The following is a 60,948-nucleotide window of genomic DNA, read 5'->3' as shown; positions in this document are numbered from 1 at the left end:
GCTCTGTGTCCCCCTCTTCCTGTTCCAGAGACACCAGCCTAGAGCCATCAGCAGCAGAATATCCTTGTTTAAATGAGCAATGGAGGAGAGGTGATGGGGTAGGCTGGGAATGGGAAAGTTTAACCACATGCAATTTTCAGGTTCTGTCAAGTCAGTGCTACGAAAATTGCTTTCCCTAGGGCCAGTGATGAAAGGTGTATCCTCCCCCAGAAATCCTGACTTGGGATATAGAACGGGGATATTGGAGAGGGGAGTTCAGAAGGTAAACCCTATATTTTAGACCTGCCATAGAAAAGTAAAATGACTGAAAGAAGAAAAAAAAATTGAAATTACATCTCATTTTTTAAAATGTTTTTATTTATTTATGACAGAAAGAGAGAGACAGAGCATGAGCAGGGGAGGGGCAGAGAGAGAGGGAGACACAGAATCCGAAGCAGGCTCCAGGCTCCGAGCTGTCAGCACAGAGCCCGATGTGGGGCTCGAAGTCACAGACCACGAGATCATAACCTGAGCTGAAGTCGGACACTCAACCGACTGAGCCACCCAGATGCCCCTCACATCTCATTTTTTGGTGCCCTATGCTCTGCATTCTAGAAAAACCCAAATTAATTAAAATACCACAATGAGACCGGGTTTTATAAAACATCTTTTACTTAAAATGAAGCCTCTTAGGGGCTGTCAACGTGGATGTATGTGTTACACACGAATAAAGCGCAGTTAAATCATGACCTAAAATTAATGCCAGAGAGTGCTTTGCAACCATTTTATGAGAAATAAATATTACTGTTTTAAACCCCAGTTCTTCTCTACTGAGGTTGAATCCTGATAACTGAAAACTCCTTTGAGTCGAGAGAGCATTTGGACTGGGATATGCAAAACGGACACGGAGCTCAGTTTGGGAGGAGTTGGTGGGTCAGTCTCGGGAGTGGAAGGCAATGAGGGAGCGAGGGAGGAAGGGCACCGACAGGACTGGCCAGATGATGAGGGCTGCAGATGGGTGGTGGACTGTTAAGAAAGATGTCTCAGGGTCAAAACTGAGGTTGTCCATGTTACTGTGATGTAAACCTGCCATTACTTCCACCTTTTGCAACTCTTCAGCTGAATGAACTTTTGAGCAGGGTGACCATGAAATTACAAGCTCTCTGGGAATTCAGAGAAATCTAGGAAGGTCATTTGGCTTTTAATAGGGTATGGAATGGAGGTTTGACCAATCCTATCTAGCAGGGAAATCTGAGCAGCTGGCTGCATCACCTAAGGCAATTTAACATGAGTGGACTTTATATACACTTACATGTCATTCTTCCCTACTCCATTCCCTTGAAATTCACATATTTCTAAACAAGGAGACGGAAATAGAGATGCAAATCACATATAAACAGTTGAATTTCTGCTTGAAAGTACAAAACCTCAGTGAGTATCTTTCATACTGCTTTCTGCCTTCTCTTCTGCATTTGGATAAGTCCTTATTGCAGTGGTCTCCCAGAGAGCAGCCAGAAGATAAAGAACAGGCTCAATGTGCAACTGGGAATCTTGGGAAGTGAGGTGGTCTTAGTAATACATGTTCTTGTCCCACCAGCCTGTGGAGGTAGAAAAAGTTAATGAGAAATGGGGAGTCTGTTGAAGTGGATAAACAGAGTCTCAAAAATTATGTTACTACTTACTTCCAGGGTAGAGTCTGATGAAAAGTTTTCGGACCTCATCATACACCCAAATCAGAATGGCATATGGCACAGCCACAAACCAGTACTGAGGCCTGGAAGCAGGAGGGAGGAAAGTCAGTCTGAGTGCATCCAAAGAAAAGGCCCAGCTTCCTGCCCATGGGCAGAGGGCTTCTTGTTCATTTTCTCTGCCTTACTGGGCAGAACAATATTGGGTCATATAGTGTAAAACTGGGAAGCTTCTTATTTTACCAGACTGTGACTGGTAGAAGCAACATCTGCCTATGAAGTGTCCTATTAGATGAGGGTAGAGCTGGGATGGTGAAACCCATTTCCTCTTCTGGGAAAACTAGCAGGTCTAAGTCTCTAATATAGCACAGATTCAGTCTTACCTCTTTTGAAAGCCTGGAGAGGAAAGAGTTCCCTGGAATCCTAATGTTGACTTAGGCTGTGACAGCTCAGAATACGGCTATCTCTGGAGCGCCTGGCTGGCTCAGTCAGTTAAGCGTTCGATTTTGGTTCAGGTCATGATCTCACGGTTCGTGAGTTCAAGCCCCACATTGGGCTTTCTGCCATCAGCAGGAGCCCGCTTCAGATCCCCTTCTCCCTCTTTCTCTGCCCCTCCACACTCACTCTTTCTCTCTTTCAAAAATACATAAACATTAAAAAAAATAATAACAGGGCTGGCTCTTTCCTGCCCACTGTTGAAGAGGAACTCACCGGAGCATCGTGAAATTCAGGGCTGTGACACTTCCAAGCCCATAGGAGAGGATTAAAGCAATGATAATCTGTGAGGCAATCCCCAGCCAGATGACTTTATTTCTACAAGAAACATAAAAGCAAACAGATTCTGAATTCACGTGGCCACAGGGCTACACACCGGTGGAGTCACAGGCATGACCCTCATCATTCCTGTGTCGAAGGCCCAGGGCTGAACTATGAGGCTGGATGTGGGCAGTACCTAAAGAGGCCCTGCTGGAAGATGGAGTTCCTTCTGGTTTTCCTGATGAGCACATCCGCTATCTGCTGGACCATGATGCCAACAAAGAAAGCTGTGTAGCCTGTCCATTCTAAGTATTTCCTCTGGTACCATGTCTGTCAATGGACAAAGAGGAGACCGTGAGACCCCAGATGGAAAACTTGAAGGAGATTTCCATGCATTTCTATAAAGCTTTACTTTCTCCCCACCTCATCACGATTGACAAAGGATCATCTCCTTGTGCTTGGAAAGAAACTTTATTTTCTTTAACCAGTTGAGTAGGGAAAGATGCTAACTTAATTGATACGGCCCAACTGTGGGTGTTGTTGGACTGGTTACTCCTCCAAAACAATTGCAAAGCCAAAGTAAGAAAAGTGACCTCAAGGCATGTGATTCAAGAGAGAAGGCTGAGTCCTGGCAAAGGCCAAACCAATGTAACCAAAGGGCCCACAAGCCCTATTAACTGAGAAAACTTTTACTTTCTCTGTCTCATTAAGGCTGTCCAGGGAATTGAAAGTTCTGCATGAGTCTGGACAAGGCCGTGAGAGGAGGGGAGAAACAGGAGGACGTTGAAGGGACAGTCTCCTTCCCTTACCCATTGCTGTCCGTAGCTGTCTTCTAAGTCATTCACAATGCCGTTTTCCCATTCTACCCGGAGGTCAGCAAGAATGCTGGGTTTAAAGCCCTCCTGCGCATACACGGTGAAATACACAACAAAAGCTCCCACAGCTTGCATGAGGCCTAAAAGCACAAAAGGGGTAAGGGTAGAGGTTCTAGAATGACTTCAGAATTGAGTGTGCACTCATTCTCCTCTTGATTTCTCCTCTCATCCCAACCCCACCCCAGAAGGAAAAACAGTTTCTGCCTGTGACTGGAATGCATTCTCTGGGAGGTCCCTCGTATGACAGGTGAGAGGTGCTTTCATCGTACCAATGTGCAGGTAAGAGTATATGGCAAGTTGCTGGTTCACCAGTCTGTCCTTCTTCTTATGGCGAGGCTTCCTGTTCATAATGTCACTTTCAGCTTTCTCATAAGCCAAGGCAATAGAGGGAATCTAGATGGGGAGAGAGTCTGTGAGGCCTAGCCCTGAAACACTGTGCTGTACCAACAGAGTGATAGTGGCAGTGGCATAGCCAGGGGCCTCAGGGTAGGTGGTGGGGTGGTGGATGATAATGGTGGTGGGGTTACAGGGTTATGGAACTGGTCTATCCAGGGTGTAGACAATGGGGGTGGATTGTCTCTAGAGAATTTAAAAACAGTTGGCTTTAGGGGCACCTAAGTGGCTCAGTCGGTTAAGTGTCCAACTTTGGCTCAGGTCATGATCTCGTGGTTCATGAGTTCAAGCCCCGCGTCGGGCTCTGTGCTGACAGCTTGGAGCCTGGGGCCTGCTTTGGATTCTGTGTCTCCCTCTCTCTCTGCCCCTCCCCTGCTCGTGCTCTGTCCCTATCTCTCAGAAATAAACATTAAAAAAAAAAGAAGAAGAAATTGAAAAGAGTAAGGGGGGGGGGCGCCTGGGCGGCTCAGTCAGTTAAGCTTCTGACTTCAACTCAAGTCATGATCTCACTGTTTGTGGGTTTGAGCCCCATGTTGGGCTCTGTGCTGACAGCTCGGAGCCTGGAGCCTGCTTTGGATTCTGTGTCTCCCTCTTTCTCTGCCCCTCCTCAGCTCACACTTTGGCTCTCTCACTCTCTCTCAAAAATAAATAAACATTAAAAAAAATAGTTGGCTTTAAAAATCAATCTACTTTTTATTATCAACATGTGCTGGCAGTTCTAAAGATGCTAATTATAAAACACTTTTCCCCTCTGGGGCAGATTTTTCCTGCCATCCTCTCCCCCTTCGGCATGCCACTAGGTCACACTGGTTCTCTCACAGGCCCTCCCACCTGGCAGGACTTTTAAGGACAGATCGCTGGGCCCCACCCCCCACCCCCAGACTTTCCCAAGGCCAGAGAATCTGCATTTCTAACAAGTTCCCAGGTGATGCCCTGACCACACTGCAAGAAGCACTGCAGTGGAGAAAACGAAGCAAACTGAAAGAGCCTGAAAAGTGATCTGACTGTAAACCATGAAGGACCCCAATTCCCCTCTAAGGTAAAGATGGCTTTAGTGTCTCTGCAATGTGGAGATTGCCTGGGTATTACATAAAACAACAGGGTAGAAGCCGGCCATTTGCAGGGCCATTCTCACTGCGAATTCTGTTCGCTCCCTATTGCCTTTTCCTCCCTTTGCCTGTGTAAGCTGGAGCCATGTGGATAACTGTCATGATGCTTTCTTAAATGGATACATACTAGAAGAAGGGAGGGTTTAGGTGATGTTATTGTAGGTCAGTATGAGGCCTGATAAAGTGTTAATAACTGCTAGTTCTTACTGTGTTTAGGTGAGGGGCTTCCAGACCACAGATTCTTTTACTTAACAAGGGGCAGGTGTGGGTTATCACGGTGGCCATTGGGCCCACAGTGTTACAGGGGCTATTTAGTGATAGTGCTTTCTTCTCCAAAGGGGAGGGAGGAACATGAGCTGAAACCAATGAATCGCATATCTTGGGGGGAGGGTGAAGAACTCATGTCTTGAAAAGCTCTTACACGAGGTGAAGTGGTTTTAACTTCCAAACATTTGACAGATCTCTCTAGTACTTTGCTTTTTTTTTTTTTTAATTTTTTTTTAACGTTTATTTATTTTTGAGACAGAGAGAGACAGAGCATGAACGGGGGAGGGGCAGAGAGAGAGGGAGACACAGAATTGGAAGTAGGCTCCAGGCTCTGAGCCATCAGCCCAGAGCCCGACGTGGGGCTCAAACTCACGGACTGCGAGATTGTGACCTGAGCTGAAGTCGGACGCTTAACCGACTGAGCCACCCAGGTGCCCCTCTAGTACTTTGCTTTAAGATGTGGCTGGTGGACCAGCAGAATCGGTATCACTTAAGAATTACTAGAAATGCAGAAATTCAGGCCCTGTTACATCGAAGTTCAAGGAGAACTGATTTCGTCCATCTCCTTGCCCTTGAAGGTAATGACCCTGAAGTTTACATTAGTTATCAGATCCTGTTCCCTTTGGTGCTACTTACTATGTCTGTGCCCAAGTCGATGAACAAGATCGTAATGGTGCCAATGGGCAGAGGGAGCCCAACAATGATGTAGATCAGAAAGGGGCACAGCTCAGCAATGTTCTTGGTCAGGGTATAGGCGATAGTCTTCTTTAGGTTGTCGAAGATCAGGCGACCTAGGCAAAGATGTTCTTCTATAGGATTTGCTCTTGGACCCCCAGGTGACCCCTGTCTCAGTAAGATCACCTGAGACCTCACTCACCTTCCTCCACTCCTGTGACTATGGATGCAAAGTTGTCATCCAACAAGACCATGTCAGCTGCATTTTTGGCCGCATCGGAACCTGCTATCCCCATGGCAATCCCAATATCTGCCTTCTTTAGAGCCGGAGAGTCATTAACTCCATCCCCTGTCACAGCAACAACAGCATTCTGTGGGGACACATGAGAAAACAGGAGACAGCAGGCCTAAGGGGTCACGGGTAGGACAAGATCAACACAGTCTCCCCTTCCTCTGGAGGATGTAAGGATGACTGGAGCTGAAATGAAGGGCTTGTTTTTGGGAAAAGATAAAGCCGGGAAATCCTGGAGCAAGAACAACATGCTCGATAATTAAAACCATGTGTGTGGCAGGCTAAAGTGGATATTTCATATCTTGTGTCTTTAGTTTTTGCTCTATATCTTACACTTTTATTTTTTTAATTTTAATTTTATTTTTTAAATTTACATCCAACTTAGTTAGCATATAGTGCAACAATGATTTCAGGAGTAGATTCCTTAATGCCCCTCACCCATTTAGCCCATCCCCCTCCCACAAACCCTCCAGTAACCTTCTGTTTGTTCTCCATATTTAAGAGTCTCTTATGTTTTGTCCCCCTCCCTGTTTTTATATTATTTTTGCTTCCCTTCCCTTGTGTTCATCTCTTCTGTGTCTTAAAGTGCTCACATGAGTGAAATCTATGATATTTGTCTTTCTCTAATTTCACTTAGCATAATACCCTCTAGTTCCATCCACGTAGTTGCAAATGGCAAGATTCCATTCTTTTTGATTGCTGAGTAATACTCCATTGTATATAAATACCACATCTTCTTTATCCATTCATCCAGCGATGGACATTTGGGCTCTTTCCATACTTTGGCTGTTGTTGATAGTGCTGCTAGAAACATTGGGGTGCATGTGTATATCTTACACTTTAAAATCTCTCTATAATCACACCTACCACAGCACCAAATGCTTCACTGTCAGAAAGCTGTGCATGCAGGAGGGTCTCAAAGAAGGGTGGAGGGTCAGCCCCCTGAGAGGGTAGAAATGTAAGGTGATAAAAACGGGCAAAGAATTGTTTCTTGAGGGGTTTAAAAAGTGCCATAGCCCTGATCTGGGATCCAGATCTCAGCCCCAAATTTCCCCACAGGACAGTGACAGACCTGGAAGGTTCTTTGGGAACTGCTGTCCACCCACCTGCCTCTGACAGCCCTCTACAATGATCAGCTTCTGCTGGGGGGATGTTCGAGCAAAGACAATCTCTGAGTAGTTGGTTAAGAGCTCATCCAGCTGTTCTGGGCTCATGTCCTTCAGCTCTGTGCCAGTCACCACCGCAGCTTTAGCGTCCCTAGAAGGGCCAGAAGGAACTGAGTGAGGCCAAAGGTTGGATCTTATACTAAAATGCTGTTCTGGGCAGGAAATGGGCCGAAGGCTCTTTGAATTTTACCTGGAATCCAATGTCCTTGACCCTAATACTCTATCTAGTGGGATGATAGGGGTTATGAGTTCTGGGGACACGCTGGTCTCCATTTCAAGACAGTAAACTGAGGTTAAAAAAATAAGGCCTGGGGCGCCTGGGTGGCGCAGTCGGTTAAGCGTCCGACTTCAGCCAGGTCACGGTCTCGCGGTCCGTGAGTTCGAGCCCCGCGTCAGGCTCTAGGCAGATGGCTCGGAGCCTGGAGCCTGTTTCTGATTCTGTGTCTCCCTCTCTCTCTGCCCCTCCCCCGTTCATGCTCTGTCTCTCTCTGTCCCAAAAATAAATAAACGTTGAAAAAAAAAATTAAAAAAAAAAATAAGGCCATTTCCTGGTATCATACAACAATAGGAATAAATCTTTTGCTTTGTAGGAACGGGTGGGAACATTCCTGGGGCAATGTAACTTCCTGTTCATATGTTTTGGGTCCTAGAATTCAGTTTTTGCCAAAACACGCAGGTAACAATTCTTTGTTGTTTATTTCAGACTTATAGTGTCTACTGTGTAATGAGCTGTGTAGGGAGAACAATTTATTGAGGTCTTCTTTGAGGAAAACTATTATCTGCTGCCGATAAAAGTAAGGTTCTAGAAAGTGTAATTAATTACACAGATCTGATTGTATTGTTCCATGCTAAAACATTTCAGAGGCTTTCCACTGCACTTAGAGCAGACCCCTGAGTCCCTAACCTGGTCTGCAAGGCCGGGTGCAGCCTGTGCTGTTGAGCGTCACTTCCCCTTTGGCTGGCTCTCTCCTGCAGCCCACTGGACCTCCCAGCTCTGAGCCCTCCATACCTCCATACCCTCCACTGCCCTCAGGCCTTCACAGGTCTTTCTGCCTTTGCCAGGAATGGGCTTCTCTCACCTCCTCTTCCCTTGACTAACACTCCACATTTTAGCCTTCAAATCTCAGCTTCTACACTCTATGTACAAAACACTGCATGCCTTTTTCTTTACACTTGTTTGTTTTGAGCATTTTTAGGTCTGTGTTTTCCTGTTGGTGCTAAATTCTAGAATTCTAGCACTTGACTCAAAATACAAGTGTTTCTATGTTCTGGTAAAAAAAAAATATACATATATATATATGTATATATATACATATATACATATATATATATACATATATATGAAAGTAAGATAAGGGTGTGTCCTTTCTCCCCACAGCTGCAAAAGTACAAGTATTACATGTTCATGAAGCTACAGTTGACACAGTGAATAACTGAAAACATTCACCAAAGTATCCATCCCAACCCTTATTCAGTGTGGTGAGTTGCATGAAAATGCGTAATCCTATTATTTTTAAAAACAAAGCAAATAAACAAAAGCTCCAAAAAGCTTTTGTAGATGAATGTTGTTTATACAAAGGAGCATTGGAATACTTGGACTTCAGATATTGTTGCTGTGCCCAGAGGCTATAATTCTGTTGCGTTGTCTTAAGTGGTAATTTGTTGCTCAGGTAATAATTTATTACCTGACAGCTTGGTATTCTAAAAGGCATAAATGCTTGGGTTAACTAGAGGGGGTTCATTGGTCTCTCCCTTTCCCCCCAACATGTGTGAAGTTATAATAAAGCCAATATTTATTTTTACACTAAGACTTTGGAGTCTTTGGTCATTTGAATTATCAACAGTCAAGGTGACTCTCCTCCCACTGCTAGAACCCTTGTCCCCTGTGTGTCTCCTTCACTGTACTTATGACATCACAAATAGTTTTTATTTTTCTGTCCCTCAACCTAGATGGAAAGCTTCCCAAGGGCAGGGATAGTGTCTGGTCTCTTTGCTGCTATAGTTCCAGTGTCTAGCACTGTGCCGGGTACCTTGTTGGCACTCAACAATTAACTGTTGAAAGTTAATACATGACTGAATGGATGGATGAGTGGACTAAAGGATAGACATGATTACAAGAATTAGGAGACACTATGGAAAACCGAATCTTTCCTCAGGAAGCAACTGAATAAATACTCAAAATGAGCCCTAGGGGAGTGCACCAAACACAGAGGGTTCTTAATATTCCTGATTATACAACTGGATCGACAGCAAGTAATTTCATATAAATTTTGTTTCAGTTTTTCTCACTCTAAATTTGGCACTGAAGTTTTCCGGTCTACTCCACTGGGTTTTTAAAATTTCATACAAGAAGTACATAATGGGTAATGTTCATGGTACCAATACAGCCTAGCATTACCCTGAGATAATGTCTGGCAAAAAAAGGGATTTGCTCCAAATAGCACAGCTCTTTAGAGCCAACAAGGATACGAACTTGGATAAGAATGTTTCTGCTACATTGGTTCTGTGCTTACCGTTTGTTAACTTGCTCCACAGCAATGTGGAGGCGTTTTGCAATGTCTTCCACTGTCTCACTGTTGGCTGAAATAATACCCACACTTTTGGCAATAGCTTTGGCTGTGATTGGATGATCACCTGTAACCATAATAACCTAGAACACAATGAGAGAGGCATGTGAACAATGAGAATCTCAGATGGCCAGAGTAGGGATAGTTTAATATCAGCCCAGAATGTGATGAGTGATTATTGTGGTTTGTCCTTATGGCTAGGTTTTGATGTTTAGATCAAAGACAAAACTGTCTCTGAAGGACACACTGATCTCCTTGGATCTATCCTTGCTTCCAAGCTTCTTACATTTGCTCCTCTGACATTAGAGGAAGACCTTTCCCTTGCATGTTACTTTATTTGTGAAAGGGCTGGTGGATATCTACCTGAGAGAGCCTCATGTTGCTTCAACCATGTTATTAACATGGTAATGGAATTAATATTTTGGTTCTGATATCATGAAGGCAAATGGATTTTGAGGCTGAACCTCAAGATTAAGCAATAAAACCTTTTATTGTCTATCATAGTTTAGGGCAAGGAAGATAGAGTCAATTCATGGCATTCTCACTGCAGTTACTATTGTGGTTTGTTCCACACAGACACAATCATTTTGCCTTTATTGGACGGTTACTAGAATCTTAGTATAGTGAAAGTAGAGATAAAAAGGGGGTGGGGGATTATGATATTTGCCTGAGACTTGAACACTGACTACCTCCTATGACAACCATTCTTAGAGAAGTGTGCAACATAAATGGAGGACTTCTTAAGTCAAGACAATAACTCCCACCTTGATCCCTGCACTCCGGCATTTGGTGACCGCATCAGGTACAGTGGACCGGGGGGGATCAATCATTGATAAGAGCCCCACAAAACACAGGTTAGACGTGGGAAAGTTCATGGTGTCTACATCAAACGAATAAGATTCTGGAAACTCGTCTGCTGGCAGGTAGAGATGACAGAAACCTGGATGTGCATGAATTTGGGAGTCAATGAAATTAGGATAAGAAATAACAAAAGAAAAGGAGGAACATTTTCATACACTTTTACTATTTTACTAATACTTGAGTGGATACCAGAATTGTTTCATTATTTCAATTCTATAATGCATGCTGTAATTAGGAAGGACGTATTTCATTCAAAAGTAATTTACTGGGTGCCCACTGGATTCTCTGTTATGTTCTAAGGATATAGAAACCAAGAGGGGTCAGCCTTTGCTTCTGGAGATATCTCAGTCTAGTGTGGAGACAGAGACATAAGAGATAAAGCATAAAAAAGTACAGTGAGTGTTACAGAGTAGAGTCACCCGGGGAATCAGGAAAGACTTCCCCAAGGAGGTCACAAGTGAGATGATTCTTGAAAGAGGAGTTAGACATTTTCCAGGGAGAGAAGGGAGATGTGGGATGAGAAGGCCATTTTAGGCAGAGAAAACGGAACGTGCCAGTGCACAAACTGGGGAAAGAATCTGAGGCGTCAGGAGAATGGTATGAAGCTCCATCTTTAATCAAGGTGAGTGTGAGAGAAAGGCCATTAGGAATGGAGAACCTTTCATTACTCAGAAGGCATCTGCCTCTCATGGGTTGAAGCAGAAAAGATTCCCGTGTCTGGTGGGACTTCCAAGGTCGTATGACTTTCTCATCAGCTTTCACATCAAATTTATTTTCAGCATGCCCCACTGCTTTACACGTTTTAGTAAAGCACAGAGTTTGAGAGGTCAAACACAAGGTTCCTAGAGTGATTCTGGTCAGATAGGTATCAAACCTGCACTGAAAACATAACCTGGTGCTGTGGGTTATTTAAGGCATGCTTAAAGCATTATTATCTCATTTAATTATTTAATTTGCTTAACAAGCTCAAATATCTTTTAGAAACACACATTCCACAGATTCCATCTCGACTGGCAAGAACTTTTACGATGTTTAATGAGCCTTATCATCAACCGTGAACTTCTGTTACCTTAAATTCATATTCGGTAGTTTACAGGTTCCATTCTGTCAACCCAGGATTCTCATTAAGAACATACCCTTTGATATCACTTAAGTTACCACAGTTAGGCTTCTGCCACAGTGGCTGGATTTCCATGGTTCCTTCCACCTCTAATATCCCTGGTCTCTGCAACTGGCACTATTTTCTCCCTAATAAGCAAGTGAGCAACTTCAACATTATTTTAAACTTAATTTTCTCCTCTAACTAGTTGCTCAGACTTACCAGTTCTGCCTCCATGAAGTCTCTTGTGTCTGACCCCTCTTTCACATTCCTATTGCCTTGGATCAAATTCCCACCCTCTTTCACCTGAATGAGGGAGCAACCTCCTCCTGAGAGCCATACCTCTCCTCTCTCTGCTGCTGCCAAGAACTATCCTTTAGAAAACACTGTCATTCTGATCAGTCCACTTGCTGCAAAGCGTTTAGTGGCTCTCCTGACTGTGGAATGAAAGCCCAGTTCCTCACCCACATAAGGCACTCCATATCATGCCCTGCAGTCTATCTTTCCAGCTCATTTCCTAGGACTATGTCGTCTCATTTGCCTGCAACGCTAAACATAGACTGGCTCACTCACAATGTGTGCACAGACCCCATCCATTTTTAACTCTGTGCTTTGGCTTATGTTGTTCCTTCTACTGTGAATACTTTTTTTCCATCTCCCTTCAAATATTGTCATGCAAGGCTGAGTTTAAAATGTAACTCCTTCCATAAAATCTTCCCAGATTTTCCTCATCTGGAAGCAACCCCACCCTCCTCAGTACTATCATACAGTATTCTCACACATGTTTGTTTTCCATGCTTTCAGTGATTCATGTGGGTGCCACAGCTACTCTGCTAGATAATAAGCCTGTCTCCTCTTGTGCCCTGACCTGGCATAGAGCCTCACACCCAACAGGTGATGGATAAGGGTACTGCTACAAAGAGCTCACCCAGTACACGCTCCCCCAGGCCTCCCAACTCCATGTACGCGGTGTGGAAGGCCTCAGCTGTGCTCTTGTCCAGAGGCTGCTCCTGGCCATTGACCATGATGGTGCTGCACTTCTCTAAGATCCGCTCGGGGGCTCCTTTCATCACCAGGAGGAAGCGCTTGTCATTGGGGTCATCCGTCTTGTGTATGGAGAGCTGGGAGGGAAGGAACTCAGCACATTAGGTACAGCCTGCCATTGAATAATGACACTATCTTTACTAATAATGGCCTGAACTGGACAGATCTCTTAATTAGCAACATGACAAGAAGATTAAAGATATCCTCTCTCTCACTGGGCTACTCATCTTTTTTTTTTCAACGTTTTATTTTATTTTTGGGACAGAGAGAGACAGAGCATGAACGGGGGAGGGGCAGAGAGAGAGGGAGACACAGAATCGGAAACAGGCTCCAGGCTCTGAGCCATCAGCCCAGAGCCCGACGCGGGGCTCGAACTCACGGACCGCGAGATCGTGACCTGGCTGAAGTCGGACGCCCAACCGACTGCGCCACCCAGGCGCCCCATGGGCTACTCATCTTTGACGTGAAAAAGGGTGTTCACTATAGGCATGTTCTATCCTTTTTTAATTTTGTGGTCAAATAATACACAGAGATCTAGACTTGGTCCCAACTCAGAGGGGTACCCTGAGTTTGAATCCACACTAAGTGGAGCTGGTCTTTCAAAAAGAAACTGGTTGCTTTAGGGACACCAGATGTGGCTGTTAGCCCATGAAGTCTCTGTCTTGAACCAGATCTCCTGGGAAGCCTGTGGGGGTCAGAGGACCTTGGCCACCTTATCTCACCTCCTGTTGCTACCTCCCTATTGTGAGCAGCAGCCTTTCAGACCAACGCTATTCTGAGCTCAGGCAGGGGTGAGAGCAGCAGGAATTCCTGTGCCTCTTCGTCTCCAAATCAATCCAGTTTCACTGCCTGGACATGAAGGAAAATGGTAGGGGTGGAAGAAGTGGGCATTCTCACAGGCTTTCAGGAGAAGAGTTAAGTAGGTTCCACAATTTTAACATCAACATCCTCTCACCTACTAATTCTACTTCTAGATTCATCCTAATAAGCTAATCAGAAAAAATCTGAAAAAACTTATAAATGATCATAAAATGGTGAAGTCTTATATAAGCTGTTATTGTAAAGCAGGTACTCTTCTAAGCCTCTGAAAGGAAATCCCGGAAGCTGGAGTGTTTACTAGAGAATGAGTAAGTTACTAAAAAAAAAAAAAAAAAAAAATCTGCCATTTTGGGTCTATCCATTAATTCTAAACCAGTAGTTCTTAGCCTTCTGCATATCAGAGAGGAGCACAATAAAAAAAAAAAAGTAGAGGGCAAATATGGTATTTTTTTAAATGGGCAAGTAAACATATTAAAAAAAGCAACTAACCAAAACCAAACACAAAGCCAAACTGAAACCTCACATCTATTACCACTATCATTTTCTCAAAGACATGGTATTTTAACATTTAAAAAGTAGGAATAATAGGGGTGCAAGAGTGGCTCATCCGGTTAAGCACTGACTCTTGATTTCAGCTCAGGTCATGATCTCATGGTTTGTGAGATGAAGCCCTGAGTAGGCTCTGTGCTGACAGCGTGGAACCTGCTTGGGATTCTCATTCATTCTCTCTCTCTCTCTCTCTCTCTCTCTCTCTCTCTCTCTCTCTCTCCCTCCCCCACCCCCACTCACACATGCTCTCTCTCTCAAAATCAATAAACTTTGAAAAAAAAAAGTAGGAATAATAAACAATTTTGTAGTGTGTACTGTTCTAAGTGCTTCACAGATTGACTCATTTAATTCTCAAAACCACCCTAAGGCTGTGGGTACTATAATTACCACCTTTTACAAGGGAGGAAACTGAGGTGCGGAGAGATTAACTGGCATGTGCAAGGTCATACCCTAATAGGTGGCTGAGCTGGGATTTGAATTCAGGCTACTAGAGTCCCTGCCTTGATCAGGCAGCATATGAAGGATAATCTTTTAAATTAAATACATTCATCTTTATATAAAACTTTACAAAATATTGTCCTCATTTTCACCAGTTTGCCACAAACCATTGGAAATATTTTTGTGGACCAGTCTCAGTTTGGGTAATTGCTTTTTTAAATCAATAAGACATAGACCTTCCACTTTATTTCCTTTGGTTGAATGATACCCCAGAGACCAAGGTCATGACATCTAAGACTCTTTGATTAGGGTTGAGTGTTGCTCATGTGTAGATATAACATAGCACTAACAGCACCCAAAGAGGTTCTTTGATCTCTTCTGCAGGAGCCCACATAGGACCTCCTTTCTACTTCCAACTCTCGGTAGCCCACTTTCTCCCTCAACATTTAGTACATGAGGCCTCACAGAACCTACTTTTTCTCATTTCTCACATTATTAGGAAAGGCTTTACTGGAGTAGATGGAACCCCAGTCAGATTCTGAGTCTTGTTCCTGATTAGAAGGTATTCAATCTACTCCTTAAGAGCATGAACTCCCTGGGTCTGTTTGACTCCTGGCTCTGGCCCTTACTAGCTGTGTGATAATGCTCTGTACCTCAGTTTCCTCATTCCCTACCTTATAGAGTGTGTGATTCAATGTATGTAGAAATTAGCATATAATACCTATCATTACTATTGTTATTTTAGGATTGTTACTCATTCTATTTTCACTTATGTTTTGAATAAGAGATCTAACTTCCTGGCTTTAGTATTTTACTTCATACATTTTTTAGTTGTCTATTTGGCTAACTACAATTCTTCATTGGCTTGTTATTCACAAAGACATTTGCAACACAGTTATTTCCCAATCCTAAATGCCATCCAAACAAAATGTGTGGGTAAATACCAGAAACGTTTACACAGACATGGTTATCTTATTTATATACTTTCCTGTTATGCAAAGACCAAGTCATGACGCCCTGCTCTCAGCTTTGGAGTCTATGGGAAGTCCCACTTGCAGCAGTAACTGGGTAACAAATTGCCATTTGTCCCCTCATGAGGATAGAGCTCATGGGTTCTTAGCCAGCCTGGAATGAGGGAAGACAGCTAGCAAAGGATGGCCATTTTCTTCCTGAGCAATGGGTAGAAAGGAGATCCCTGTCAACTGCATATGGGGCAAAACCAGAAAGCAACGTGGCTGGTAATAGTCATCTGAGAAGACTGTTCATTGGTTTTCACAAAAGGCAAGGCTTATTCGCGTGGCCTGAACTAAACTGTTTTGCCTTTGTGTTGTGGTAGAAAAAACATGGCCTTGGGAGTTGAAGAGATGTGTGAAAAGTGGTTGTGCCACTCAAATGCTTGGGTAACTCTGCTAGGATTGACATTTTTTTTTCTTTTTTCTTTTCTTTCCTTTTTCCATTTCTTCCTTCCTTCCTTCCTTCCTTCCTTCCTTCCTTCCTTCCTTCCTTCCTTTCTTTCATCAATATTTTCTAAGGGTCTGTTTCCTCACCTAGAAATTGAGATTAATTAGCCCTACCTCAGGTTTATTGTGAGGATTAACTGAGAGAATGTATGTAAAGTGTTGGACATAAATGAAGGGCACAGTAAATTTTACTTCTCCCCACTCCCTCACCTTTCATTTATCCTTTGGGATAAGGCTTTTGCCCCTCACTTGTGCAAATGTTACCCGGAGGGGGTGGGGGTAGGGGTGGGAGTGAAGTGGTTTTGTGTGTGTGTGTGTGTGTGTGTGTGTGTGTGTGTGTGTGTGTGTGTATAACATAGATCATTCACAGGAACAGCCGGCACCTGACAAGATCTCTACTTTTCTTTCTTCTCTATCTACTTCCAGCAAAGAAAAGAGGCCAGCAAGGGAAACCTGTTCTGGGCTTATTAGATGCCCAGGCCCTGCATCCCTGAGGACTATTTCTGAAGTCAAATATCATTCAAAATGTACACTAACCAAAGGATACTTACAGCTAGAAATGCCGTCTAGTGATGGCAAAGATTCGGTTGTTAGGAAAAACTCACCTGAAATTTATTGGTTGAATTAAAAGGGATTTCAGCTACTTTGTGGTTTCTTTTTCTAATTTCCATCACATCACCCAAAATGACCTCTGAGAACTTCAAAAGAGCAGTTTCTGAGGCATCTCCAACGACAACTCTCTGAGAATCAAGAGATAACAAATATTTGCAGCACATAATCTGGTTCTTTTGTGATCATATTTAATGAGCCAGCATAGAGCCTAGTTAAGCTTACCATCTAACAAATGATTACACCACAATTAGCCACTGACTGAAGCATGGTAAAAGTGTTAAACTGAATGGTGCTGCCTACTGGCATTAGGCAAGTTCAAAACAGAGCTCTGAGAGAGCTGGAGGGTCTCATGAAAAAAGCAGATATGAACTAGTTTTGAAAGACAGATGGATTACCAAGAGATAAAGGTGCAAAAGAAAGCCTTCTGGAAACCAGAATGTCATGAAAGAAGGCATGAAATGGAAGAGTTCGGTATATATTCTGGACATACAGGTGGATATGGCAGTCAAGGTCTAAAACTTGAGAAGTCAAAAACAGAGATGCACAGAAAGTTTTTGAGCAAAGTTAGGTGAAGCAGTTCATCTAATGAAGTCTTTAAGGAAAATTAGTGGCACGGAAGAAAGACTTGGGCAAGGGACAAACTGGAATCATGGAAGCTAATTAAGAGGTTGGTATAATTAATTAGATATAAGGTACTAGTGATAATATAAATATAAAATTATAGATATTTTTGAAGCAAGAATAATAGGACTTGGTGATTCACTAGATATTAGGAATGAAGAAAATTAAAGACGACTTCCAAAAGGTTTGGCTTGAATGACAAGTAAAATGGTTATGTCATAGAAAAAGTAGGCAAATTTTGGACAAGAGAGTGATTTAGAGCCAGGTTGGGCACATGTGGAAGGTGAGAAGTATAATTTGTTGAGAGTCCAACATGGCAAAACTTCTGAGTGGAAACACAAAACTAACTGAAGATCCATGGAGTTTGGGTGAGAAATCAGAATTGGAGATGAGGATTTGAAAGATATGGGCAGAGAAGTGATTGGCCCAGAAGAGAATTGATGAGCTGTCTGATAGAGAAAGAAAGTCAATCAAATAAAAAGTATAAGAAAGAGCAAGAGTCAATGAAGGAAACAGATGGCAAACAGAAAAGCCAGGAGAACTCACTGAGAGGGAGAAGCAGAAGGGGAGAAGAGAGAGGAGGAAGGGAAGGAAGGAGGGGGAGGGAGAAGTTTGTTTTTGTATATTCCAACATTCCAGGACCCCTTAGAACCCCATCTTCTGCCAAGAGGAATACGTTCTAAGGTCAATCCTTCTATTTTCATCCAATTATATTTTAAACTTCAGCGAATGGATTTAAGTAATAAAGTGAATGGCATTTATGTAATAAAGAAACTTTAATTATATCTACTTTAAGGAAAGTACCTTAAAGGCACATCCATTTTCAGGAATGAGACAGAATTTTCAAAAGACCAAATCAATGTTCTGAGGACTTTTAGACATCTCTGTGATTTCTGAAAGCTACTTAGAGTGAAGAAAATTTTCTGCGGGTCTTGTGAGTCAGACTTGTTCTTACTGGTACAAACTTTACATAGTTGGAGAGATTTAATTCAAGCACCAAATCAGAATGGAGAAAGTGACTTCAAACTGTCTGTGATTTAAGACTGAGTGATGCTGAAACTTTACCTTCATGATGGGGACACTTTCCTGTCCCGGTCTGAACTCAGCTCTGTTGCACAATGTTATTATCTTTGATAAGGAGGCCCAAGTTCCAGAGCTTTGATCAAAGACTTGGTCTGGAAAACAGAACAGTGGATCCTGGGGGTGGTAGGCCTAATACCCATACTATTCAAACAATTCTCTGAGACTGCAACCACATTCTGCTCGGCCTCCTCTACTCAAGTCCACAACTTCAGGCCCCACTGAATGTTCCAGAAGACTTACTTGAATGGTCTTCACTGGTGTCAGCTATGAAGATCTGATTGTCGAACCACAGATGGGCCACGGTCATCCTGTTCTGGGTCAGAGTCCCAGTCTTGTCTGAGCAAATGATGGAGGTGGAGCCAAGGGTCTCCACTGCCTCCAGGTTCTTCACCAGGCAGTTCTTCTTGGCCATCCGTTTAGCTGTCAGCGACAGAGTCACCTAGACCGGGGAGGGAGAGAGAGAGAGACAGAGGGAGAGAGACCGATAGAGAGAGACAGAGAGAAAGAGAGAGAGAAGCTTTGAGAAAAATTATCATTTTGAACTTGGGCTCCAGAACATAGAAGCAGCCTGGAGCTGAACTGATTGCAGAACAGAGGTATAGTTACAGATGCAGCAAAGCTGACCCAGTGCCTCATAAACCACATAAAGACCTATATGCCACAATCCTTTTATTAAACTTAGGAGGTAAGTAATATGCCTAAGTTCCTCAGTTGTAGAAATTGCCAAGGATATTTTTTTTTTCTTTTTAAGAAATATGAAAACGTAGAGAAGGCATCAGGCTTCCTGAAAATCTGTGGTGGTAGTTTGGGTTTGTCTTATCTAGATCTTAAGGAGGAAGATAATATGTGCAATTTGCAGATAGATCTCCTGAAAATGAAAACATAACGTTTTCTAGGACAGTGCGTTTGAATATTAACAATATCACAATTCCTTTTGTCTATGAAACAGTCTATTCAGAATGTCCCATGGTATCCCTGACAGGGAGGGAGTGTGGCTCTGAAGATGGAGGAGACTCACAGTGTACGGTGGGTGCTCACCCAGCACAGCAGAATGCTAAGGGTTACCAGGGTCAGGGTATAGGCCACCTAGCAGCATGGACTCACAGTGACAGTGGCCAGGAGACCCTCAGGCACATTGGCCACAATGATGCCAATGAGGAAGATGATGGAGTCCAGGACATGATACTTCAGGGACACTGCGATGATGAAGAAAAGGATGCCGATGGAGATGGCCACTCCTCCCACAATATGAACAAAGTGCTCAATCTCAATGGCAATGGGTGTCTTCTCATTTCCAACTCCTGAAGCCAGAGAGGCAATCTGACCAATGATGGTGTGGTCGCCTGTGTTGATGACCATGCCAGTCGCTGTGCCTACAGGTGAAGTAGACATTTTATTCCAGGAGTCCTCAGCTACAAGGGGACCGCAGCCCATTTACAGTCCTCTCTTTGCTGGCTTACACGATCAATTAGCACATGACATTACAAAGTTCTCTGGGCTTTTCAGTTCCATGTTTTCTCTTGGAAAGGCTTTGTAGCAAGAGGTGGTAAAGAGATAAGAACATAAAACCTAAGGGGGAGAAGGGATGGGTGGGGCATGTGGTCCTGAGAGACAGCTGGACTTACCTTCCAGACAAGTTGTAGAATAGAAGCCAATGTTCTTTGTTTCCAGGGCATTGTCATGGGTAAACTCAGAGGAGCGGGCTTGGGGCTCCGATTCCCCAGTGAGAGATGAATTATCTACCTAGAAGAAATTTTGAAAAAAGTTGAAGACTAGGCATCTTGTTCCTGTCACAGTTACACTGAGACCTGGAAAGACAAAATAATGGCAACTAGTTACGAGCATGATCTTTGGGGTTCCCTGTGATGCTTACCTTACAGCCCTGAACAGACAACAACCTGATGTCTGCAGGGATCCGGTCTCCTCCTTTAATCTCCACTATGTCTCCCACCACTAGTTGCTCTGCAGGGATGGTCTTCTTCTCGGAATCTCGAATGACAAGAGCTTGCTGCAAAGGAAAACAGTGGCAGACAACTCATCCTGGAATGATGCCAGTGCTCCTCCATCTGCACCTTCCCACATCTCGGGAATGCAGGCCATGGAAGCCACAGCTCTCGGAAGCCAAAGACTTGTACCTAGGAACTGAACATACTAAGATCTCTTGTTTCTTGAGGAGGAACTCTTAGAGAGTTCTTGGAACCAGAATATGCTGTTGTGGGCAGATATAACAAACTGACAGCCCTGGGCATGACAGTAAGAGGGACAATTAACGTTGAGTGATCTTGGATGGGATGTGCAGGGAGAGCCCTGAAGCCTGAGCCAAAGGGTTTAGTAATCTTGCTCAGATCAGGAAAACTTTAATGGAGTGGGAGGCAGATCTCCCACTTCTTAGCACAGATGATCCCATCCAGAACCCTCTCCAGCTGGCAGCTCCATGGGCCAGGGGCAGCATGGTTTTCCTACTGTGCTGACAGTGGTGTGTGGTCTCCCTAGAGGACACCTAACACAGGACCCTGTGGGAAGACAGCAGCAGCAGGCCTCCCTCACCAAGAGCAGTTTGGGACAATGTGCAGAGAGGCTCCAAAATGGGTGCAAAAATGGTCACAGATGAAGAATTGCAGGTTGACCTCCTTGGCTACCAGGGAGTACTCCTGAACTTCTACAGCTCACTCTTGGAAGCCCCTGAATTACTTTTGTTTGAACAGTCCACCAAAGCTCATGAGCAGTAATAGAAGATGTTGTGTGATGATTGATGCTTCTGTGCTTTGTTCTTGACTAAGCATTTTCCTGTGTCCTACTTCCCTGATCATCTCAAAACTCTGTGCAGAAGTGGGGCTTCAGAGGGACTGCCTAAGACTTAGACAGCAAATGGTGGAGCACAGACTCTCTGCCTCAGAGGCCCCACTCTCCTCCTCATCTGGTGCTTCCTCATCTGAAGTCATGTGGAGACCAGAGAGGGATGGCTGCTACCCACCTGTGGGATCATCTTATTGAAGGTGGCCATGATGTTGGTGCTTTTTGCTTCTTGGTAGTAAGCGAAGATCCCCGTTAAAATAACAACCAAGGCAAGCACGCAGCCCAAGTACGCCTGGGTAAGGAGGAGAAGCATCGATCAGAAGAACAGGCATCAGGAGTGAGTCAGGTCCTAGGGATAGAGTTCTCCATGGGAAGGCAAGAGACATGGCAGTGGTATTCTGGTGTCATTTATAGGCCACAAAATGTATCCATTTAATGTGCATAATTCAGCGATTGTTAATGAATTTAGTTTTGCAACAATCACCACAATACAGTTTTAGAACATTTTCATCGCCCCAGTAAGATCCCTAGCACCCAGTTGCAGTCATTTCCCACTCCCACCCCCCAACCCTGGCAACCACTGATCTGCTTTCTGTCTCTAGGATGCACCCATTCTAGACATTTCATATCAACAGAATCATACAGTGTGTGGCCTTTTGCATCTGGCTTCTTTCTCTTAGCATCATGTTGGCCAATTCAGTTTTTTGGTTTTGGTACTCAGTTATCAGCAGGCATAGATGCTCCCCATGTTAAAGGGAGACAATTAGCTCTGAGGTGAGAGAACCCCAAAATATTTCATATGGATACAGATATTTTTTCCCTTAGGAACTTAGAGTGCCCCTCTTTCTCTCTTTAAAATTCACGCCTCATGCTGCCCCTGAGACATCAGAAAGTTAGCTACAATTTCTATTTTATAGCTGGTAAAATTCTTGATTTTCCCAAACCCGCACAGTGAGTGATCAGTGTAGACTCCTGACTCCAGCTCTGCCCACCAAAGGCCTTATTTTATGATTGTTTTCCCATTACTAGTTTAGCAAACCCTAGAAAGAGGCCCCCTTACGTTGTCTAGGGATGAGGACTTATTCATGGAGTACTGGATCCCATACGCAATCCAGCACAGGATGGCTCCTATCCACAGAAGGATGGAGAACCCTCCCACCATCTGCTTGAGAAACTTGATGATCTCCGGTGTTTCCTTGGGAGGAGTGAGGGCATTGGGACCATTCTGAGCCAGGAGCTCAGCAGCTTGGGTGCTAGAAAGACCCTGAGAAAGCCAAGCAAAAACAAATAGGAATTAGACATTTCTCTTCTCTGAGGTTGGACATCATTTTTTCTGCAGGTTGTGGGTAGCAGTTAACCATGCGCAAGGAGGACCCGGGAAAAGTAGATGATGCCTCCTCTCCCCCAACCCTCACCTTTTTAAAAAGAAGATTTAATATTAGTGCTATCAGCCAAGCGATGTACTCCATATATTTGCTCATATACTCTTCCAAATAACCCTCTGAAGAAGGTACCATTATTATCCTCATTTCACAGATGTAGAATTTGAGGCATATGGAGGTTAAATCATCCAGCTAGTACATGGTACTACCAGATTGAACCAGGCAACCTGGCTTCAGAGCCATTATACTACACTCTAGATAGGAGTAACTTGGCTAAGGAGGATTTGAAATATAAAAGCTAATCACCAGGGTTAAGGGCAATGTAGTAATTATCCAGAAAATATTCTCTATTGGGCTAATTTTTCATCCTTAAGTCTGGTGTCTTTCTGCTTTTCTCTATATCCACCCCAAGTTCTAAGTTCTTGCTCATCTTAAGTGTTATAAATCCTACCAACCCCTGAGGCCCACATCAGCAGTCACTTCTTGCCAGAAGCCTTTCCTGGTAAGCGTGCCATCCATAGGTGCACACAGGCCCCTCCACCACCTTGAAATCGTGTATTGTGATTCATAAGGCTTTTTTTCCCCCCACAAACTATCCTTTGTGGAGAAAGTCTTGTCATTACTTTTTCTCCCTAATACGTTGTAAGCTACTTAAAGGATAGTTTAAAGACTACCCTTATTCATTTTTGTGTCTTTTATAGGGTGTACTGCTTCTTCTGTAATAGAGGCTCATGTATTTGCTGAATAACTAGATTTGGAGCCACCAACTTGTAGTATAGTTCAAATAAAATTTACCACCTTCTCCTTCTTATGGCCTTCTCTAATCTCTCGGCCCCCAGCTCCCTGCCATGGCCCTGTCCACCACTTGACCAAATCTCCTCCTCCTCCTGCTTCTCTACCTTGGTAACTGGGATCAGGGATCTGTTCAAAAACTCCAGCAAAGCAAAGTTCTACGAGTTATTTCTTTGAAATGTCTCTTGAATCTGCCCCCTTCCTTTCCCATCCTACTGCTACCACCCTGTTTTGGTTCCTCATTTTGTATTCCTGAGTGATTGTCTCATTCTACTAGATCCTTCCATCTCCCACTTAAAAAAAAATATCTATCTACCTACCTACCGATACCTATATATATCTCCCACCAGAATTGCTTGTCTGTTTCTCTCTCTCTTCTACCAGAATCTACCTATCTATATCTATCTATATCTTCTACTATCTTCTACCAGAATTGCTTTTTGAAAACCAATCTTACTCAAATCACTTCCCTGTTTAGAAATTGTGTGTAAGTACAACTAATATAGTCCTTATTCCTTAGTTTAATATGGAAGTGTTTGATAGTTTCACCCAAATTACCACTCCCCAGCCTTATTTTTTATCCCTCTTCTCCCCTTTCCACACACATTAGCTCCCAGAAACCCCAGACTGATTTCCAAACATACCCTGTCCTCTCCAGCCTCCTGGGTACTCTGCTAACTTAAACCTGAATCCTCCTATATCCTGATTTACGCACTGCTCCATCCAGGGAGCCTGGTTCCTCTGGTCAGAATGGGTCACTCAGCACACTGTTTAAACCTATCTTTGCCATCTAAGTGGAACAGACTGGATGCTATGATACTCCCCTATATATCTGCATCCCTTGCTGGACTGCTAACTCCTTGAGACCAGGGATCACCTGTCCCTTTGCCCCTCTCACTGCTCGTCCTGTGCGGTGCACATAGCTCTTTTTGTTGCCTTCAACAGATGTTTCCAAATCTCCTGATGTCAAGACACCAAAACTTTTGAAATTTAATTTGAATTTGAAGCAGTCCTTCTGTGATGGGGGAATTTGCTAGATGCCTTGGAGCACACCAGTGTGTGCTCTTCTCAGAGGAAGAGGCAGACAAGCAGGGCTCTAAGACTGTCACTCTGGATGCTTGCTTTTTAACACTGGTTTTCCCCACTCTTTGATAAGACCATTATACTTCCTGGACATGGAGGTTAAAAGTAATCTCTGCCTCTGACCATGACCATAAAGACGTGTCTGAGTCTTCCTGGGGATACCACAGCTTTCCTGCAGTTATAATCAAAAGATTGTTTACAGCCAGGCATCCAGCTCAGCTGAGGGGCTTGACTTGGGGCGTGGTTCAGCCCCGCCAGCTCTTCAGGTTAACCAACCCCCTCTCACATGCTGGGTATGTAGGTGAATGGCATTCTCAAAGTTGCTGCTTCATCCTAAAGATGCCATCCACTTTTCCACACACCCTGAGCACACAGCTTTGTACAGTCCTTTGTATAGTTCCGTCCCAGTCTTCCTGATCCCCAGTCCCCTGATGACTTACTGTAATGATGTTTGTACCATATTTCTTTTCCAACTCCTTAATGCTGAGTTTGTGGTCATCCTGAAGTCCGTGAAAAGAAGAAGAGAGTGCATTAGATAATTCCAAAAGACACAAATGCTAAACTAAGTTTAGACCAGCCCCTGAAAACTGAGGGTAGCACTGAGGATAGAAGGGGGGGGGGGGGCAGGAGTGAGGGAGAAAAGGAAAAAACCCTCTGTGCCAGGTGGTTATTGCAGTGAGGGAAGAGAGAGTCTCGCTGCAAGAAAGGCTTGCTCTTCTGATTCACTGGCCAGGGGATTTTCTGGCCATCCCTTGAGTTCAGGCTTAATTTGCCATTTACCACATAATAACTGTCTTTAGTTTTTATGAACAAAGCAATGCATTTCACCTCAATCTGTTCTCCAGCACATGCAAATTCTAGCATACCTCTCTGTTGTCCAGATACTAGTGATCTGGATACTTAGTTCAGACCTGAGTTCTGGGATTAGTTGAGGGTGATGAGCTATACCTAACCAGACCCATCTGATATATTCTCACAACTTATTACCCGTGCAGCCCTCTTTGGGCAGGTAGTCTCTGGTAGGAAGAGGCAAGACTTTCCTTAATCAAATACTTGAGACTCAGGGAGTTCACTTGTTAGAGAAGTCCTGAGACTTACAATCTGCTAAATAAATACCAGTATGGTCCACACTTGCTAATTTTGTTATAGAATCATCAGACTAAAGCAGAGTTTCTCAACTTTGGCGTTACGGACATTTGAGCCAATAACTCTTTGTTGCGGGGGGGGGGGTTTCCACCTGCTATATGCCACCTATTAGCAACCTCCGTGGAGTTGTGATTACCAAAAATGTCTCCAGACCTTACTAAATGTCCCCTGGGGAGCAAATTCCTCCTCTCCCTTCCCTTGAGACCCACTGGGCTACAGGATTAGAAACCTCCTCCTGTCTTGGAAAACCCAGGGTTAAGTAACTCTCCTGCACCCTACCTAGAAAATCTAGCACTCAGGATTCTTTTTTTTTAATATGAAATTTATTGTCAAATTGGTTTCCATACAACACCCAGTGCTCATCCCAACAGGTGCCCTCGTCAATGCCCATTATCCACTTCATTCTCAGTATTTAAGAGTCTCTTATAGTTTGCCTCCTTCCCTCTCTGTAACTTTTCTTTCCCCCTTCTCCCCCCACCTGGTCTTCTCTTAAGTTTCTCAGGATCCGCATATGAGTGAAAACATATGATATCTGTCTTTCTCTGACTGACTTATTTCACTTAGCATAACAGTGTCCAGTTCCATCTACGTTGCTACAAAAGGCCAGATTTCATTCTTTCTCACTGCCAAGTAATATTCCATTGTATGTATACGCCACAACTTCTTTATCCATTCATCAGTTGATGGACATTTAGGCTCTTTCCATAATTTGGCTATTGATGAAAGTGCTGCTATAAACATTGGAGTACATGTGCCCCTATGCATCAGCACTCCTGTATCCCTTGGGTAAATTCCTAGTAGCAGCACTCAGGATTCTTTAAGCTCTGATCATCTGAAACAAAGATTTATACTGTGATGGGTAAAAGAACCATCTCTTTTCTTAAGTACATGCGAAAAAGTGACATGTTGTGTAAGAGATTAGATTTTCCAATTACAACATTTTTTTGCCCTTTCCTCAGCCAGATTCTGCTTTACTCATTCAGTCGTTGTACTAATATTAATAATTGAAAGATATTGCTGGGGATTCAAATGATTAAGACACAGTTCTGTGCACAGTGTGCTAAGTTCTGGGCAGACAGAGGCAACAGGTGATTACAGCCATTGTTCACATGGATGGAACTCAGACTTTAAGGAGCCTATATATAGTGTGAGGCAGAATACCTTTCCTCTTCCTTTATCCCTGACTTTGTGGATGAGAGCATGGGGGAGGGGGAGGAGGAGGGGTGGGTGCCTCTGGCGCACCCTGCTGGCCAGCACTAGAATAGCTCAGGGCATCATCCTGTGGCTTAGGCTTGGGTCCTAAATCAGCCTGTTTATTCAGAAGCCAGGGATACTTTAGTTCTTGTCAAAGTTCCAATGTGCCAGAGGGCATCCAAGTATGCTGTCACAAATGAAATTATAGGATTCTTGTGAGAATGTTGGGAAAGAAAGATGTTCCTCTCTCAGCAGGGAAGCAGGGGAACACCGGCTAACACCATAAAAATTATTTTCCTATATTATACATCTTCACAAAATGCTCAAAAAAGGGAGATTATCTTCATAGTAAACAGGCATAATGGATATACGTTCATGTTGTAAGTAGCAATTTCAAGGAAGACTAGATTTGCCTTCAATCCTAAATGCTAGAGATACATAGGAAATAAGAATGGCTATGTATCGTCTGGTGCTGTGCTAAGCCTTTCTCCTCCTTTACTTCATTTAACCCTCTAATGACTTCAACAGGTAGGCACCATTTTTAATTCCTGTTTTTCAAAATAGGAAATGAATGTCAATCAAACTGGGATCTGAATTTGGGTCAGTCCAGTTTCAGGGCTGTGTTCTTAACTGTCAGAACATACATGGACAAATACCTAGTGGTGTGCTGCTGAAAGTTTAACGAGCCTGCTGCCAGGAAAAATAAACTAAAAGCTCTGATTTATAGCATTCACTGATTTCTCACCATAGCCAAATTTCAAGCTGCTAACCCAATGTCAACCAACTTGCCAAATTCCTGAATATTTAACAATTGGCTCGATAGCCCACATGAACTTGCACCACTACTATCTGCTCCAACAATAACAGAATTTTAAAGTCTGCAGTGAACTGCAGGGGCAATCTAGCAAATTTCGGGCTTGGTGTGGAAGTTTCCGCCTTGACGTTCCTAAGATGTAACCTGTCACATTTCAGTTCTGAGGCAGGTCTTTCCCATGGTGGCCAGCTTTAATAATTCCAAAGTTCCTCCTTAACAGGAATACCAGGCTTCCATAAATCACAAAATGACTAATTATAAATTACACTTTAAACTACAAATTGCATCAGTTACACAATATTCTTACTTTTTTCTCACTTTTCCCCCTCACCCCTGCAAATTGCTTATTTCCCACTTTCCACAAAGAAAATGCAGCTTCACTGAAGCTAGGTGGTTTGCTCCCAGTTATCAATCAGTGAAGTGGAACTTAATTGAGCCTAAGGTTCTCTGAATCCAAGCCCAATATTCTTACCAGTGAAATTATTCTTTCTCATGGGGCATACATAGCCAGAAACCTAGCAAGGTTTCCTGGTTTTGGTTTTTCTCCTGCATGGTTCCAGCTCCAACAGTTTTACCTTACCAGCTGAAAACTGGCAATCGGTCACCTATGTCTCAATGAAACAGCCAGGAAGGAAAGAGGTCTGGGCTGTGCCTGTGGGGACTGGAATCAGAGGCTCTTCCCTCAGAGTGCCTACAACCAGAATACAGGAATCCTGCACAGGACCTACCCCTGGGTAGATATTATCACGCCATTTATTTTAAACAAGGAAACAAATCTCATGGCGGAGCGGGGAGGGAGATTTTCAAATCGTCGAGACTGATCTTTCTTTTGTAAGAGGCAGGTTATAGGGGCAAGTTCTCAGGGGGAAGGGCAGTGCTCGGTGGACCCATTTGGCTTAAGGACCAAATCAACTGACCAGATCCAGTTCTTTCTTAAGCTCCTCTTTCTGGTGATTCTTTTTGGGTTCAAAGCAGTTCTTCAGGCCTCTGTACTTCTCCTTGCCATCCCCCTTGTCTGTTTGGTCAATGTCTTTCGTTCCACTGAGCTCCACAGAGTAAATTTCCAGTGTTTTCTGAAAGGAAAGCAGAGGTGCAGTATTGGTCCAAGATGGGTTTTCTGAAGAGGCGTCAAGCTCTTCTCCCTGTGGGTCAGGGACCGGCAGGGAAGGGAGCCTCCCTCGCACCTTTCATTCTCTCCTCTGGCGAGGCTGTGGAGAGGTTCTCTCTCCCCCACCTTCAAATAGCAACTCCTGGACCCCTTTCTTTTCCTCTCCTCCAGTGTAGAGGGAAGGCTAGGCCACACAGCCCTGCCAGCATCTCCTCAGGGTACCCCTCTTGGGGGTGGGGAAGGTGGGAAGTTACTTCCCCCAGCTGGAGACATGACCCCTCCAAGAAGCCCCAGGGGCGCCCTAGTATCTTGCTCCCCACAGGACACACCGGCCGTCAGTCCCGCTTCTCGGGTGCGGCGTGCCCACTGAGCTCATGAACCTCAGTCGCGGGCAGGGCGGTCTTAACCCCCCGCCCCGCTCCACCTTCCGAATCGGAGCCGGCCTGGGACCCCTGGGGCCCCTTCCCCCGAGGTTTGCATTTGGGTCTTCACCCCAGCTAGCCGCAGGAGGGGAGAGGGGCCGTGCAGAGGCCAGAAGGAAGGCAGAATAAAGACGACCCGCCCTCCCTCTTTCTCCTCGCCTTCCACCCGTCCGCACTGCTCTCGGGCGGACGCCGGGGGCCGCACGCACCTTGACCATGGCGCCGCTAGTGGCGCCGCCTGCGGGCGGGCGCGGGGTCTGGGCTCTGGCAGCGGCGGCGGCGCGCGCAGCGCGGGGGGTCCCGTCGGGCGGCGCGCGCAGGGCGGGGGTCCCGTCGGGCTCTGGCGGCAGCGGCGCGGTCCCGAGGCGCACCTCCCGCGGCCGAGCGCCAGCCGCTGCCGCCGGGAGGCGGTGCCCGCCTTAAATGCCGCCCGCCCCGCCCACGCGCCAGCCTCGGGACGCCCCGGGAGGCGGGAAAGCCGCAGGCGCGGGCCCCGGCGCGGAAAACCACGACGGGACCTCTATCTCGGGAGCCGGGCGCGGTGCGGGCCCTGGCCCGGTGCGCGGGGTCCTGAAGGGCAGCGCCGTCGGCCCAACGCGGCCCGCCGCCGAGCGAGCTCCGGACGCTCACGAGGCCTCGTCCAAGCTGGGGTGGAAACCCTCACCCGCTTTGCTTTTAAAAATTTGCTTACCAACGAAGGAATTGGCAAAAGTTTGTAAGCAGACGGGGGAATTGCAGTTCCTGGCGGCAACTGCTCTCGAAGGTCTGGCCAGACGAGGCGACTTATTACCGGAGAGTGGATTTCCTGACAGCGAAAGTGGCTGTCAGGGTGAATTTGGGAATAACCGAGAGGGCTGTGAGGCGTAGCTGAATGACTTCGGGGATCCGGGTAAGAAGTTGGGAGTTCTGAAACAATGTGGAGGCAGGAAGTGGAGAGGAGAGATGGGAGGAAGCCGCGCAGCCGGGAGACTCCGGGACTTGGCCGTGCCCCGTGGGCAGAACTGAAGCTGCGGGCTGAGGCCGGACGAACACCCCCACCCCCTAACTGGCACAGACGTCTCCCCCTTCCGCCAATGCTACACACGCAAGTCCCTTCCTTGCCGCCTGCCTTCCTCCCCACCCCCCTTCCTTTTTTATTTTCTTTCCAAAATGGCAGACTTTGAAGTCCGACGCCCTCCCCCAACACACCCCTGTGGAGCTGGGCAACACCAATGACTGACTCCTTAACTAAATGGTAAGGGACAGGAAAATCCCGGGTGACACCTGGTTCGCACATACACATTTCGGGTTCTTTCAAGTTGGAGGGGATATTAAATTCTAGTCCAAACTCAAGCAACAGTGGCGCCCTGGAGTAAGTCTGTATGGTGTCCCTCTTCCCTTCTCTCATGGAGAATGTTCTTCAAAGGAAAAATTTGAAGACAGGGCTAAGGAGAAGCAAAATTTTCGTGCAGCTGACATTACCACTGTTTGCTGGGAATGCAAGAAAAGGGCCTTTGCGGGCCCAAGTGGCTGCTGGCTCACCGTCACCTCTTCCAGCCCCTGCTCTACCTTCTTGGGCAGATACAGAATAGAGAAGCAGGATGCCTGGAGAAATGCCCCTGAACTCAAGTGTGATCCAAGCTTCCAAAGCAAATGCAGATTCACTCTGACTTGATTAGGGGGATAGAGAGAGGGGCGTAGGGAGAGGAATAGGCTAAGAGAGAGGTGATGGCATCGATTTAGAAATCAGCAAATTGTGACAATTCCTCCTAGAGAAGGTTGCTGTTTACTCTTGTTGGTGTCAATTTTGGGAAAGTGTTAGTTACTACTAAACTGGACAAAAAAGAACGTTGTCAGATTCTCTGGCACCTCTCTGGTCCTGCAGAGTTCCTGGCTTTTGCCAGTCTCAGCCACTGCTGCTGTGACCCATGTGACACTCTGATGCCATCAGGTATCCTAGAGTGTGACTTCTACCAAAAAGGACAAATAGGGCTACTCCACACACACACACACACACACACACACACACACACACACACACCCTGACTTGTTGCTGCTCTGCTGTTGCTGGCCATCTTGCCCCAGAGTCCACACATCCCATTATTTCTTGAGGAGAATGTCCATCTGGGAGGCAGGCACCTGGAGTAGTCCTCACCTGATAGAACTGTAGTCTGGATTTCCCCTCAGAAACACAGACTCCCCTCTTTCTGGCCCCAGGGACTATCACGCATCCTATTCTGGGCAATGTACCCTGAACTCCACCCAATTCTAATGACCTCTCTTGAGTTGGCCCTAAAGGCCAGGGTTCAACTTAGGACACCTTCTCAGCCTAAATACTATGGTCGCAACTTCTGCTTGAGGCTGGGTTTTCCTGTGTGTCAAAGGAAGCCTATCCATGCCAAGAAGCTCTTTTAGGACTGTCCTCATTGATAAATATTACATATTTGGGATAGGCTGTCATAATATATGCAGTTACTCCTAGCTCATTTTAACCAATTAATGCACTTAATTTATGTGAAACTATAACAGACATGCGGGGGGGGGGGTGTGTGGTGAGAAATGGTACTAAAATGTGTCATTCTCTGCCCTCAAGAAAGTTACACTTGAATTGGAGAGGCAAAATTAACGAACAGACAATAGTAAAAGACCCAAGCAGAAAATAATTTAGCAGTAAATTGCATTGATTCTAAGCACTTTAAGAGCTTAAAGGTAAGATGAAGGAGATGGCAAGATTTTTAAATTTTTTTAATTAAAAAATTTCAATGTTTATTTATTTTGAGAGAGAGAGAGAGAGAGAGAGAGAGAGAGAGAACGTGAATGGGAGAGGGACAGAGAGAGAGAGAGTGAGGGAGACACAGAATCCCAAGCAGGCTTCAGGCTCTGAGCTGTCAGCACAGAGCACGATGCGGGGCTCGAATCCACAAACTGTAAGATCATGACTTGAGCTGGAGTTGGACACTTAACCAACTGAGCCACCCAGGTACCCCAAGATTTTTATTTCTTAGAATTAATTATTCAGGTTTTTTTTTTCTGTCCCTTTTCACTCTCTGTGAAAGGTAGGAGGGAGGCAGAAAGAGTGGCAGAGTTTGGACCTTGTGTTACTGGATCACGTTTGTTACCCTGAAGGCCCCCCCCCCCCCCCGCTCCTGCTGCAGAATCCTGGGTAAAGGGACATCTGCCAGCTGGCTCCAGGCAGTGTGAGTGTGAAGATTCAACAGAAGAAAAGGGGATCCAGGTGCTAATGGGAAGAGGAAGGTTCACTTCCTGCCTCACATCAGGATCAGCCAGTGCCACTGCTGCCCACTGTTTTCTTCCTCTCCCTGGATTCCTGTCCCACGCACACAGGCAGTCCCCACACACCTGTGTCCACTCATCGTGCCAGGCTATGACTAGGCTGCATTTCTGCACGGATGAGGGTGTCTGGATTAGAGTCAAAATGAAAAACCAAAACCAAAACAAAACTGGAGGCAAGCACACCGCTACACTGCTTCCTCATTTCTTCATGTATAAGAAACTCTGAGGTTGGCATCTGAACAACCTGCAGAAAGGAAACCTGCTTTCGGAAATAAGCACCAATACCATGATAATGGCCCTGCCTGAGGCTGTTAAAGACCATGACTGGAGTGGATGGGGGTGATTTTAGAAGTAGGTAAAAGGCTTGCAGGGGCCTTAGGTGGGGCCATGGGGGCATGCCACAGGGCATGTTTTTTCCCCCTTGTGAATATAGCTCCCTAAAACATTAGGTTACTAGGGTTTATTGTCTGTAACTTATTTTGGGTACTAAGATCCTTTTTCAAAAAAATCACCATTTTCCTTTTAATAGGTGATTGAAAAAAATTGACTGCCTTCTGAAGTTCTTAAATTTGTTTTTGAATCTTAGGGTGAAACATTTTTCCCATTTGAATCATCTTCACCTTTCTCATGGAATTTAACCATGTATATGTGTGTAACATAGAAGACACATAGCACATATGACGTGAAGGATATTATTCATAGAAAGGTACTTGGTTAATTTTGCAGGAATTTGCCTCTTCTGTGACTGGGGTGATACTCTCTTTGTTACCAGCTTCCATATTCAGAGTTAAGGAGCCAAAAGCAGATACTCCAATAATTGTTTATTCCTGAAATATTTACTGGAGGCCAGTGATGTGTGTGTAGTGCCATGACAGGTCCTTCTTTTGAAAGAGATTTTGACCTGGTTGAGGAGGTAAGATACATCACTCCAGGTTAGAATATTAATATAAAGACATATCAAAGGCAGCAGTGGTCCAGTACTGAGTCAGTGGGCAGACAGTAGAATTCCAGAGGGGAACCAAGGAAGCAGTGAGCTCTAGGCAGTGGAATGATGGGTGCTCTTGAAGGGCGGGGGGGGGGGGGCAAGTACAAGTGGATTTTGAAGGCTGTGTAATCTGAGACAACTAGGGAGGAGGGTGATGAGTGCTATGGGAGAGGAAGATAGAGGAAGGTAATCACTCCTGCAATGACCGAAGGAGTGGGAATGAAAATGGTAGCATTCCAGTGAGAGAATGGTAGCCAGAGCAGACAGGTTCTCTCAGGGAGTAGCAGGAGGTCTGGCTGTTAAGATGGGACTGTGCAGGGGCTGGGCTTTATCATTATGCCTTAGGGAACGCTTGAGGATGAGAGTAGCCTAATGGAAACCACATTTTGAGAAAGATGAGTGGTTCTAGAACAGACACGGAGAGCCCTCCTAACTCTGAAGTTACTGGGCTTGCAACTGTCCCAACATGAGTCTTGAACCCAGTTCTCTTTATTCGAGTTTCCTATCAGTGAACAGGTTCTAAACAAGGTGTCTTGCGGCTTTTGTCAAATGTGCTTTAGCACTCAGATGCCCTGAGCATGTCAAGTCTCCAAGCAACTGTTATTTTAGGCAAAATTTATTTGTTCTGTCAAGAGTCTTTGGAATGAAACCAGGGAGAGAGCAAATGGTAGTTACACAATCCAAGTTAGGGAAGCTTATGGGACTCTCCCCTTTCCATGCCTCAACAAATTTATATTTATCCTGTGCTTCCATGGTTAACTGAGCTGTTCTAAGGGCTGGAAAAGGGGATCTATGGGATTAAGGGACATCATAGGAGACACAGTCTGTCTCATCCACAAAGATCAGTTTCAATTTACTAATAGTGAAGAGGTGCTTCATTATTTATGAAGATCTACATTCATAAAAAAAAGTAAAATGTAGAGTTTGACCTTTTTTTCCATAAAGTTAATACGACTGTGTTGATCTCCCCCAACTTCCATGTCTGATCTGTTCCTTGTCAGATGCCAGTTTTGGTGTTTGGGTGCATGAGATGACCTTGTCCTTATGGGGTCAGTGTTTGATGTAAACCAGGCACAGATTACAAACACTTCCTTACTTGGTTGTCTCTCTCTTTCTCTCTCATACACTTTACATAAATTGTCTATGATAAGCCAGCATCTTAAGTCAGCATGTCTAACTCTCAGAACAAATCTGTTCTGGGATTCAGCACTTCAAAATAACAAAAATTCACTGAAGAAGAAAATGGAGAAAAAAAGAAAAGGAACACGGCCTGAATTCCTGGTCTCATTCACAGCAGGACCAACTTAGCTCTTGCTGATCCAGAAAGGTGCACAAGAGTGGCCAATGCCACAACCCAGTGAAGAGTTCAAAGCATGCCTAGATACTTTAGGCATTCTGCGTAGACATCCAAGGAAATAAAAAAACGAGTAGAGGAAACGAGAAACTGCTTTCAAGGGACAATCAGGAGAAAACTGGCAGATGCTTGCCTGCAAATTCTGCCAGGAAGTCCCCTTAAGAGGTAAGTTGGCAGTGGAGATTCTGAAATTTTATCTGCCATCACAAAGGGGAGACAGCAAAGGGTCAGACCTGCTCTGTAAAGTGCATCTGGATGCTGGGGGAGGCCAGAGGTAGGAAAGGCAAAAGAAAACACTTAGTACATTTATAGGCAATCTTATTGTGGCTGTCAAAGTGTCCCCTTAGGAAATAAAGCCACTGGCTGCCGAAATGCAATATGTGTTAATTAACATGAGACCAACATGATTACACTCTAGGAAACAGGCAGAGTCAGAAAAACAGGACAAACTGCATTTAGTTAATTGACAGTTACAATAGTGCAGGGTCTAACTGTCTCCAGCTATAGGGAGAGAAAATTAAGTTAGATGGGTCTTGGTGGGGCTGGTTATCATGTCCTGTCTAATGGCTCAATAGTCCCCAGCTTCCAGTCACTACTACATCTGGGCAGTATTTATCTAACAGACTGATGTTTCTCCTCTTACTTTTTCTTCCTGCTTAGAGTTGCCAGATAAAGCACAAGGCTGCCATTAGTGTTGCATTTCAGATAAACAATGAATAATGTTTTCGTATGTCTTAAATGTTGCATAGGACATACCCACTAAATATTACACACACACACACACACACACACACACACACATGTTATTTAGCTGAAATGAAAATTTAACTAGATATTGTTATTTGTTATTTTCTGGCAACCCTATTCCTGGATATCGTTATTTGTTTTTTGCTGGCAACCTATTCCTGGATATCGTTATTTGCTATTTGCTGGCAACACTATACCCTCTAGATGCATTGGGGGTCAATCCTTTATTGCTTGTCAGCGGGCACATTTGGGGACATTGGCCTAAATTATACTTGTCTTATTGCTAGGGCAAACGTGAAAATAAAAACAGATTCAGATTTTCTCTTTTTGCCAGTCCCTCCCAAGTGCCTAGATGAACCAGATTCGCTTTAAGACAGTCAACCTGCATGAGTGTGGATGTAAGATGTTTTTTTTCTTTAATCAGATATCTTTTCAGCCAGAAAATTCTTGCCACTCTGCAGAGGTCCCATTCTTGGGTCTGAAAGGACCCTGTAGGAATTCAGCGCCTTCTCAAAACCAATTTTCACTTTTGGTGGTGACCAGCAGGGGGAGCACATTCCAAAAAGACACACTGGGCTCCTGATCCCTGTGTGAGACCATCTCTATCAACGCCACCTGGCATCACTCAGGCACCAAGAATTTATAGAACACCCGCAGGCTTTGCAGTTGTGTGCCAAATAGTTCATTTCTGACTGAGCAAAGGATGACTTTAGTAAAAGACAAAAGACAAATCCCAAACAAACCAGAAAACAAAACAAAACAAAACAAAACAAAACAAAACAAAACAAAACCTGCCAGTGAAAGAAAAGAAGCAACAACAAAAAAACTCCAATGGTAATTAGCACAAAGAAACAACAAACCACGAGATTATGAGAAAAAACAAATGGTGAATGTTTCCTGACTCCTAGGGCTGGATTGGGTTTGGAAACATCATGTTTTACTTCTCAAGACTTGCTTCTTCCATGAGTCATTCTCTGAGTAACAGCTCACCTCACACTCTACCTGCTCCAGAGGACTAATGCATTCATAGTCCCTGATTGCTTCTTTTCATTTGCTTGTCTCCCCATCAAAGGACTATGCTCTTTGCTGCTTAAGTCTCTCAGGGACACAGCCATGGTGATTGGCATGTAGTAGTTGCCTCCACATCTAAATTCTCTTGGAGAAATGAAAGAATATTTTTAAAATATCATTTTAAAAGGAGATTTCACAATTTCCCTTCATAACCTTTGATTTTAATGATTGACTTTTGCAATTAGGAAAGTATCTTATAAACTGAAAAAACTCATTTTGCAGTTGGGTTTTCTAGATGTGAGGAGCTTTTGATGAAATAGAAAAAGACAAAACATTGTTCAAATTTTTTTGTGAAACCTAAAATGTAAAAGTAGATATTTCTTTCCAGCTTGAGAGACAGAAAGACTTAATAATTACTTCATAAATGATGCTGAATTGAGAACCTGTACAACGGTATTCTAGTCCTGGCTTTCTTATCTGCTGACCATATTTGCTACGACAAGACACTTAACATATCTGTGGCCTCAGGACAGTGTTAGAACTGGGTAGATGAATGGTTCCCAAACCTGACTGATCACAGAATCTCTTGGAAGCTTTAAAAACCCCACACCGAAATAAGTATGGGATAGGTCCCAGAAGTTTATTTTTATAAGGTTCCCCAGGTAATTCTTATGAATGAGTGGGCTTGAGAACCATTGGACCAGGTCATTGGCCCTCAGCCTGTGCATACCTGTGCCTGGACCTGCAGAGAGTGACTCTACTTGCCTGGTGTGAGCTGCATCCCCAGGTGGTTCTAATGTGTAGCCAAGGTCAAGGGCCCTGGACTAGATGCTCTTTAAAATCCCTTCTGACTCTAACACTTTATGGTCTAAGAACCTTTATCTTGCCTTTGTACATACTTATGTGGTAGTTTTATTGCATGTAATTAAATGGGTGCTTTGCTCTTGTGGCTCAGATCTGTAGACTAAAGGGCAAATGTCTCATAGCAATTCTCTGGAAAAAGGCCGCTCTTGTTCCCAGGAAGAAGGGGATGTGGGAGTGTGTGTGAGTAAGCACAGGCCAGTTATACTCCAAAGCAGACAGCCTGAAGTACACATTCACCAACAGCAAGTTGAGTGTCTTAGCCATGTGCTGGCTTCAAGTAACCTGTAAATATTGACATCCAAATACAACTTTTCATGAAAAGGTTTTAGATTCATTCTACAAACAACTTACTGAATTGTCATGACCTCAAAGCAACAGCATTTCTAATTATTTCTATATTTTTATAGGTAACTGATAGGTGCATGTGTTTACACAAGGGGAAGAGAACACATTGCAATCCAGCTTGAGCCTAAATTGTGTCCAACAGTAGGACCTGCCTGGGCATGTCTGGTTAACTTGTGGGGCAGACCAAAAGTAAGGAGGTTGGGTGGAGACATCTCCTTGCAGGGAAGAAAGAATGAGGTATGCATAGGTTGGTCCAGTACAAAAACGCTAGTCATTGGAAGAGCCGTGCAATGTGTTGTCATTCCAGTTTGTCTTTGGCCCAGCTCATGGATGCACCTCTGGCTCAAGGAAGAGAGAGGACTGAGAGTAAAAGCTCAGAAGTCTGTCCCCCACACCTCCAAAGCTTGGGTTTGGCACCTATAAGTTCTGTGCATTGACAGTGGCCATGCCTCATGAAAACTGAGGTTCAGCAGGAATTTGCAGGAAGTGGTGATGATCCTTGGTGTCTGGTGGACAGGGAGTTAGCAGTGGAGTGTGACAGGGCTGGAGCAGAGGGAGGAAGGAATGGAGACCTCTCCTGGCATGCCAGGGTTGCTGGAGAACCTCTGTAGATGCTGGGGTTCTGAATCAGCAGAGAGGATTGAAGGCTGAAGGAACACGGTTTACAGCATAATGCCAATTTCTTTTTTTTATTTTAAATTTTTTAATGTTTGTTTTTGATAGAGTGAGAAAGAGAGAGAGAGAGACAGAGACAGAGACAGGCAGAGAGAGAGGGATATACAGAATCTGAAATAGGCTCCAGGCTGTCAGCACAGAGCCCAACGTGGGGCTCAAACCCATGAACTGTGAGATCATGACCTGAGCCAAAGTTGAATGCTCAACCAACTGAGCCACCTGGGTGCCCCTCATAATGCCAATTTCTAATTCCCAGAGACACAGTCTAGGACACGAACAACTGTGATCTCCTTGGGAGATTTTCCAGTTCAGTTCAGCAAATGCTAGTCTTTGTCGGTTGTTCTCCACTTCTGTGTGATGGGTTATTTGGTTTTGATGCCATCACGAGTGTGTGAGAGATGGTTCATCTGCAGTAAGAATCATATTGTTCCCATGGTGAGCAAGTGAATGGAAATCCTACTAGTCTAGGTGATTACAGGCTGTTTGAATCTCATATACTAACCACCTCTTCTCAGAATGCCTATGGAAGCTTATCAGCACCTGTGTGGCAACTTAACGACACCTTTCTTCTTTCCCTCCCTACATGGCCAGGAAATATGAGCCGAGTTGGCTTTAGACTGGAGAAGCCAGGCCTTGGGCTGTCCTGGATCCTCCACCTTCCCAAGGGGCTGGGCTGAGACTGGTTGTGAACCCGATCTTTTGCCAGGGCACTCCTCAGCTCCACTTCAGCAATCAATAAAAGACATGCCACACAGAAGCAAAAAAAAGCTGGTCTCAGTTCAATAATTTCATCTTACTTCTGATGCAACCTTTCAGCTCTTAGAGAATTCTGAGTAGGGCTGGTGGGTGGCTCAGTCAGTTAAGCATCTGGCTCTTGACTTCAACTTAGGTCATGATCTCACAGTTTGTGAGTTCAAGCCCCATGTTGGGCTCTGCACTGGCAGTGTGGATCCTGCTTGGGATTCTCTCTCTCCCTCTCTCTCTGACCCTCCTCTGCTCATGCACACTCTTCTCTCTCTCAAAATAAATAAGTAAACTTTAAAAAAGAAAATTCTGACTAAAGGTCTATGATGGTTAACTTTCTGTGTCAACTTGGCTAGGCCGTACCATCCAGTTTTTGGTCAAATGCTAGTCTAGATATTGCTGTGAAAGCATTGTTTTTCAACATGATTCACAGTTAAATCAGTAGACTTTGAATAAAGTAGATTACCTTCAATAATGTGGGTGAGCCTCATCCAATCAGTTGAAGGACTTACGAGAAAACAGACTGAGGTCCCCCAAGGAAGAGGGAATTCTGTCTCTAGACCTCTTTCAACTCAAGCTGCAGTATCAAGTCTTCCCTGGGACTCCAGCCTGCTGGCCTGCTTTGTAGATCTTGGCCTTGCCAGCCCCAACAACTTTGTGAGCTAATTCTTGAAAATAAATGTCTCTATATTTAAATATCCTATGGGTTTTGTGTCTCTGGAGAATCCTGAGCTAATAGAAACTAATGCAAGCTCTCTAATCTCATCAGCCCAGCAAACCATACAGAGAGCTTCTAACATCTAAAAAGGAAATCAGATGCCAAAGGCAGTTTTCTGCCATTCGTCGGCAACCTAAAGGAGACCTATATGATTGACCACCTTTTAGGATGTGGTTTATATTTAAAAAAACCTATTGATATTCTCATAACTGGATATTACCATTAAATGCTCCATTTTCATAAGCACTATTTTAGAACCATATTTCCTTGTGATTAGTTCTGAAGACATTTTATTAACCTTGGGGTGTCTGGGTAGCAGTGGGGAGGCAGACAATGAACAATATGAGAGAAGCATGGAGCAGAGGCTCTGGCTGTGAAATATTTGAGAGGCTGCAATGAAGTGACCTGAATTCTTAGTTTTCCTAAGAACTCAGAGAAGTCAAGCTATTTCTGCTAAATCTCATATTGGTTATAAGTTCTGTTTTCAAATGCAGCATATAAACTGTTTCTACAAAATAAAAGGAAATGGAGCATCCAAGCAACTTATTGGTGGGTTTGAACAGCATTAGACATCAAGTGTGCAGTTCACAGGATAACCTAGATTTGGAACTGAAAAGATCCAAATAGCTTCCTAAATACCCTTGTTTTCTTGGCTTCTTTGGTCTTAGCCACATAGAATTAGATTATTCAGCTATGATTAGTAATGCATGAGAAGGGGAAACACAGAAAGGTGATTTCTTGAGGATTCTATTTATCTTATTAGTTGTTCCCAAATGTGTGCCATGGAGACTTTGTTCTGCAACATGGTCATAAGGACAGATACATTCAAAAAAATTGTATACTATGATCTTTTCATTGTTGGAGAGTTGCCATGCAATTAGCATCTGGAAGGTGCTAGGACCCCATTAACCTCTCTCAGAGGGTGGTGGGGTAGGTCATCCAAAAGACATGACTGCTGGTTCACCTGTGAGCTGAATCTGGACACTCAGAGGCTCCTAACCTACCCCACCCCTGTCCTTGGAATGTGGGTTCCACTTGCCTTTCCTGATCCCAGAGGCTGTTCCAAGGACATAGCATTGAGATGTGATGTATTGCCAAGAAGACCTAAACTGTAATACGTGACTGAACCCAGTTAGGCCTCTTTATAAACTTTTAAGATTTGGCAGGTGGGGGTGGGGATCCACTCATCTTGCTGCCACCCAAGATAAACCTCACATACAAGTTCCCTTTACTTATTAAAACTGCCACTTATCAACCTGGAGTGGCCTCCTCTTTCTTTGGTCTCTCCTTGTCCTCTGCATATAGGGACCAGTTTCAGATTATACTCAGGAAACTCTGAAATGGTTGCAACCCAACAATTGGTCAACCAGCCAGAGCCTAAAGAAATGAGCCTTAGGAATGAGGCATCTGTGGGGAAATCCCAAGTTGAACATGGGTCTCTGTGCAGGGAGGGGTGGCCAGATGTCAGATGCTTGTGGACCGCTGTGTGAGTATGGGGACACCTGGAAAATGCAGAAGAGAAAGGCAGCTCATAGTTGCTGCTGTGGGCTGGTCTCTACTATGGACAGTTTGGTGGCCATCGATGCCCAACTAGAGGCTGGAGCTCAAAATAGAAAATTAGAACAGCTGAGATTAGAGAAGGATGCGTGAGTGTCCAATACTCTTAGAACTTCAGGGCTACAGACAGGTGGGAGAGCAGGATAAGAAGTTAGAGGCATGGACATGTGTTCTACAAAGCTAGGAGAGCCTAGGATTCCTCAGATGAAGATCTGGGTACATGTGACAAAGCCTGGTTAGGACGCTAAGAGATGGAATCTCTGAGAAAGTGATAAAAATGAGGAGGAGGATGTTATGGCAATTGATGAGAAAACAGATAAAATACCCCAGCTCTTTTGGCCCCTATTAAGAAGAAAAATTTAAATGGCAATTACCCCAAAACTCCTAGGAGAAAACTTGCATTCCTTCTCTGTTTCTTGATGTTGTAAATCTTATCGTGTCTTTGAAATGTAAATGCTCCAGGAGATAACCAAAACATTGCCCAGGGACACTGAAGAAAACTGCAAGGAGGAAGGCTTTTTAAATATAGACTGCTGATGTAGTTCCTTTGTCAACTGTCATAATAACTTCTCATCAGATTTTTTAAAAGTTTATTTGAGAGAGGAGAGCAAGAGCAAGGGAGGGGCAGAGAAGAGAGAGAATCCTAAGCAAGCTACACACTGTCAGTGCAGAGCCCTATGTGGAGCTCCAACTCATGAATCATGAGAACGACCTGAGCCGAAATCAAGAGTTGGACACTTAACTGACTGAGCCACTCAGATGCCCCACTTCTCATCAGATTTTTAACTATGGGAATTTTTTTTGGGGGGGGGGAGGACGTTTATTTAAAAAAATTTTTTAAGAATATAATCTATTGTCAGATTGGCTTGCAAATAACACCCAGTGCTCATCCCAACAAGTGCCCTCCTCAATGCCCATCACCCATTTTTCCCTTCTCCCCCACTCCCCCCATCCACCCTCAGTTCTCTGTATTTAAGAATCTCTTACGGTTTGCATCCCTCCCTCTCTGTTTGTAACTATTTTTTCCCCCTATCCTTCCCCCATGGTCTTCTGTTAAGTTTCTCAAGATCCACATATGAGTGAAAACATATATTTGTCTTTCTCTGACTGGCTTATTTCACTCAGCATAATACCTTCCGGTTCCATCCACATTGCTGCAAATGGCATGATTTCATTCCTTCTCATTGCCAAGTAGTATTCCATTGTATACACAAACCACATCTTCTGTAGCCATTCATCAGTTGATGGACATTTAGGTTCTTTCCATAACTTGGCTATTGTTGATAGCGCTGCTATAAACATTGGGGTACATATGCCCCTATGCATCAGCACTCCTGTATCCCTTGGGTAGATTCCTACCAGTCCTATTGCTGGGTCATAGGGTAGTTCTATTTTTAATTTTTTGAGGAACCTCCACACTGTTTTCCAGAGTGGCTGCACCAGTTTGCATTCCCACCAACAGTGCAAGAGGGTTCCTGTTTCTCCATATCCTCGCCAGCATCTGTTGTTTACTGATTTGTTAATTTTAGCCACTCTGACTGGTGTGAGGTGGTATCTCAGTGTGGCTTTGATTTGTATTTCCCTGATGAGGAGTGACAATGAGCATCTTTTAATGTTTCTGTTGGCCATCTGGATGTCTTCTTTGGAAAAGTGTCTATTCATGTCTTTTTCCCATTGCCTTACTAGATTATTTGTTTTTCGGGTGTTGAGTTGGGTAAGTTCTTTATAGATTTTCGATACTAGCCCTTTATCCAATATGTCATTTGCAAATATCTTTTCCCACTCCATCAGTTGCCTTGTAGTTTTGTTGATTGTTTCATTTGTAGTGCAGAAGCTTTTTATCTTGATGAGGTCCCAATAGTTCATGTTTTGCTTTTAATTCCCTTGCCTTTGGAGATATGTTGAGTAAGAAATTGCTGTGGCTGAGGTCAAAGAGGTTGTTGCCTGCTTTCTCCTCTAGGGTTTTGATGGTTTCCTGTCTCACATTTAGGTCTTCATCCATTTTGAATTTATTTTTGTGTGTGGTGTAAGAAAGTGGTCTAGTTTCATTCTTATGCATGTTGCTGTCCAGTTCTCCCAGCATCATTTGCTAAAGAGACTGTCTTTTTTCTATTGGATGCTCTTTCCTACTTTGTCAAAGATTAGTTGGTCATGCATTTGTGGGTCCAGCTCTGGGTTCTTTTTCTATTCCATCGGTCTGTGTGTCTGTTTTTTGTGCTAACACCATACTGTCTTGATGACTACAGCTTTGTAGTAGAGACTAAAGTCTGGGACTGTGGTGCCTCCTGCTTTGGTTTTCAATATTACTTTGGCTATATGGGGTCTTTTGTGGTTTCATACAAATTTTAGGATTGTTTGTTCTAGCTTTGAGAAGAATGGTGGTGCAATTTTGATTGGGATCGCATTGCATGTGTAGATTGCTTTGGATAGTATTGATTTTGACAATATTTATCCTTCCAACCATGAGCATGGAATATTTTTCCATTTCTTTGTGCCTTCTTCAATTTCTTTCATAAGCTTTCTATGGTTTTCAGCATACAGGTCTTTTGCATCTTTGGTTAGGTTTACTCCCAGGTATTTTATGATTCTTAGTGCAACTGTAAATGGGATCAGTTTCTTTATTTCTCTTTCTCTTGCTTCATTATTGGTGTATAAAATTCCAACCTATTTCTGTACATTGATTTTGTACCCTGTGACATCATTGAATTCATGTGTCAGTTCTAGGAGTCTTTTGGTGGAGCCTTTCAGGTTTTCCATGTAGAGTATCATATTGTCTGTGAAAAGTTAGACTTTTTTGCCAATTTTTGATGGTTTTATTTCATTTTGTTGTCTGATTGCTGATGCTAGGACTTCCAACACTATGTTAAACAACAGCGGTGAGGGTGGACATCCCTGTCGTGTTCCTGTCTCAGGGGAAAGCTCTCAGTTTTTCCCCATTGAGGATGATAATTAGCTGTGGGCTTTTCATATATGGCTTTTAGGATGTTTTAGTATGTTCCTTCCATCCCGACTTTCTTGAGATTTTTTATTAAGAAAGGATGTTGTATTTTGTCAAATGCTTTTTCTGCATCGATTGATAGGATCATATGGTTCTTATCCTTTCTTTTATTAATGTGATGTATCACATCGATTAATTTGCAAATATTGCACCGGCCCTGCAGCCCAGGAATGAATCCCACTTGATCATGATGAATAATTCTTTTTATATGCTGTTGAATTTGATTTGCTTGTTGAGAATTTTTGCATCCATGTTCATCAGGGATATTGGCCTGTAGTTCTCTTTTTCTGTAGGGTCTCTGTCTGGCTTAGGAATCAAGGTTATGCTGGCTTTGTAAGATGAGTCTGGAAGTGTTCCTTCCATTTCTACTTTTTTGAACAGCTTGAGAAGGATAGGTATTAACTCTGCTTTAAATGTCTGGTAGAATTCCCCAGGGAAGCCATCTGGTCCAGGACTCTTATTTGTTGGGAGATTTTTGATAACTGACTTAATTTCTTCACTAGTTATGGGTCTGTTAAAATTTTCTATTTCTTCCTGTTTGAGTTTTGGTAGTATGTGGGTGTCTAGGAATTTGTCCATTCCTTCCAGGCTGTCAAATTTTTTGGCATATAATTTTTCATAGTATTCTCTGATAGTTGCTTGTATTTCTGAGGGATTGGTTGTGATAAATCCTTTTTCACTCATGATGTTATTTATTTGGGTTCCCTCTCTTTTCTTTTTGAGAAGTGTGGCTAGGGGTTTAACAATTTTGTTTATTTTTTCACAAAACCAACTCTTAGTTTCATTGATCTGTTCTACTTTTTTTTTTTTTTTGATTTTATATTGTTTATTTCTGCTCTGTTCTTTATTATTTCTCTTCTTCTGCTGGGCTTGGGATTGCTTTGTTTTTCTGCTTCTAGTTCCTTTAGGTGTACTGTTAGATTTTGTATTTGGGATTATTCTTGTTTATTGAGATGGGCCTGGATTGCAGTGTATTTTACTTTTAGAACTACCTTTGCTGCATCTCAAAGGGTTTGGGTTGTTGTGTTTTCCTTTTCATTTGTTTCCATATATTTTTTAAATTTCTTCTTAAATCGCCTGTTGACCCATTTGTTCTTTAGTAGGGTGTTCTTTAACGTCCATTTATTTCCTATAGTTGATTTCAAGTTTCATAGCATTGTGATCTTAAAGTGTGCATGGTATGATCTCAGTTCTTTTGTACTTATTGAGGGCTGTTTTGTGACCCAGTATGATCTATCTTGGAGAATGTTCCATATGCACTCGAGAAGAATGTATATTCTGCTGCTTTAGGGTGAAAAGTTTTAAATATATCTGTCAAGTCCATCTGGTCCAGTATATCATTCAGGGCCATTATTTCTTTATTGATTTTCTGTCTTGATGATCTGTCCATTGTTGTAAATGGAGTATTAAAGTCCCCTGCAATTACTACATTCTTACCAGTAGATTGCTTATGTTTGTGATTAGTTGTTTTATATATTTGGGTGCTTCTGAATTCGGTGCATAAACGTTTATAATTGTTAGCTCTTCTTGATGTATAGACCCTGTAATTATTATATAATGCCCTTCTTCATCTCTTGTTATGGCCTTTAGTTTAAAATCTAGTTTGTCTGATATAAGTATGGCTACTCTAGCTTTCTTCTGACTTCTAGTAGCATGATAGATGGTTCTCCATCCCCTCACTTTCAATCTGAAGGTGTCCTCAGGTCTAAAATGGGTCCTTTGTCGACAGCAAATAGACGGGTCTTGTTTTTCAATCCATTCTGACACCCTATGTCTTTTGGTTGGAGTATTTAGTCCATTTTACATTCAGTGTTATTATGGAAAGATATGGGTTTAGAGTCATTGTGTTATCCATAGATTTCATGCTTGTAGTGATGTCTCTGGTACTTTGTGGTCTTTGCAACACTCAGAGTCCTCCTTAGGATCTCCTGTAGGGCTGATTTAGTGGTGATGAATTCCTTCAGTTTTTGTTTGGGAAAACCTTTATCTCTCCTTCTATTCTGAATGACAGACTTGCTGGATGAAGGCTTCTTGGCTGCATATTTTTCCTATTCATCACATTGAAAATTTCCCGTCACTCCTTTCTGGCCTGCCAAATTTCAGTAGATAGGTCTGCTACTACCCTTATGTGTCTACCCTTGTAGGTTAAGGCACGTGTATCCCTGGTTGCTTTCAGAATTCTCTTTTTTTTTTTTAATTTTTTTTTTCAACGTTTATTTATTTTTTGGGGGACAGAGAGAGACAGAGCACGAACGGGGGAGAGGCAGAGAGAGGGGGAGACACAGAATCGGAAACAGGCTCCAGGCTCCGAGCCATCAGCCCAGAGCCCGACGCGGGGCTCGAACTCACGGACCGCGAGATCGTGACCTGGCTGAAGTCGGACGCTTAACCGACTGCGCCACCCAGGCGCCCCCAGAATTCTCTCTTTATCTTTGTATTTTGCCAGTTTCACTATGACATGTTGTATAGAAGATCGATTCAAGGTAGATCTGAAGGGAGTTCTCTGTGCCTCCTGGATTTCAATGTCTGTTTCCTTCCCCAGATTGGTGAAGCTATGATTTGTTCAAGCACACCTTCAGCCCTTTTCTCTCTCTCTCTCTGCTTCTTCTGGAACTCCTATGATATAGATATTTTTCTGTTTCATTGAATCACTTAGTTCTCTAATTCTCTGCTTATGGTCCAGAATTGTTTTTATCTCTCTTTTTCTCAGCTTCCTTTTTCTCCATAATTTTATCTTCTATTTCACCTATTCTCCCCTCTGTCTCTTCAATTCTCACTGTCACTGACTCTAGTTTATTTTGCACCTCATTTACAGCATTTTAAAATTCATTTTGACTATTTTTTAGTTCCTTGATCTCTGCAGCAATAGATTCTCTGCTGTCTTCTATGCTTTGTTCAAGCCCAGCAATTAATCTTATGACTATTATTCTGAATCTTGTTCAGTTATATTGTTTATATCTATTTTGAGCATTTCTTTAGCTGTCATTTCTTCCTGGAATTTCTTTGGAGGAGAATTCTCCCATTTTATCATTTTAGCTAGTTTTCTGTCCCGTGGTGTTTTAGAAGCTTGTTATGTGCTCTGCACCGGCATGCACTATACTATATTAAAGAGGGGTCATACACTGTCCAGGGCCTGGCCCTTCAAGAGGGGTTTTTTGGAATGCTACTTTCTCTCTGTTGTTGTGACTTTGGTTACTTTATCTCCCTACTCATAGTGATGTTTTGAACCCTCCACCAGGTGTGCTTTGATTTGTTCATTGAAGTAGCTCTGGAAAGGAAAACAAACAGACAAACAAACAAACAAACAAAAAACAAACGGAAAACAAAAACCTGCCACCCTTTTAAGCAGTTTCCCAGGTAAAATCTGAAACTGGCCCCTTGTATGCGGAGAGCAGGGAGAGACCAGGTAAAGAGGAGACTACTCCAGGTTGGTAGGTGGCGGTTTTAACAAACAAAGGGAACTTACATATGAGGCTTGTCTTGGATGGCAGCCAGATGAGTGGGTCCTCACTTCTGCCTGTCAAATCTTAAAAGGTTATAAAGTGGACCTAATTAAGTTTAGCCAATGTATATACCACGCAGATGTTCTCAATATCACATCATGATCTCAAGGGAGGTCCTTGGGGCGGCCTCTGGGAGTAGGAAAGGAAATGCAACCCACATTCCAAGGAGAACAGTGGTGAAGAACCTCTGAGTGCCCAGGTTCAGCTCATAGGTCAACCGGTAGTTATGTCTTTTCACTGATCTCCCCCAACATTCCATTTCTTGTGACTGGCTCTTTACAATCTCACACACACCCCTCTTCCACAGTGGACCTGAGAAATCAGCAAGGGGTTTCACTAACATGGAGGTGGCTCCTTTGGTGGCTATCTGGCTGCACTGGAGGCAGATGCCACAGCAACATGGGCACATGTACGAGAAAATACAGATTAAGACAAGAATTCCAAAACCAGTGATAACTTTTTCCCATAAAAGCCTATGATCCAAACCATCGATTTATCGAGTCCCCTAGGCTGGGGGTCAGATCACTCAGGGAGTTCACTGTGTCTTCATATGATTTAACAAACATGATACATTAGTAGATTCATTAAACTATGAACACACAACATTCTGTTTGGATAATGGAACAGGTGTATCCTTGTAAGGCAGTAATAATGTGTAAGGCCATCCTATTTTGGAGGACAGTTTTTCTTATCAAAGACATTTCTGTGTTCGGTAAAGATAGACTTTGTTGGCTATCATTTAAGTCTTGCTGGGTGAATTTAGTAATGACTTCTATGTGTTCTATAACATCCTCAAGGCCAGTGGAGGGAACAAAGATAGCGACCAAATGATCAAACCAGTGGGGAAAAATGTGCCCACCTGGTCTTGAGGAGAGAGAGGTTGGCAACTTTGGAAACTTGACCTGATTGTATATACCATGTGTGTTGGCAAGGAGAGGCAATACTTTTAGGCATGAAGAGATGGACTAGGGGTGGGACATTCCAGAGCAGGACCCCTATCCTCTCCCGTTTTGATGGTGCATGTTTAATTCCAGGTATAGTACCTTTTAGCAGGTCCAGCTTGGAGCAAGATAATGGGATACCCCTCACCAAGGGATACAAAGTAACTCATCTATCCCAGCAGGAGGTCCCACTGCAAATTCCTGAAGATAATTTCTTTTTCAGGTGTGATGGGGTTTGGTGTTCTGAGCTGGATATCATGTTGATCTACAGTGAGAGTCAGGGAAATGGCTGGTTCCCACAACTTCTGTACCTTTATGGTATTGGGTGCTTCAGCAGGGGTCCTCAATCTAGCACATGGGGCAATAGACCCTACTGGATGATCATCCGAATGTATTAAAGCCTCGGACAATACTTCAGTCCAGCAGCCAAGGTGGTTTTATTTGTTAACAATTTAATTTGCTGCTTTCATATTCCATTTTTTCTTTCTACTAACCCTGGTGCTGGGGGTTGGCAAGGACAAACGTTCATGTGAAGGTCAGTTTGATGTGTCCACTTGGTGAGGCTACAGTCCCCAGTTAGTCGATCAAACACTCACCTAGATACTGTGCAGTATTTTGAAAATGCGACTTGAGTCTATAATTGGATGACTTTAGGCAAGGGAGATTGTACTGGAATCTGGATGGGCACAATCCAAAAAGGTGAAGGCCTGAAGAGCAGAGCTGAAGCTTCCCTGAAGATGAAATTCCAGAAGCCTCAGCTCATGTTCAGAGGTCCAGCCCCACTTCCTGAGGGCTTCAGACCTACCTCACCAGTCCCCAGAATTCTGTAAGCCAATTCTCTGTAATCAGTCTCTCACTATCTATCTCCTACTGGTTTTGTTTCTCTGGTTGAACTCAGACTGATAGAGTTACTACAAGGTGGGAAGGTGGAAACTCAGTGGGGATAAGTGGCTTTCACAATACTGCAGAGGACCAGATGTAGGCCTGCAACCTGGAGTTATTTCTGCTATGTAGCCTCTTCATTTTTCTGACTCTGGGCAAAAGGGAAGGGGGAATTTATTGAACATTCTCTGTAAAGTGCCAGGGAAAATTTTATGAGAACTGATGGGAGCAGGTAGCCTGGGGTGCCTGGATAGCTCAGTCAGTTGGGCATCTAACTCTCGATTTCGGCTTGGGTATTTTTCATGGTTCATAAGATCAAGCTCCTCATCAGGTTCTGTGCTGATAGCATGGAGCCTGCTTGGGATTCTCTCTTTCTCTCTCTCTCTGCCCACACCCCCCCCCCCACCCCTGCTTGCACTCTTTCTCTCTCTCTCAAAATAAATAAATAAACTTTCTTTTTTCTTTTCTTTCTTTTTTTTTTTAAACAGGAAGTCTTCCTTTGAAATTTGAGAAACTATTTGCTCAACCCTTTCCCTTCTTCACAGCCCAAGAATGGCACAGGCTTCTCCAGAACTTCTTGGGAGATGGATCCATTTTCCTGCTGCTCACCTTCAGAATGGTGGTACCTGTGAGCTGGAGGCAGGCAGGTAGCCTCACTGAGGCTCACTGAGGGGTCATGGGGATTTGACAGGCAGTGTTCCAAGAAGATGTGGCAAAAAGGGATTCTAAGGTGACCTGAGAATTGCACTTCCCGTCTCATGGGCACACAAGAATTTCGGTGCCCACAGTCTAAATACTTGATGGATTGAGGACAGCAGCCAGCAGATGCAAGGACAAGGGGAAGGAGGAGTGTAAGAACACTGCCTCTTGTAAATATGTAGCATTTTTTTTCTTGGAAACCTGGAACATTCATTTATTTGGGAGACAGGGAGATACAAGGGGAAGTCTAAAAATTCCTTCCAGGAGAAGTGAATTTGTATGGAATGAGGTACAAAATTCATCCTCAGGTCAGAGGAGAATAGCTCCTCCCAAACTAGTAAGTCTCCTGTGCTTAAGCATAGCCTGAACACTCCCCAAATATATTTACTTGGAATAAACTTTGTACTTTCCTTATGAGACCATTGCATCTCAAAATAGAATTCTCATCCCTGTTCTCATAAGGTCTGTGCAAATATAGATCATAATGTAGGTTGGAAATTCCATCTTCAAAGCCAGATGTGTGATTGGGCAAAGGATTCCTCAAGAATCCTCTCATTTGGGGAGCAAGGAACCAGGAAGGATGGAAGGGCAGACAATCTTTTCTTTATTTTTGAAGTGTCAGTTACAGCAGCAGCAGCAGAAGATTCTGTGTTATTGAGAATAGAAAGGAACCTTGTGCAAGCCAATATATATGGAGCCTGTGGCATAACTTTTAAAGTGAAACACAACTAAGCCACAGTTTAAGTAGTGTTCCTTTTCCAAATGGTCTTGGAGGACTTATTTAGAATTTCAAAATTCTTTAGTTACCTTTATAACTTGGTGATTAACATTATCATTCTCCCTTAAAAAAAAAAGAATTTAGTTTTATGATGAATTTAGTTTTCCGTATTTTGCCAAATATATGAAAGTGATTGAATCTGCACTATTTTTTTTTTTACAACTTTTGGGGACTCAGGTAATTAGTGGGATAACCTTTTAAGTTATCTGATGCATTTGCTAAAATGTAAAAGCTGAAAAAAAAATCCCTGGCTCTTACCTAGTCATTTTGGTAGTGCTGAACAAATAACTATTTGCTAATGAGGAATATTGATTCGTGTGTGTATGTGTGTGTGTTTAATGCAGTTTTTTTAAAAGCCTGGCAGAGATTGAGAACAGCACTGACTAGATATAAGAAATGTTCTCCCATCCACACTTCACAAATACATCTTATGATGAGACTGACTGTATAAGGAAAGCTTTGAAATCCAAGAAAGGTCTTTATACAACATCTTCGGATGTTATATATAGTATGAGTAATCCTTTTTATAGTAAACATAATATACAAAATGCTAGGCCTACTAAAATAGGGAAATAATTAATTTATATATCCTCCATCCTTAAAACTAAAGTGCCATGTGTCAGACTGTGAGAAGTGGAAGTATTGTCCAGCCTTACAAGGCAACAAAGGAAGGCAGAGCCATGACAATAGAAGCAGTGGGTATAAAGCTGGGGATTACGGGAAATTCTGTGGTTCAGAAGGAAGCAGGAAACCAATAGAAGACAAAGAGGCTCAGTTGCTGTTGCACAGGAAATGTGAACTAAAAGGTGACTAGCATCATCAGGTAGTGTTCAATTGTTTGATTTCAATGACTATCAGCATTCTAATAGCCTTAGACAAAAAATTTCAGACAAAAAATTAAAAAAAATTTTTTTTAAATGTTTATTTATTTTTGAGACAGAGAGAGACAGAGAATAAGCAGGGAAGGGGCAGAGAGAGAGGGAGACACAGAATGTGAAGCAGGCTCCAGGCTCTGAGCTGTCAGCACAGAGCCCGACGTGGGGCTCGAACTCATGAACTGTGAGATCATGACCTGAGTGGAAGTCGGACGCTTAACCGACTGAGCCACCCAGGCGCCCCCAGACAAAAATTTTCAGGGCATATTATTTCACGTAGCCTCTCCATTTATAATAGAAAACAGTTGGAAATTAGTAAGGGAGTAATTTTAGAAATCACAGTATGAAAAATTAATTTTTCACAAAATAAGACATACATGTGTAATCTTTGGAAACACCCATTTAAGAATCAAATTTTATTTGAATTTGTGTACTATGTTCTGTTGTTTAGAATTTTTAAAATATTTACAGTAATTTATTTGGTTAAATGCTTGATCTGTGAGTCAAAATATTCTATTTAAAGATTGGGCAGAATAAGCAACAGTAATAAGGATAAATCCTCATGGGGAAGGACATCATTTCATGGCTTATGAGTAGTTGTTTTCCAAGAATCGTTTTACATTGATCTTCTCATTGGTAGCTTCATTTATTGAGAACTTACTATGTGCTAGGTGTACTATAAACATTATTTTATTTTTTCTTTTCTCAAAGTTGAGATATAATTGATAAGAAGTTCTTTTTTTAATTACAAAATGATGTAGCATTGTATAAAGTAAACATAAAGGCCTCTGTGCTTCCTTTCTTCCATTCTCGTTCTCAGAAATCATTACCTTAACAGCTTGCTGGGGAAGATATTTTCTGTCATTTATGGAGATCACCCAAGCTGTGGTGTACGTGACTTAGGTTAAGAGTCATGACCCCTAAAATTTTTTGAGCACCAATGATGTACATGTAGTGGGACTGAGACTCAGATCACAAACTTGGGAGTGTGAAAATAGAACTTTATTTTTCTATAACTAAGATTAATTTCTACTTCAAAATCCACTTGCTGGGTGGGAGAAAGTCAGTATTGTTATAAAAGGGTCACTTCAACTGTCCTTAGTGTTGGGTCTGTGTGGTACAGAAGGGCTTGTGTAATTCAAGGTGTTTGGGGAGAGACCCTTCTGTTACTGGAGTTTTCTGTCGTCCTAGAGAGACAAAACTGCTGTTGGTTTGATACGGAAGACAGGCAACCCTAACTCTGAAGTGGTAAGTGTTAGGGGCTTGGTGAGGAGGTGTCTCAGAAGTACAAGGTTGAACTACTTGCTTACCTAGTGCTGTGCACCGTGACATTTGACTTGCCTCCAACTTGCCCACGCCAGCTTCAGGGGAGCTGTGGAACGGATCTGTTAAATTCTCTTCTCATCTCACAGTGGACAAATGCACAGAGGATCCTGTTGAGGAGAACAGTAGAAGGAGACAGTTTGAGAAATGCATAAAGTGGACAGAAGAACCTGAACAACAGCTTCCATTTCCTTTGAGGTCCTTTGTCAGAGAGGCACCTCTCAGAGGCAGGTGATGGTGTGAGGCTCTAAGAGCTGCTCTGTAGATTCACTTCCATTTATTTGATAAAATTTATTATTTACAAATAATTATTTTTCCCCACTCACTTCCAATCCTAACATCTTTTCCTTCTTTTCTTACTATATTGAGTTAGCCTCCAGTATAATGTTGAATTGGTTGGTGAGATTATTGCCTCTGGCTTTAAATGGACTACTTTTATGTTTCACAATGAAGTTTGATGTTTTTAGTAGATGCCCTTTATCAAATTAAGGTAATTCTTATTTATTCCACATTTACCACAAGCTGTTAAAATTGTTTATTTATTTTATTCATTCATTCATTCATTCATTCATTCACAAATTCAATGAACAGAAAGTAACAAATAATGAACAATTACTGAATTTTAACTATTTTTCTGCATCTATATGATGCAATCATGTGGCTTTGTTAGTAGACAATTTTTTTTAGATACTTTAGATTTACAGGAAAATTTAGCATATAATGTAGTACAGAGAGTTCCCATATAACCCACCACCCCACACATACGCTTTGCATTATTATTAATGTCTTATATTAGTATGGTAAGTTTGTTAGATTTAATGAACCAATATTAATACATTACTATTTACTAAAGTCCATACTTTATTTGAATTTCCTTAGTTTTCCCCTAATGTTCTTTTACTGTCCCAGGGTCCCTTCCCAGGAATCCACATTACATTGAATTATCAGGTCTCTTTTGTCTCCTTTTGGCTGTGACAGTTGCTCAGACTTTTCTTGTTTTTAATGACCTTGGCAGTTTCAAGGCGTACTGGTTAGGTATTTTGTAAAATGTCCTTCAGTTGGGATTTATCTGGTATTTTTCTTTAAAAAAAATCGACTTATTTACTTATTTATTTTAAAAATTGAGATATAATTGACATATAGCCTTATATTAATTTTAGGTGTACAACAGTGGTTTTTATATGTATATATTGTGAAACGATCATCACAATATGTAGTTAGCTTTCATCACCACACAGAGTTACAAAAAATATTTTTCTTGTGACAAGCAATTTAAGATCTACTCTCACAGAGAGAGACTTTCAAACATATAATACCATATTAATTATTATACTCACCATTCTGTACACGTGTATTTACCGTGTAAAATAAGGACTTACTTATTTTTTAACTGAAAGTTTGTACCTTTTGACCTTTTTCACTCAGTTTATGATTCTACGTATAAGTGTCTTTCTCTCACTTATTTCACTTAGCATAGTGACCCCAAGGTCCATCCAATGTTGTCATAAATGGAATTTTATTCTTTTTTGTGGTTAAACAATTTTCCATTATATATGTGTGTATGCGTATATATACACACATGCATATTACATTTTCTTTATTCATTCATCCATTGATGGACACTTAGGTTGTTTCCAGATCATGGCTATTATAAATAATGCTGCTATGAATAAGGGTGCAGGTACCTTTTCAAGTTAGTGTTTTCATCTATTTTGAATAAATATCCATAAATGGAATTTCTGGATCATATGGTAGTTCTATTTTTAATTTTTTGAGGTACTTCCATACTGTTTTCCACAGTGGCTGCACCAGTCTACATTACCACCAACAGTGCCTGAAGGTTCCCTTTGATGTTTTTCTTATTATATTTGGGTTCTGGGGAAGAAGACCATAAAGGTGAATTGCCCTTCTCATGATATCAAATCAAAGATACATACTCTAAGTATGACTTATCACTAATGATATTGACCTTTGTCACCTGGCTGCAGTAGTGCTTGTTAGATTTCTCCACTCTCCCCACTCCCACTCTTGCAAGCCATTCTGTATTCTTTGAAAGAAAATCACTATATTCAGACCCCTCTTAAGGAGTGAGGAGTTATGCTTAATTTTCCTGAGGGTGAAGTAGCTACATAAATTGTTTGGAAGTCTTCTGTATGGAAGATTTATCTATTTTCCCCATTTATTCATTTATTCCCTGATACCATTTTTAAGTGTGATATTTTTAAGTACCGAATCAATTTTTTTTCCATTTTTCTTCTATTCTTTCTATTTATTCTTTGGCTAATTTTGGTAAGTTATACTTGACTAGAAATTATTCTATTTCACTGAAGTTTCCAGATTTATTGATATAACAATTATAGTGTTCTCTTATGATTTTTAAAACTCTACTGAATATGTAGGTACCTCACACTTTTCATTCTAAATTTGCTTATTTGTAACTTCTTTTTTCTTTTTCTTTGATCAATCATGCAAGGAGTTTGTCTATTTTAATAGGTCCTTGTGAAGAACCAACTTCTCTTGGATTGATTGTATATCAATTTTACATCCTTTATTTCATTAATTTTTAATTCTTATCTATAATACTTTTTTCCTACTACTGTCTTTGCATTTGATCTCTTGTCCTTTTCCTAGTTTATTGTGTTTATTTTGAATCATTTATGTTTTTACATAAATGCATATAATGTATAAATTTCCTTTACATCCTGTGTTGAGGGTTTTCCACAAGTTTTTAAAATGCAGTTCTTTCTGTCAAGTTAGAAATATTTCAAAGCTTTCATTATGTCTTTCTGTTGGGTCAATGACATTTAGAAGTGTGCTTTTAAATTTATATATATATGTGTTTTTAAAAACCATATTTATTATTGATTTCTAATTTTAAGATATTATAATTAGACATCATGGTTTATGGAGTGTCAGGGTTTTTGCCTTTTAAAAAAATTGAAGTATAATTAACATACAGTGTATATTAGTTTCAGGTATACAACATATTGATTCAGTAATACATTACTATATATTACTCACTGCTCACCATGATAAGTGTAGTCACTATCTGTCACCATACAGTGTTACTACAATATTATTAGTATATTCCCTATACTACACTTTTTATTTCCGTGACTTATTTTATTTTATTTTATTTTATTTTTATTAAAAAATTTTTTATTCTGAGAGACAGAGCATGAGCAGGGGAGGGGCAGAGAAAGAGGGAGAGAGAGAATCCCAAGCAGGCTCTGTGCCCAGTGCAAAGCCTGATGCAGGGCTTGATTTCACAACTGTGAGATCGTGACTTGAGCCGAAATCAAGAGTTGGTCATGAAATGAGCCACCCAGACACCCTGTGACTTTTTTATTTTATAACTGAAAATTTGAATCTCTCAATATTACCCTTTATCTATTTCACCCATCCCACCATCCACCTTCCCTCTGGCAACCGCCGGTCTGTTCTCTGTATTTAAGAGTCTTTTTTTTGTTTTCTCATTTGATTTTTAGATTCCACATATAAGTGAAATCATATGGTATTTGTCTTTCTCTGACTGACTTATTTCACTTAGAATAATACCTTCTAGGTTCATCTATATTGTTGCAAATGGCAAGATATCATTCTTTTTTAGGCTGAGTAATATTCCATTATATATAGACTACATCTTCCTTATCCATTTATTATGTATGGGCACTTTGGGTTACTTCCATATCTTTACTATTGTAAATTATGCTATAATAAACAGAGTGGTGAATATATCTTTTTGGAAAAAATTTTTAACCTTTGTTTATTTTTGAGAGACAGAGACAGACAGAGCACAAGTGGGGGAGGGCCAGAGAGAGAATGAGACGCAGGATCCGAAGCGGGCTCCAGGCTCTGAGCTGTCAGCACAGACCCCGATGCGGGGCTCAAACCCCCACACCGTGAGATCATGTCCTGAGCTGAAGTCAGACACTTAACTGACTGAGCCACTCAGGCGCCCCTGAGACTCTTTTGTAATATATATCTAGTGTTTTTGTTTTCTTTGGGTAAATACCCAGTAGTGGAATTATTGAATCATATCTAGTAGTAGAATTACTCGGTCATATTTTTACTTTTGAGGAATCTCCATACTGTTTTCCATAGTGGTTATACTAATTTAGATTCTCATCAACAGGGTATGAGGGTTTGCTTCTCTCTACATCCTCCCCAACCCTTGTTATCTTGTCTTATCTTTTGATAGTAGCCATTCTGACTGGTGTGAGGTGTTATCTCATTGTGGTTTTGATTTGCATTTTCCTGATGGTGAGAGATGTTTAGCATTTTTTCATATGTCTGTTGATTATCTGTAAGTCTTCTTTGGAAAAATGTCTATTCATATTGTCTGCCAATTTTTAAATTGGATTGCTTGTTTTCTTGGTGTTGAGCTGTATATGTTCTTTATATATTTTGGAGATTAACCCCTTATTGGATATGTCATTTGCAAATATCTTCTCCCATTCACTATGTTGCCTTTATGTTTTAGTGATGGTTTTCTTTGCTGTGCAAAAGCTTTTAATTTTGATGTAGTCCTAATAGTTTATTTTTGCTTTGTTTCCCTTGTGTGAGAGGACATGTCTATAAATATGATGCTAATGGCAATGTCCAAGATATCACTGATTATGTCTTCTTCTAGGGGGTTTTATGGTTTCAGGTCTCACATTTAGGTCTTTAATCCATTTTGAGTTTGTTTTTGTGTTAGTGTAATAAAGTGGTCTAATTTCATTCTTTTGCAAGTAGCTGTCCAGGTTTCCCAGCACCATTTATTGAAAATACTGTCTTTTTGCTATTGTATATTCTTTTTTAAAAAATGTTTATTTATTTTTGACAGAGAGAGAGAGCAAGAGAGAGTTGGGGGAGGGGAAGAGAGAGAGGGAGACACAGAATCTGAAGCAGACTCCAGGCTGTGAGCTGTCAGCACAGAGCCTGACATGGGGCTTGAACTCATGGACTGCAAGATCATGACCTGAGCTGAAGTCAGATGCTTAAATGACTGACCCACCCAGATGCCCTACTATTGTATATTCTTTCCTCTTTTGTCATAGATTAATTGATTATAGGTGTAGGGTTAGTTCTGAGCTCTCTGTCTTGTTCCATTGATCTATGTGTCTATTTTTGTGCCAATACCTTATTGTTTTGTTTAGTATAGCTTTGTAGTATATCTTGAAATCTGGGATTATGATATGTTCAGCTTTGTTCTTTCTCAAGAATTCTATCTGGAAGGACTGTTTACTTAGATGCATATTACTTAGATACATATTGAGATAATGTCATATGTCCTTTTAGTGTTTCAAGAAGATGGTGTTCGATGGTGACTGATAAGACCAGCTCAATACAACCAGCTCACACCTTTTCATTGACACGGTCATTAGTGTCCCACCTGGCCCAACAGTGGCCTGTGTCAGGATCTGACTTGCAGGGTGGAGGGGTGGGTTGTGGGCAACAAGAACCCTCAGAAGATATCCTTTATGTCTGTTCAGTTGTAGAGGTATAACACACAGGAGGGATGATCCTGGCACCACTTCTGGTTTCCATTAATCTTGGCCCTGGATCACTCTGGCACAAGCAAGCTGTTAAACTGGTTTGAAGAGGCAATTCCAGAATAGTTAGCATAATTCCACACTGAGGTGTGTTCATTGAGGGGAAACTGGGTGAAAGGTCTTGGGGACACCCATTAAATCCAGCAACTTCGGGAAGGCTGGCCCACTGCTAATCTGAATCAGACTCTGTTCAGCTCACCAAACCAGTGGCAACGGAGAAGTCTGGAGAAAAATCTCAGGACTCTTACCTGGATCTCCAGCTTTCTTTTCACCATTTTTGTCTCATGTTTTCATTTTTCTTTCATATACATTTTTCCATTTCAAATCTTTTCAGTTTAAGGGTGTTCTTTATTTTCTTCCTCTTCATTTTCAATCCTCTAATTTCACTCACCCCTTGTTCTTTTTCTTTATTTGTGGGGGACATTTGCTTATCGTGGATGTTCTAAAAGTCACCTGTGTACATGCTTGGAACCAACATGTGCTTTAGGGAGGGAAAATTGTATCTAGATTGATCTATTAATGCACACTTATTGTGCTGAAACTCCTGCCAAAAGATACCAGTTAGAATTTCGATGTGGTGATAGGACATCCCCCTGTACACTCTGAGGGTGCCTGAGTGGCCCAGTCAGTTAAACACCCAACTCTTTTTTTTTTTTTTAATTTTTTTTTCAACGTTTATTTATTTTTGGGGGGACAGAGAGAGATAGAGCATGAACGGAGGAGGGGCAGAGAGAGAGGGAGACACAGAATCAGAAACAGGCTCCAGGCTCTGAGCCACCAGCCCAGAGCCCGACGCGGGGCTCGAACTCATGGACTGCGAGATCGTGACCTGGCTGAAGTCAGACGCTTAACCGACTGCGCCACCCAGGCACCCCAAACACCCAACTCTTGATCTCAGCTCAGGTCATGATCTCAGGGTTGTGAGTTCAAGCCCCATGTTGTGCTCCATGCTGGGTGTGGCGCAAAAAAAAAAAAAAAAAGTCTACCCTTGCACACTCTGGATTTGTAAAATAGATGTTAAATTCTTTCTTTGTTAGACATCACTGTGTTTTGAGGGATTTATGACCTTGTTTCCCAGTGGAGGAAATGAGAAAATGGGAAATTCCATAACACACGAAAGGCATTCGCTCTTGGATAGCAAGGATTGCAGCTGTAGAAAGGAAGGGATCCTGTAGGAATCATTTCACTGAGAATATATGTGTTCAGTCAACCAACTGATCAATAAACAAACAAGAAATATTTCCTTAGGGCCTATCCCATGTTCCAGGCCCATGGTAGATAGTTTACAGGTTACTAGGAAAATCTAGGCAATCCTTAGCTATATTAGTAGGGCAGGTTAACTGTGGGAAGGGGTAGATGCAAAAGTCTCATACAGGAGAAGTTTGCTTTTTCTCACTTAGCACTACTGGGTAGATGTACAGATTGGTATAGGTCCCTCCTCTGTAAAACTATTGTAGGACAGAGGCTGACAGGAACACTTCTCTCTTTTTTTTTTAATGTTTATTTTTGAGAGAGTGTGAGACAGAGTATGAGCAGGGGAGGGGCAGGGAGAGAGGGAGACACAGATTCTGAAGGAGGCTTCAGGCTCTGAGCTGTCAACACAGAGCCCAACACAGGGCTCGAACCCATAAACTGTGAGATCATGATCTGAGCCAAAGTCAGAGGCTTAACGGACTAAGCCACCCACGCAACCCAAGAGACTGATAGGAATACTTCTATCTTGAATGCATGGTTTCCAAGGTTGCCTTGGAGACCATTTTTATTCTAGCCAGCTGGAAAGGAAAGGAGAACTGAACTTCAGGTGTGGGATCTTATTATGGGCTAGGCCCAGAAGCGTACCTTCTATTTACATTCATTGGCTAGGATTTGGTCACACGGCCACATCTAACAGCAATAGAGGAAATGTACCCAGGGAGGCAAAAACATATGTTTTGGCTAGTGGTGGCACTGTGTCCTGCCCCAGTCAAAAAAATGGGTTGTGTTTCTAATGTGAAACTATGGATGATTTAAATTAGCTTCTTTATATTTGCCTCCTATATTTTTCAAAGT

At 42.6% G+C, this 60,948-nt stretch overlaps 1 protein-coding gene across 1 annotated transcript; it reads right to left on the bottom strand.

The window, feature by feature from the left end:
• Positions 1-633: 633 nt before the first annotated feature.
• On the bottom strand, positions 634-29,387 carry ATP12A (ATPase H+/K+ transporting non-gastric alpha2 subunit). The gene is made up of 23 exons (XM_043574465.1): positions 29,300-29,387; positions 28,478-28,633; positions 24,847-24,906; positions 22,210-22,413; positions 21,328-21,441; positions 20,227-20,361; positions 19,979-20,096; positions 19,458-19,726; positions 18,594-18,792; positions 18,336-18,445; positions 16,643-16,777; positions 12,656-12,848; positions 10,532-10,707; positions 9,714-9,850; positions 7,141-7,291; positions 5,945-6,113; positions 5,704-5,858; positions 3,568-3,691; positions 3,233-3,378; positions 2,620-2,753; positions 2,379-2,480; positions 1,662-1,753; positions 634-1,577 (listed from the first exon to the last, which is right to left on the bottom strand). Exons 1-23 carry the CDS (start codon positions 29,306-29,308, stop codon positions 1,549-1,551), a joined length of 3,117 nt encoding a protein of 1,038 aa, XP_043430400.1. The 5' UTR covers positions 29,309-29,387; the 3' UTR covers positions 634-1,548.
• Positions 29,388-60,948: the final 31,561 nt, after the last annotated feature.

The sequence above is a fragment of the Prionailurus bengalensis genome, chromosome A1, assembly GCF_016509475.1.
Source record: "Prionailurus bengalensis isolate Pbe53 chromosome A1, Fcat_Pben_1.1_paternal_pri, whole genome shotgun sequence".
NCBI lineage: Eukaryota > Metazoa > Chordata > Mammalia > Carnivora > Felidae > Prionailurus > Prionailurus bengalensis.
This window is presented reverse-complemented; position numbering and strand designations above follow the sequence as displayed.

Bases quoted from the DNA above. Each gene is read 5' to 3' on its own strand.
- ATP12A (XM_043574465.1), bottom strand. The intron at 21,442-22,209 runs GTAAGGGGGCCT...CTCCTTACCCAG, and splicing joins AGTCCTCATCCCTAGACAAC to GCGTACTTGGGCTGCGTGCT. The intron at 18,793-19,457 runs GTGAGTCCATGC...TCCCCGGTCTAG, and splicing joins GTCTCCTGGCCACTGTCACT to GTGACTCTGTCGCTGACAGC.